General features: G+C 42.6%; 6 protein-coding genes across 6 annotated transcripts; 4 read left to right on the forward strand and 2 right to left on the reverse strand.

Moving 5' to 3' along the window:
* Positions 1-8,604: 8,604 nt before the first annotated feature.
* LOC140746772 (uncharacterized) lies at positions 8,605-14,855 on the forward strand. Its single transcript, XM_073078869.1, has 2 exons — positions 8,605-9,595; positions 14,743-14,855. The coding sequence occupies exons 1-2, from the start codon at positions 8,605-8,607 to the stop codon at positions 14,853-14,855; spliced, it is 1,104 nt and encodes a 367-aa protein (XP_072934970.1).
* Positions 14,856-20,143: 5,288 nt separating this feature from the next.
* Positions 20,144-28,189, reverse strand: LOC140746773 (uncharacterized). The gene is made up of 3 exons (XM_073078870.1): positions 27,199-28,189; positions 24,239-24,423; positions 20,144-20,242 (listed from the first exon to the last, which is right to left on the reverse strand). The coding sequence occupies exons 1-3, from the start codon at positions 28,187-28,189 to the stop codon at positions 20,144-20,146; spliced, it is 1,275 nt and encodes a 424-aa protein (XP_072934971.1).
* An 18,972-nt stretch (positions 28,190-47,161) lies between these two features.
* LOC140746774 (uncharacterized) lies at positions 47,162-49,894 on the forward strand. Its single transcript, XM_073078872.1, has 3 exons — positions 47,162-47,282; positions 47,919-48,577; positions 48,641-49,894. Exons 1-3 carry the CDS (start codon positions 47,162-47,164, stop codon positions 49,892-49,894), a joined length of 2,034 nt encoding a protein of 677 aa, XP_072934973.1.
* An 88-nt stretch (positions 49,895-49,982) lies between these two features.
* Positions 49,983-51,131, forward strand: LOC140746775 (uncharacterized). The gene has a single exon (XM_073078873.1). It carries the CDS (start codon positions 49,983-49,985, stop codon positions 51,129-51,131), a length of 1,149 nt encoding a protein of 382 aa, XP_072934974.1.
* A 41-nt stretch (positions 51,132-51,172) lies between these two features.
* LOC140746776 (uncharacterized) lies at positions 51,173-53,209 on the forward strand. Its single transcript, XM_073078874.1, has one exon. It carries the CDS (start codon positions 51,173-51,175, stop codon positions 53,207-53,209), a length of 2,037 nt encoding a protein of 678 aa, XP_072934975.1.
* Positions 53,210-64,787: 11,578 nt separating this feature from the next.
* Positions 64,788-65,406, reverse strand: LOC140746777 (uncharacterized). Its single transcript, XM_073078875.1, has 2 exons — positions 65,103-65,406; positions 64,788-65,020 (listed from the first exon to the last, which is right to left on the reverse strand). Exons 1-2 carry the CDS (start codon positions 65,404-65,406, stop codon positions 64,788-64,790), a joined length of 537 nt encoding a protein of 178 aa, XP_072934976.1.
* Between the last annotated feature and the right edge of the window lie 6,683 nt (positions 65,407-72,089).

Below are 72,089 nucleotides of genomic sequence, written 5' to 3' on the forward strand. Positions count from 1 at the left end.
TTCTTGTGTATTGGAACTAGTAAGGACTGTTTCCAATCCGTTGGCCATTTGCCCGTCCGCCACACCTGGTTACACAAATCTAACAGGAGTCTCTCACTTATATCACTGAGGCACTTTAGCTCTTCAGCGAATATTGTGTCTATGCCAGCTGATTTGTTGTTCTTAAGTTTCCTTAGAGCATTTTGTACCTCTGATTTTAATATAACAGGCTCCAAGTGGTTCTGCTCGATCGATATATTTGTGTGTCCCAATCTCCTGTTGTCAGTGTACAAACCTTGGCAGTAAGATCTCCACCTCTCGGTGACCTGATCTATCTCCGTCATAAGGTTGCCATTTCCGTCATCAATAATCCAGGTTTTTGGCCTTACGTCGCGGATGATATTTTTACAATATGATATAAACAAGTCCTTTGTGTGCAGGTGTTGTGCGTGATTTTCAATATCCTGACAGATGGAATTCAGGTATTGATTGTAGTCTCTGCGACATAAGCGTTGTATTCGAGCTGAGAGCAACCTGTAATCGTCGTGGAAAGCGTCAGTTTTGCCTGCAATTAGTGCCTTTCTTTCTTTTATGGCCGTCCATGTTTCCTCTGTAATCCATGCATTCCTCGGGATGTCTGTGTCTACAGTCCGTATTTCATTTCGCGCTGATAGAATTAGCTCCTTGATTGCTGTCCAGTTCGTGTCTAAGTCATTGCTAGGATTCAGAGAGATCTCGGCTATCCTTCTTTCAAAGCATTCTCTAAAAGCAGGCAACTCTCTTGCGTTTGGCCTTCTCTGAGGTCTTATCATTGTTCTGTGACAACGTTTCAGTTTGACGATCATTTCTGCCATCAGGAGTCTGTGGTCACTTCCGCAATCAGCTCCCGGATATGTCTTGGTGTTACGTATACAGGATCTCCATCGTTTATCAATTGCAATGTAGTCGATTTGGTTTCTGCATCGGTCACCGGGCATTACCCAAGTATAAAGCCTCCTTGGGTGGTTTTCAAAGCATGTATTCATGATCGTGAGGGCGTTTTCGGTGCAGAATTGAAGCCACATCTCACCTCTGTCATTTCTTTCTCCTAAACCAAATTTTCCCACTACATCTCTCAGGTGGTCATCGAAAGTTGTAGACCCAACCTTAGCATTTAAGTCACCCATCAGCAACGTTATTTCTCTCTTAGGAAAGCTTTTAAGTGTATCTTCAAGGTCTTGGTAGAACCCTTCAATTTCATTTTCTGGCGATACGGCTGTTGGTGCATATACTACTATTAGGTTCATGCGACACGGCTTCGTGTTTATTTTCATCGTGATGATACGGTCGCTCACGGGGTTGTATCCCAAAATAGCCTTGTTGATACGAGGTGATAAAGATAGGGCCACTCCGTTTCTGCTTTCCTTTTCACGGCCGGAGAAGTAGAGTGTGTGACCGAACGGTGTACTATGGAATCCCGATCCTCTCATGTGGGTTTCTGTGAGACCTAATATATCGGCGTTATGCTCCAGTTGTTCTCTTCCTATGATTTCTAACTTGCCTGGTTGAATCATTCCTCTCACGTTCCATGTCCCCAATCTAATTTTCTTGCGCAATTGTGTTTGCGTTACATGATGTGAGGTGTCAGCGCCAGTAACATTCACTCCACACTGAGCCTGGCGAGTTACTGCAGTGAGGCCAGTAGCATACTTCACACCATGCGACCTGGACTCGACATGGCGCCGGGTGGTAGCCGGATTGCATGCCATCGCTCCATTCTTTGCTTGACTTGTCATTACGAGTTTCTTGGGAATAATAGTGCAGTGGTTTCCCGTTGCCTTCTGCACCGCAGTGGTGTTAGTTATTTGGTCAGAGCGTCCTGCTGCCAACGCCCGACAATCCGGATTGAGTGACTTAATGTGTCCGGACCCCCTTCTCCCATCTGCTTATCGACCTATATCTCCAGAGGGGTTGGTTACCACAATCTTGACATAGGTTACTCGATGTAACAGGGTCCACCGCGTGTAGGATGGGAGTGGAGTTGGTGAGGAGAGGCTAAGTGACTATTCTTGAGTTGTAGTCATGTGTTGCGCTTCACTCACCCTTGAACCCCAATGAATAATTGTTTAGGGTGCCGTAATGACATTTGATCATTTTCGTCTTAATCAAAAGGCACCATTGGCATACAGATTTTTTTCAAGATTTTCACTTTTTGAGTAGTTCAGGGAGAACCGTTGACAGAGGATAAACTTTTACTTAAAATGATCGTTTCGTAAAAAATACAATATCCAATGTTGCCATAAACAAAAAAAATGTTTTCATACAAATGCATTTTCAACAGGATTATCGAATGTTTCAGGCTGTTGCCACCATTTGACATCATTTTTTTGTATGAGACGCGTAATGGTACTTATATACTGTACCAATATGTGAAAAAATATTTCAGTGTTGCCATACGAAAAAAAATATGCACTATGCATATGTAATCTCATTTTTTGGAAAGCGTATATGTTGTAAACATTATATTTTATAACTCATTGTTACTTTAAAAAGCTATAACCCGATGATTTTATTTTTTTTACGCGAAAAAAATGCTGTAAGTTGTGGCATAAACAAAATTAATATTAAAATAAAAAGACGTATTTAGGGATCTGGTTAAAAACTAAAACACTTTAAAATCTTACTTTATTTTTTATTGCAGGTAATGAAAATGTAATTCTTTAACGTTTTAAATATAATTGAAACGACTTAAGAAAAAATTCGTACATTATAATTGGTTACGCCGCAACGCTTATTCGCTTGTGCATACAGACCCATCCGCAATCATCCAATCCCGATTCCCGACGCACGTACTCCGGTGACGTCTACGATGACGTACTGTATGCACATTGGTCACTAGTCCCAAGGACGGTTGAGTGGGCCTTGAGCTACGTGACCTTACGCACCGCACCGCAATTGCGTACTCTCTTTTCGCGACCACGTGGCCCTATTTTTCCGCTTTTCACATCGCGCACCGCAAACCCGCCTAGAATTAGTGCACAGAATCCAGAGGACCTGCCGAGCTGCAACTACAAGACCACAGGTACGTGCGTTATTCTATAGGGAAAGCTACTCGATTCTTCTTTCTCCGCGCTTTCTCTATTTCGCCTACCTAGTTCCAGTGTGCACAAGTTGTAGGCATCAAAACCGCCAACCCCATTCTGGTCCTTCGGCCACATTATTATCAGCTATCCTATTATATAATCCATCAACCGCACCTATATATTTGTATAATTATATTTATTTTATTTATATACATATTATACATCCCTATTTCTATCCCCTTATATACTTTTAATCTGCCTGAGCATGTCGAAACGTCAACAATTAGCCGAGGCATTGTCTGCCGACGACATGAAATTGAAGCTTCTACAAGCACGAAACGCTGCATATTTTGAGCGTATGCAAACCATTTATAACGCTTCCTTAAATGTAACTGATTCGCATAAAATTGATACCTTTATGGTAGCCGCAGAAACTGCTGATTCAATACGTAGTGACTTTATGCAAGTGTTAAACGAATTGAATGAGCTTAAAATGGCTTTAATTCACGATTACGTTCCAAGTTATAAAAGTTGAAACGCACTAGAAGACTTATATTGTCACATAGTTCGCGTTAAAAACCGCTTTCATACGCAGCCTAATTAAAGGCCGCAGTCTAGTGACCCAGTTCGTATAAGACCCCAACTACCCCCAATTGACATCCCCATGTTCAACGGCGATCCTAAGATGTGGGCGATGTTGCCAGGTTTAATTCCACTGTGCATAGCAACAACGCACCCACAGAGACTGAGAAGCTATATTATCTCATAGGCAAATTAACTGGCAAGGCGCAATCTGTGGTCTCGGGTATTATGCCTACCGGTGAAAACTACAGTGTCGTATATCAATCTTTAATAGATAAATATGAAGACAAACGAATGTTGGCTACGTCCTATTTAGATTATATTTTCGATTTAAAGAAAATTAACACCGCAACCGCAAGTAATTTAGAGTATTTTTGTGACAATTTAAATAGCTTCGTTCAATCACTGTATAATTTACAACTAGACAATACTACAGATTTTATTTTGTTGTACGTTGCGAAAAAATTGGATTCGGACACCGTACGCTCCTTTGAAATGTCGGAACGGACTAATAAAATCCCAACATTAAAAAAAATAATTGAATTTGTTAAAGAACAAACTAAAATCTTTCAACGCACTACAAATAATACTTTAAATGCTTTAAATACCCAAATCCGTTCCGTAAATAAAACGACGCATAAAGTCAAATCGCTACCCCAATCATTTACAACCGCTACGTTATCCCTGCCGCCGTGCTTATGTACTAACGATACAAACGAACACTTATACCGCTGTCCTATGTTTCACAACTTAACACCGAACGAACGTTTTCAATACGTAAAGGATAAGTCGTGTTGCATCAATTGTTTAAGCACGCGACATTCCTTTAAGAAGTGTAATTCGTTATCGAGATGTAAAACTTGCAACCAAAACCATCATACGTTATTACATTTCACGAAAACTGAAATAAAACCATCCACAATAGGAACCATACAAGTTAATGCAAATGACACGCGTCCACCTTGTGCAGGCTCAAATTTAAACTGCATATCATTGGAACGACCGGTGATGCGCGGACGCATAAGTGCGAGCAAGACATCTACGGTGCTATTAGCTACGGCGCGAGTGCACATCTATGACCATTTAGGTAACATCCATACCGCCCGTGTCTTGCTCGATTCCGCGTCGCAGGTAAACTTTATAACTGATTCACTCGCCCGCAAATTAGGCCTTAATAACACAAAAAATTCTCATTCCCTTGTGAAGGGAATAGGTGGTTCATTAAAGCCGGTAAGGGGTTCTGTTCATGTTAAATTTCATTCTCGTTTCGATAGTAACATAAGCTTTGATATGGATGCATTTTTAATCTATAAAATAATAGAAAATCTGCCGACCGCTCGCATCGATACTTCGCTGTTTTCGCACGTACATGATCTACAGCTGGCGGATGACTCATTCATGGAGCCGGGAGCTGTAGATATGTTAATAGGCGCTTCTTTATTCCCGCATTTATTGCTACCGCATAAGGTCGAGTTTCCTTTGGAATCGACTCCCCCGGCTATACAGACTGTATTAGGGTATATTTTCATAGTTTCGGTTCCTACGCTTAGTTCTTCTTGTAATTTGACTACCTGTTTACACACTTCCCAGGAACCGGTTGAAACCATTCTTAAAATGTTTTGGGAACACGAAGAGGTCTTTTGTAAATCTGCTAGAAGCCAGGAAGACGAGGAATGTGCAGTTGTATACCACTTCCACTACTCGGGACCCGTCCACTGGTCGATACACAGTCGCCCTTCCTTTTCTTAAGGATCCTTTTTCACTAGGGGATTCCTATATCGCAGCTAAACGGCGTTTTTTATATTTAGAAAATAAATTTAAACGCTCACCGCAGTTCAAGCTCGCGTATGATGAAGTCGTACGCGATTATATACAGAAAGGTTACCTTTCTATTGTTTTCGCAGGCGAGGTGAATTGTCCTAGTTACTACATACCGCATCACGGAGTTATCCGTGAGGACAAGACCTCGACTAAGTTCAGGGTGGTCTTGGACGCTAGTGCCAAAACGTCCACAAATATCGCGCTAAATCATATATTATATAGTGGCCCTAACTTGCAAGGCGACTTATTTACTATTCTTTTAAATTTTAGATTATTCTCTTTCGCGTTATCGGCTGATATTCGGCAAATGTTCTTATGTATAGAGGTTCGTGAATCGGATAGGTGTTACCAACGTATACTATATCGGTTTAATCCTGAGGAATCTATCACCGCTTATCAATTTAACCGCGTTTGTTTCGGACTTAAGTCTAGCCCGTACTTGGCATTAAGAACTGTTCAGCAGCTTTTCTCGGATAATGGAGAACAGTTCCAACAGGCTAAGGCAATGTCTCATGCTTTATATATGGATGACTATGTTTTCTCAGTTCCATCTGAATCTAAAGCCTTACAAACTTCCGATCAACTTATTAGATTATTTAAATTAGCTAACTTTGATTTAGTAAAATGGTCTTGTAATTCTCAGTTAGTTCTGTCATCCATCCCCGCTTCTCACCGCTTAGAGCCAGAATTAGAATTTGACAAAACGTTGCCGCATAAAATTCTAGGCGTTTTGTGGAACCCCGCTGCCGACGTGTTTAGTTTTCATGTCGCCATGCCTGGCGAATAGTGCACTAAGCGTACTGTTCTGTCCACGGTAGCTCGGTTGTGGGACTTACTGGGGTTAGTTGCCCCTGTTATTCTTTACGCCAAGTTGTTAATTAAACATCTTTGGTTGTTAAAGTTAGATTGGGATAACGAGCCTCACTTGAATGTTATGCGGCAATGGAAGCAATTCTGTTCTGAACTACCGCTTCTTAATAATTTAAAAATCCCGCGCCATCTCGGAGTAGTCATAGATAGTGAGGTCACCCTTTTAGGTTTCGCGGATGCCAGTGAACAGGCTTGCGGAGGTGTTGTATACTTGCACACCATCGTCGCTGGCAAGAGCTCCGTCCAGCTAGTCTGTGCCAAATCGAAAGTGTCATCAGTTAAAGTGGTGTCAGTGGCCAGACTGGAGCTCTGTGGTGCTCTATTGTTAGCCAAATTAATGAAAGCAGTTTTAGATCAGTACCAGACTCGCTATCCGATAAATAAGGTATACGCTTTTTCTGACTCTCAAGTGGAACTATGCTGGATACACTCCTCTCCGCATAGATGGAATGTATTCGTTGCTAATCGAATTACAAAAATTATTGAAAATGTTCCCGCTAAGGATTTTTACCACATTTCTGGTGTAGATAACCCCGCAGACTGTCTATCCCGGGGGCTTACTCCCGCACAAATAATCGATCACCCGCTGTGGTTTAACGGACCTTTTTGGGCTAGACTGGAACCTAGCCAGTGGCCAGTAAAACCTTTTTCCGCTTCTTCTGTCTCGGATGTTCCAGAACAGAAGGTTTTATCGCATGCTGCTACCATCGTTGAAAAGGATTCTCCGCTCCACACGTTGTGTGAAAGGCAGTCATCGTAGTCTTGACTTCTGCGAATTGTATTTGCACATGACCGCATCAGACTTAGAATTTGCAGAAATAAAGGTTCTAAGAGAAATTCAGTCTAAATACTTTGCTTTAGACATCTCCAATATTAAAAATAAAAATGTTTGTTCGCCTGCATTGCAACGTTTATCCGCATTTTTAGATAAAGATGGTTTAATCCACGTAGGTGGAAGGTTAGGCCATTCAGATGTTGGTTACGACCACCAACATCCCATAATTTTACGATTTACGCCACGATCATGCCGTAAGCTTGATCGTGGAATATTATCATAAAAAATATCGTCACGCAGGTCCAAATTTACTAATGTCTATTATACGACAAAGGTATTGGATTCTATCTGCTCGCGCGATAATCTGACACATAATATTTAAGTGTAATATATGTTTTAAATCGCGTCCTAATTCACCTCATCCGCAAATGGTTGACAAAGCTTGTCGAGTGCAACCCTCTATAAAGGCATTTACACACATTGGTTCAGACTTTGCCGGTCCTTTAAAAATATTTATGACGCGAGGTAAAGGCAACCGCACTACTAAAGCATATATTTGTCTATTTGTATGTCTCACAACTAGAGCAGTTCATATTGAACTCGCTTCTGATTTGAGCACCGCTTGCTTTTTAGACGCATTTAAACGCTTCTTGTCGCGTCGTGGTCCTGTGGCTTGTATGTATACGGACAATGGGACTAATTTCGTTGCTGCAAAGTACCTTAGCGACTTGCATAAATTCACTTGTTCTTTACCGTTTAGAGAACAGATAGCTCACGAGCTCTGTGAGAACAGGGTTCAATGGCACTTGAATCCTCCAAGTGCTCCACATTTTGGTGGTAATTGGGAATCGAACATAAAAAGTTTAAAAACGCATCTCTTTCGTGTGATAGGAACACAAATCCTGTCCTACGAAGAGCTCATCACAGTTTTAACACAGGTTGAAGCCATTTTGAACTCACGTCCGCTTTGTTCGACACTTTCTTCAGATCCGTCAGAACCGCAAGCCTTAACGCCTGCTCATTTTTTAACTCTAACTCCACTCAAACATTTGCCTGCACCTGCTATAGAGGAGAATCGTTTGCATTTATTAACGCGTCACGCGCTCCTAGATAAGTTGGTGCAGAGTTTTTGGGAACGATGGCGTAAGGAGTATTTGCATACGCTCCAAGTTAGACAGAAATGGAATAAGCATGACGTGTCGGTCAAGGAAGGCATGGTAGTAATTGTTAACACCGACAATCTACCACCCCTTCACTGGCCTCTCGGTATTATAGAAAGTATTCATCCGGCCAGTGACGGCGTCGTCCGTGTCGCCACTGTAGGGACCGCTAAAGGCAGTTTCAAACGTCCTGTAGTCAAACTCTGTCCATTACCATCCCAATAATCTTTATTATTTCCGTATTTTCTTAATCATTCGGGTGTTGTATGCGCTCGGTGACGGACGCAAACACAGCGCTTCCGAATATTCATATTTCGTATTCGCGATTTGCGCGGCGATCGCCGCTGCACGGAAAATGGCTATGAGATCTGAACAACTCATAGCCAATGAGGTGTTGGCGTTTATACAACACGCCATCGACACCATGGATGAAGTCAGCATCATCCAAATCTGTAAGAGCAACTTTACACGCGAGGAGATCGGCAGTGCCAAGATCCTCCTGTTTGAGTCGCTAGGGATGAGCGACCGGATGCCTTCCCGAAGGAAGGATGAAAAGGGAGAAAAAGGACTCCAGGATATCATCAATCTCCTGAAGGTGACTGATCCTGATGACCTGCCTGCTTTTGTGGCGAAGAACATCCACAAGCTGCCGCCCGTCACGTTCGACCATGTGGATGTAACCAGGCTGTTGAAGGACATCACAGCACTGAAGACAAGCCTGGCGGAAGTAGTATTGAAGCTAGAAGCCTCGCAAGACACCATCAGCGACCTACGGGCTGAAGTTGCTACATTACGTAATACTGTGGCAGTAAGTAGGTCGCCAGAGGTTACTAACATCAACACGCGTCGTGGGGCATGTAACACCTCGTCAGCAAGTTTCGAATCTGCGAAACTTGACACGACCCCGACCGCTGCGCCCGCATGTGGTGACACGTGCGCCACCCGCCCCGCACCTCCCCCCGCCGAGGTGTCGCCGTGCGTCGTCATGTCCACGCCTCAACGTGACTACGCTGCAGCTGCCTCCCGCCAGCTACCCGGGAAGCGGAAGACAACGAGGCCAGAGAGGGAAAGCGGGAACCCCCGCATCGAACCCCCTCGCAGTGCGGTGTCCAACCATGTGGCAGACAAGGATGGCTTTATTAAAGTCGAGCGGAAGAGGAAGAAGCCTCCTTGCCGTAACCAATGTGGCACAGCACCGACAGGAGCGGATCATGTACTGCGTCCTGCTGTTCCCGTAACGCTCGTGTATGTCTCGCGGCTTCACTACAACACGAAGCCGTCTGACGTAGTGGAGTACTTGGCGATCAACACCAATACCCGACTGGTGGTCGAGAAGTTGGAGGCGCGTAACGCAGTGAACTTTAGTTCATTTGTTGTACGCGTCCCAACCGAGCAATTGTCGACCTTCCTGAAGGAGGAGCTGTGGCCGAAGGGAGTTGTGTTCCGGAAATTCCGTGGACGGAGAGGACCCCCGGCAGTCACCAGACCCGCGTCTCACGTCGCCGCAAATACGTGATTTAGTTATAAGTATATATTAATATGTATGTTAGTCTGTAAGGTATATATGATATGGACCTCTGTATTCAATTATACTTTTGTATCTTTGTTTATATTGTCTGAAATAAATGGTTATTATTATTATTATATTAATTATGTTCATTTATAGTATTTAAAGTAAAATAGCAATTTGTAGTTTTTCTACTTTTATTCAAATGAGAGAATATCGGATACAAGCATAGATACGTGGATGCAAGTGACAGCTCAAATGACAGATAAAAAACGAGACAATAAGAATCGTCCAAAAAGTATGTCTATATTTCAACATCCTCCCTTAGACATAAACCCATCTTTGAAGAGCAAAACTCAATCTTCTGCTGAGGAGTTCCTTTCGTCAGAATGTCAGCAACCATCTCACTTGTTTGCACGTACTTTATTACAATCTTCTTCAGACGTACCTTGTCGCGCACAAAATGATGTCGTATATCTATATGCTTAGTTCTGGGATGATAGTTAATGGTACCTGCAAGTTTAATGGCACTTTGATTATCACATAAAATAATTATAGGTTCAGTGACTAACTGCGGCCAAAATTCTTCTTGCATCTGTTTAAGCCACATTGCTTCTTGAGTACAGCTTGAAAGTGACATATATTCCGCCTCTGTAGTAGACAACGCAACCGTCGGTTGTCGGCGAGAGTTCCATGAAATTGCACCACCTTGATGAATAAAAATAAAGCCGGAACATGATCTTCGATCGATTTCGTCATTACACCAGTCTGCATCGCAATAACCATGTATAAAATTTTCTTCATTTCTTTTGTATGTAAGTGTATAATTTTCAGTGAATTTCAAATATCGCAGTATGCGCGTCAACGCCACCCAGTGCTGCATTTGTGGCTTTGAATTAAATCTGCTCAATGTATTTACCGCATAAGATATATCAGGGCGCGTACATTGTGATAAGTACAATAAACACCCAATTACTTCCTGATATGGATATTTATCAGTAATTGAATCTACATTTTCAATAATTTTAAATTTTGTTTTTGGATCCATTGGGATTTTAACGCTCTTACAATCTGACATTCCATATTTACTCAATATATCTTTTATATATCTTGTTTGATCTATACTTAGAATTCCACGTTCTCTGTCTCTACGTACATGTATACCCAGATAATATTTCAATTCACCTAAGTCCTTCATTTCAAATTTATCAAACAAATTATTTTTTATATAATTCTTAGTTTCAATGGAACTTGTAAATAAAATAATGTCATCCACATAGACAGCCAAAAGATATATTTTATAATTATATTATATAATTCTTAGTTTCAATGGAACTTGTAAATAAAATAATGTCATCCACATAGACAGCCAAAAAAGTTATATCTTCGTTATCTATTCTATAATAAACACAAGAATCAAGTAATGACTGTTTTAGGCCAATGGATTTAAGTGCACGATCGAGTTTTAAGTTCCATTGCCGACTAGCTTGTTTTAGACCATACAAACTCTTTTTTAATAAGCATACTTGTGTATTGTTCACTTCGAAGTTTGGAGGTTGAAGCATATAAATGTTTTCTTCAATATCGCCTTGTAGGAACGCTGATACAACGTCCATCTGGTCTATATCCAAGTTATGTTTCACAGCTAGCGTAAGTAAATAACGTAGAGAGGAAAATCTTATTACGGGTGCATATACTTCATTATAATCATATCCTTTTCTTTGAGCACATCCTTTAATTACTAATCTAGCTTTATACTTTGCTATGTCACCATTTTCATCCCTTTTGGTTTTAAACACCCATTTGCATGATATAGCTTTCTTATCCACTGGTAACTCACATAGTACCCAAGTATTATTAATCTGTAAAGATTTGAATTCTTCTTCCATTGCTTTTTGCCACTGACTGGACTCTGGGCTAGATAGAGCTTCTTCTAATGTTAAAGGATTTTGATTTAAAACTAAGCATGCATGTTCTATTTCATTTCCATCTTGTTCATCATCACTGACATATCTTAGCTGCCTTCCTCGAGGCCTAAGATTAATAAAATTATCGGGAGAACTAAATGTATGTCGGCGATATCCCAATACCGCACTTTATTAATAAACTGAACGAAACGACTTTAATATGAGAATCACTTTTATTCACTTTTATTTACAATTCGAGCAGAGTAACGGCTTACACGACTGATTAAAGGCGAATGTACCACGCTGTACCAGCGCGTGGACTTAAATACTACTCGAGTCACAAACAGCATAAGAACTACCTCACATCACTTGTTTTGTTATAACAAGTGACGTGATTCACAATAAATTTAACTGTTAATAAAATAACATTATATTGAAAATATTGTTTTAAAAATACGAGAATTAATATTATTATAATTTACATAATTTATTTGGTATGACTAACAAAGTGTTTTGAAGTACTACCGGAAATCGTCCATATTTTAATCTAAATATTAATTCCACATTGACAATCAAAATTGACATAAATTAATATTATAATGAATTTTATGTTACTCCAAATAATTTATCTTACACAAATTACATTTGTTTTAATAAACAAGCGCGTTACAACACGCAAACATTCCTTACAAGTTTTCATAAATCGCCAAAAGAGGGCGCTACTAGTAGGATGCAAATTAAACTAAGTTTTGTTTATAAAACAATAAAATTGGAGTCATAATAATCTAATTGATTTTTACTTTGAAGGTTTGCAACAATATGAATTATTAAAAATAAATTACAAAATCAATGTTTTAAAATCAGTCGAAAGAATCAGTGCAATGTCTAAGAGACATTGAGGTTAGATCAATAACATTATTGTAATTACGAATAATTATTTTAAACATTAAATATTATAATATAAACGTAAGATACAGATTTACACCCATAAATAATTATTTTAAACATTAAATGTTATAATATAAACATAAGATACTGATTTGCGCCCATACGGCCATACTGATTCCAGCGCGTCCCTTGCGCTGTTTTACATTACAACATAATATTTTCTTTCTTTCTTCTTTCTTCTGATATCATAAAAAAAGGCGTCACTCATCACGAGTTCTAGCCAACAATAAGGCATCACCCATCCTGGGATCTAGCCAACAAGACCAGGATCAAGGATACGCATGGTGGCCAGCCAGCGTTTTAGGAAGGATATTTGGATAGGATTATAATATTTAACAAGAACACACGTGAACGCACATACATAAAATAATCATGAAAACCAGTTATATCAACACAATGCCTTTACAGTTTCAAAAGTTCTCATTTACAAGATCATCCGCCCATACGCATCTTTTTTTAAAAGAAAATAATTTGTAACAAAAAATAGAAATGAAGGTTCGGCGGTCCAAATTGTGGCGTTGTGGCACCCATGGACCACGCGCGCTCCCCGACCACTCACTTGCAGCAGGTATCGACAAACCGCCCCTGATGTCTCTCCAGCTAGTGCCATCTCTTACTTAGCGCACTCGAACCAACCCTCCACTGGCCATCCGCGGCATGACCATCGTGACAAGTCAAACGTCCTCGTGTGCTGTTCCTGTAAGGCAGAAAAAACAAACGGCGAATATTAGAATTTCCGCTCGGCCAATCCTGATTAACTTGTATTAAGGTTATTCACCACGCTAAAACTAAAAGACTAATGATGAATAGTTTATTTCAACCGTACTCAATTTCGACCTCTTTTACATTACTATCACTTTTCTAATTAAACAAAATTTTACACAAAATCGATCGGTCGTATTGTCTTTATAAGATTCAACATTTTCTACAACACCATTTAAACAAAAGAATTAGTCCCTTAACATTAAACTCAAACGCGTAAAATAAATTCTAACGAATTATTATTATATATACATTTTTTTTTTTTTTTTTATAAACTCAAGAGCTTAGCTGACCAATTCCTTCTAATTACTAAAATTACTTAGACCAAACATCAAATAATTCGAGACATTTAAGCACTACATGTGATCGATGGATACGTATAGCCCAGTAACCTCCTGTTACTTTTCATTGACGCAAATCCACTCACATGAATACACATAGTTTCTACTGAAACTTAACTTCCGCCATAGCTGCCCACCGCATACTACGGCTACACGACAACCTCTGTACAGTCCGATCAACATGTTTACTCAAGTTCTCAAGTCATTATTGTAACTACTTTAAATGAATGTAGTCAGCTTAGCACCAATTACCCCGTAATATACCCTATTTGTATGTAGAAAAATAAAATGACAGAATCTGGAAGTTCATAAAGGACATTAAAACCCAAAATTTAAATGTTCTAACCTAAATCACCTTCATCTTGCTCAATACACACCGTTAAATTTAAACACGAGCGCCACTGAACGCTACGGTATCGTATCTTCGCTGAACCCATATCACAAACACATCTATTGAGCCTTTACCAAAGACAACTCTATTCGCTTCATCAGAAAAAGAAACGAGGGACCTAATGAATCGGCTTGAGAGTACAAGCTTGGACTTTGGCCTTTTGATAAACAGGAGCAAAACTAAAATTATGATGATCGACCGTTCTGAGTCACTACAATGAACAAATCTGCTCAGCGACTTCGAAATCGTCAAGGAATTTCAATACTTGGGATCAGTCATTAATGATAAAGGAAACTGCGAAACTGAGATACGACGCCGCATCGGTATGGCTAAAACGGCAATGAACCAACTTACCAGGGTCTGGAAGGACGGGAATATTACTAAGCGTACAAAAGTTCACTTAGTTCGTACGCTCGTCTTTCCAAATTCCTTTAAGCATCGGAATCTTGGACGCTGAAAATAGCAGACAGACAAAGAGTGGACGCATTTGAGATGTGGAGCTGGCGGCGAATGCTAAGAATCCCGTGGACAGCCTTCCGGACCAACGCATCCATCTTAAAAGAATTACACCTAGAGCATTCCCAACGTCTCTCCAGCCTGTGCCTTCACCGCATACTTAAATACTTCGGTCATATAGCCCGAAGAAATAATGACAACCTAGAAAAGCTACTGGTGACAGGCAAGGTGGAGAGCAAAGACCCAGAGGACACAGCCCAAAACGATGGTCAGACCAGGTATCGGACCATCTAAAGATACCGGTCAGCGAGGCGATACACCAGGCCACTAATCGCAATCTCTGGAAAGACGCTATAAAGCAAAGAAGTAACGATCCTCAGCATTGAGGGACCGACTATAGAGAGAGAGAGAGAGAGAGAGAGAGAGAGAGAGAGAGAGAGAGAGAGAGAGAGAGAGAGAATCTCCATTGAGCAACGTGTAGACTTAAAATTGCATTAATACGACAACCTTCAGAAATTTTTCACAAGAAATAATGAGTGTACCCGCAAAATCGTAAAATTCGTAATTCGTAAGTAAATTCTTTCCAAACAGTGGTCAAATACTGGTAGCCAAATTATTAATAAACCGTCAAGTACCTCAATTTTTAACACGCTTTTATTAGCTTGGGTTGTACGTTTGTATGTATGTATGTACTAACAGTAACGGAATCTTTGAGCCCGATTTCTATCCACTTTGAACGTCCAGTTTAATTAAAAATTTTGAAGTATTATCAAAAACCACGAATACACGATTTTAACATTTTTGTACCATTGTCCTTATCAATATCCTCAGAATTAACGATTTTCGAGGCGAGAGAAAGCGCCTTATGGAGCGTTCAGGCAAAGTTACTAGATCGATTTTAAGCTTTGGAAAATAATAATTTTATTTCCCTATAACTCAAATGTACTGAAACATATCTATAATGCCATCTTGTAGAATGATTTTTTAGGATTCCGTACTCAAAGGATAAAACGAAACCCTCCGCTGTCTGTTCGTGAGTCACAGGGCTTTATCTCTTAAACCGTAATAGATAGACACTCGATTTTTTTTTTACAGACTACGCATAATGATGGTCGCTATAACAACAAATACTACGTGGGGTGCTTTTCGAAAATTGATAAGTGGAGCACTCCACGCTTTTATTTTTTACAATTATACAATTTACTGTTCCTTAATTGATTCCTAGATTGAAAATTATTTTCTACTTTTTTAGTTGATTTTATCATAAAAGCGTGTTTTTTTTTTTTTTTTTGAACTATATTTATTAAAGTATAAAGTCACTTACCGAAAAGGCTCTTACTAACTCACCGCCTTGGTTTTACCAGAGTGAAAAAGTATCCTGCCTTATAGCGGCCCGTAACATTGGCCCCTTTACGGTACGTTCGCGGTCAACACAAGTCCAGTGTCGTTGTAATACCACCAATAAGCAGCTATAGTAGATTCTTAGCCTGTGGACACTCAAACATTAGGTGAACATTATAAAATTACAAGATAGAAATAAATTAAAACAATAGACCACCCAAGTGGTTATAAGTATCAAAATGACAACGTGTCGCCCGTATGAAATAAACTGTCATACTACACCAGGGTCCACCCCAAAATTACACTGCTCCATACGTTCAGTCCCGCCATAATCAAAGCATCCAACGGCTGTCAAACGCTTTACCAACGGCATGGCTTCCTAAGGCTTCGTTCAAAGCAATCCCAGGAAAATCACCAAACACGCGCGCCAAATGTGCGCGCCATTACCCCGAACCAATAAACGTCACCATTGATCTCCATCATGACCATGTGGACACGTAGGTCCATCCAACCGCTGCTGTCGGCGATATCCCAATACCGCACTTTATTAATAAACTGAACGAAACGACTTTAATATGAGAATCACTTTTATTCACTTTTATTTACAATTCGAGCAGAGTAACGGCTTACACGACTGATTAAAGGCGAATGTACCTCGCTGTACCAGCGCGTGGACTTAAATACTACTCGAGTCACAAACAGCATAAGAACTACCTCACATCACTTGTTTTGTTATAACAAGTGACGTGATTCACAATAAATTTAACTGTTAATAAAATAACATTATATTGAAAATATTGTTTTAAAAATACGAGAATTAATATTATTATAATTTACATAATTTATTTGGTATGACTAACAAAGTGTTTTGAAGTACTACCGGAAATCGTCCATATTTTAATCTAAATATTAATTCCACATTGACAATCAAAATTGACATAAATTAATATTATAATGAATTTTATGTTACTCCAAATAATTTATCTTACACAAATTACATTTGTTTTAATAAACAAGCGCGTTACAACACGCAAACATTCCTTACAAGTTTTCATAAATCGCCAAAAGAGGGCGCTACTAGTAGGATGCAAATTAAACTAAGTTTTGTTTATAAAACAATAAAATTGGAGTCATAATAATCTAATTGATTTTTACTTTGAAGGTTTGCAACAATATGAATTATTAAAAATAAATTACAAAATCAATGTTTTAAAATCAGTCGAAAGAATCAGTGCAATGTCTAAGAGACATTGAGGTTAGATCAATAACATTATTGTAATTACGAATAATTATTTTAAACATTAAATATTATAATATAAACGTAAGATACAGATTTACACCCATAAATAATTATTTTAAACATTAAATGTTATAATATAAACATAAGATACTGATTTGCGCCCATATGTACAATCTGTGCTTGGTTCATATGTCGGATCTTGATCTGTCATATTATCCACAGATTCAAAGCTTTCACATAAAGTTGTATTAGTTACATCCTCATTAGAATCATTTGAACTACAAGTTTGATTGTTGACACTATCAGTAGGTTTAACAGGCTCATCTAACGGCATGGATACCTGTAATGGGGCATCAGAGTTAACATTCGGCAATAATACATCTTTCTGAACATCTTCTATGAATACGACATTCCTGCTTTTTGTAACCTTTTGAGTGACAGGATCCAACAGTCTGTACCCTTTCGTATTCTCGCAATATCCAAGAAATATCATTTCAGTGGATTTCGAATCCCACTTCAATCTCTTTTCCTTCGGTACGTGCACCATGGCTTTACATCCAAAAATTTTTAAATGAGAAATATTTGGTTTCAAACCTGTCAACATTTCCAGTGGTGTCACATCGTTAAGGACGCGAGTCGGAGAACGGTTAATAATATGAGCTGCAGAATCCACTGCCTCTGCCCAAAATTTCTTGGATAATCCAGCATCCTCCAGCATACACTTTGCACGTTCTACGAGCGTGCGATTCATGCGCTCTGCCAGCCCATTCTGCTCTGGTGTATAGGGCGCTGATGTTTGATGCCTGATGCCGTAACCTGATAAAAATTTCGACATTTCATGATTAATATATTCCAAGCCATTATCTGTTCGAAGAATTTTTATTTTACAGTCAAGCTGATTTTCCATTTCGTTTTTGTATATTTGAAGCACCTCTTTAATATTTATTTCTTAAGAAATAGACATTGACCTTCCTAGAGAAGTCATCTATAAAGGTTATAAAATACCTTGCTCCACCCATAGATGGCACTTCCATAGGTCCACACAAATCAGAATGCACGATTTGCAATGGCTCTTTTGCCCTCGAACCACAATTTGAGAAAGGAAATCTGGTTTGTTTACCTTTCAAACAGGGAATACAATTGATATTTATATTATTGTTTTCTACTAACTTAATTCCTTCAGTGCACAATGGCAGTTTCCGTACATCATTGTAATTCAGATGTCCCATTCTTCGATGCCAAATATTTAAACTCGTTTCTTCGGAAGTAGCAACAAATGCATTGCCATTAAAAGTATTTAACTTATACATGTTGTTTATAAGCTTAGCAGTAGCCACTATTTTCTGATGTTTATTTAATATTTGACAACCAATCTTATTAAACATTACTTGACAACCACTCTTAGACAATTGACTGACTGACAATAGATTCGAATTCAACTTTGGAACATACAAAATATCTTTCACCTGTACTTTGTTTACATTACCATCTTCACCAATAAGGTTTAAGTCAATATTACCAATATATTGTACAGCGACTGATTCATTATTGGCAACCATTATATTTTATATCGGAGGTGCCCGGATATCATACATTCCATCAAGAATATTCGTCATATGTAAAGATGCGCCAGAATCTACAATCCATGAAGCATTATCTACGGAGTGTCGAGTTGCAGAAAAAACAGCTGCATAACCTTTTCCATTATCATCATTTTTCTTCTTAAAGTTGCAGAATTTGCTTATATGGCCATATCGATTACAATTGTAGCAACGGGGACCAGGTGATTTGGTACATTTATTAAATTTTAGATTATTTTTATTATTATGCTTTGTGTACAGAACTGAAACATTAGTGTCTTTTACTTCCTGAAGTAATTTGGTTTTTATGCAATCAGTTGTTATCTTTATACCTGAGCTTTCTAACCCCATGATCATCGGTTTGTATTTTTCCGGCAAACCGGCTAACATTAAAGTACCAAGCCACTCATCATCAACATTAAAACCTATATTTCTAAGTTTGTGGGCGGTGGTCACAATTTTATTCACATATTCTTCTATGCTGTTACAACTTTCTAAGGTTGTATTTACCAAATCGCGGAGTAACCCAACTTTTCGTGTCAGACCTGAGTCTTCAAACGCATTTTGCAAATTTTTCCATACCTGTCTGGCAGTCTTTGCTTCATGAACGTTAACATAATTAATCGGATCCACAAGCAAAATGATTTTCGACTTCGCCTTGAGGTCGTTCTTCGCATTTATGGTAGAATCTTCGGCAGGTTCGACACAATCCCACAAATCCTCATGTTGTAAATAGGTTTGGACTGCGAACTTCCAAGTATTATAATTCTCTCGTCCCTTTAATTTGTCTATATGAACGTTAGACACGGCCATTTTACTTCGGTACAAAATGAAAATTTTGTATTGTAACGGCCGACCTAAAAATCGAGAAAACACTCGCGGAACTAGTTTTACTGAATTATCGGAATTACTATTTCAACAACAATGACTAAAAACGGGTCAATGGCCCATAACCTAAAGTAAAATAGCAATTTGTAGTTTTTCTACTTTTATTCAAATGAGAGAATATCGGATACAAGCATAGATACGTGGATGCAAGTGACAGCTCAAATGACAGATAAAAAACGAGACAATAAGAATCGTCCAAAAAGTATGTCTATATTTCAACAGTATTATATATATTATCCTATATATACCGCATATTTTTCCCGCAAGTCTTTATTTTTGTATCCGCTATATCCTTTCTCTTGAAGGTATCCTTCAATCCCGGGGGAAATGGTTACGCCCCAACGCTTATTCGCTTGTGCATACAGTCCCATCCTCAATCATCCAATCCCGACGCACGTACTCCGGTGACGTTTACGATGACGTACTGTATGCACATTGACCACTAGTCCCAAGGACGGTTGAGTGGGCCTTGAGCTACGTGACCTTACGCACCGCGCCGCAATTGCGTACTCTCTTTTCGCGACCACGTGGCCCTATTTTTCCGCATTTTTCCGCTTTTCACATCGCGCACCGCAAACCGCATACCCGCCTAGAATTAGTGCACAGAATCCAGAGGACCTGCCGAGCTGCAACTACAAGACCACAGGTACGTGCATTATTCCATAGGGAAAGCTACCCAATTCTTCTTTCTCCGCGCTTTCTTTATTTCGCCTACCTAGTTCTAGTGTGCACAAGTTGTAGGCATCAAAACCGCCACCCCAATAATGGTATATTAAAAAACTGAGATCGTAACTATAAATAATTTTCTCTTAAACGTAATAATGAAACTTTTCTGATTTTTAACGCCTCAACTCAGCTCACAAAACCTTTCATCTCATCATTGATTAATTTGTCTGTTTCCTTATCACTCTTCTTGTACATCAACATCTTCCTCGTCTGTTTCTTTCTTCTAAACAATCTTTTTACTTTAGTACAAGGCTTTATCCAGTCCTCCTGATGGTAAGTGGCTACTGTCTGGACTGCATGTTCGTCTGCTACTCCTATATTACATAAAAAAGGTACCTATTATACTTCCCTCAAGATACACCTTTTTTTTTTGTTCACAAGAGGGGAAACCTTCAAAAGGTACCCTATGCCGTGGGAACGACACGGGGTTATGTGGGATTCTTACCGCACTAAAACCCCCCCGGTAGTTGTCCTCGGCGCTGCTTAGAGAACTTAAAAATAAAAATAAAACATGTAATTATACATTTCTCTAATAGTCCCCTGGTTGCTTTGAAAAGCCTTTCTTTAAGAACACAATAAATATGGTTCTTATGTTATTAGATTTTAGCAGCAAAAATAATTTACTTTAACAATGGCTATGGGATCAGTAGATCAGTAGACACTGACAATCTTACAAAGCACACTGCTACTATATTAATCCTCAGAAAAACAATGCATCCATGCAGGAAATTAAGGGTGCAAAAGCCTCAACAAAGGTTATATGTAGATGTATTATAGGCGCAATTCAATATAATTATTAGGCAATAGCTAATACGCAAATATAAATGGGACTAACGTCACGTATATTTAAATAATGTAATGCTGTAAAAAAGTTACTTACGTGCTCCTGTATGTGCCATTGACAAGTTAATATCAATGTTGATTTATGGTCTAAAAGAAAACTGTATAAGGTTTTGCAGCGATTTGTAGTTATACCACAATTGACTCGCGTTTCATGTTGTCTCTCAATAATCCAATAGTGACGTGAAGTTCAAAATACAGTCTAGATTCTTACAGGTTATATAGATTTGATGGTCCGATATAATAACGAAAGTCTAATAGGTAAAGTAAATCCTTTAGTTGAATCCTCCAGTCCACCTGATGGTAAGTAGCTACTGCCGCCTATGGACGTCTGTAATCAACGTCAGATAGGATTATATATTCCTACCTGGAGTCGGATACAGCCTACAGATGCGCCGCTATCCCTGAGGACTAAGCTGGAACGTCTCGGAAACGTATGTCTCCCTTACCACACCCTTCAAACCAGCACACAGCAGCCTAGCGGTGGGTCGTTGAAGTTTTTTCGGTCAACGAAACGTCAACGTTAATTTCCATTGATCAACTAGTTGATCAACTAGTTAATTTCGTCAACGAGTTAACGTGTTACTAATTTCAACTTGCATCAATAATAAACGGTTTTTAACTATGCTGCAACGATCAACGCTTCTCTACTGAAGTGCGGTAAATGTTATTTTAGAAACAATTTGACGTAATGTATTAAATATCAATATCAAGAATTGATAATTATAATTATTTATTAGGAAATAATTCGATATGTTCTACATAATTGGAGTTTAAATTATGCTATTATACCGACAATCAAGCTCGTCTGCTACTCGTATATTATAAAAAAAATTAACGTAAGTTTAATTCTAAACAAAATACAATTTTACGTTGAAAATAACGAAACGTTCCGTTTAACGTCGTTGACGTAACGTTGATTCGTTGAACGGTTGATTTAACTCGTTCGTTGATTCAACGACCACCGTTACAAAATACAATTTACGTTGAAAATAACGAAACGTTCCGTTTAACGTCGTTGACGTATTTAACTAGTTAATTTCTATTGGGTTAACGTTGATTCGTTGAAAGTGAATCAACGGTTGATTTAACTAGTTCGTTGATTCAACGACCACCGCTACTAATAATATATATACTTATAGTTGTTATATGGTAATAAATACTAAAAATAAAAATAAAGAACATTTTGGTGGCACGGAAGTCTCATGTGTGAGTTTAACTCTTATTTAATTCTTATTATAAAAATAAAATAAGGTTATGTCTCAATGTACATGAATAGAATTCATTTGCTCAAGTGGCGAGCCTGCTCGCTTAATTTTATATTTTCTTTTATGTTCTAACCTAACCTAACAAATTCTACATACCTACAACGCTCTAAAGATTGTTTTTTTATCATGATTCAAATATACATATATAGTGATTGAAGGTGGTAGAACATTTTGTGGTTAGACTTCGGCGGCACCACCGCCACACCTATTTCTGCCTCATAACAGCAGCGTTGAGGCTGCTGTAGCGGTGGTCGTTGAATCAACGAACTAGTTAAATCAACCGTTGATTCACTTTCAACGAATCAACGTTAACCCAATAGAAATTAACTAGTTAAATACGTCAACGACGTTAAACGGAACGTTTCGTTATTTTCAACGTAAATTGTATTTTGTAACGGTGGTCGTTGAATCAACGAACGAGTTAAATCAACCGTTCAACGAATCAACGTTACGTCAACGACGTTAAACGGAACGTTTCGTTATTTTCAACGTAAAATTGTATTTTGTTTAGAATTAAACTTACGTTAATTTTTTTTATAATATACGAGTAGCAGACGAGCTTGATTGTCGGTATAATAGCATAATTTAAACTCCAATTATGTAGAACATATCGAATTATTTCCTAATAAATAATTATAATTATCAATTCTTGATATTGATATTTAATACATTACGTCAAATTGTTTCTAAAATAACATTTACCGCACTTCAGTAGAGAAGCGTTGATCGTTGCAGCATAGTTAAAAACCGTTTATTATTGATGCAAGTTGAAATTAGTAACACGTTAACTCGTTGACGAAATTAACTAGTTGATCAACTAGTTGATCAATGGAAATTAACGTTGACGTTTCGTTGACCGAAAAAACTTCAACGACCCACCGCTAATTATTAGTATATATAGTATATTTATTTATTTATTATTTATGCACACACACTATAGATAGAAGAAGAAAAAACACATATAAAGTATGTACAAAGGCACTGCTTATTTCTGTAAGAAATTTCTTCCAGCAGACCTGTGAGTGGATAGGGGGTGCAAAATGGTAGAATCTGTGTGTACTTATAGATGTTAAAATAACATTACATATTATACTATACATACATATATAAATAAATACTGATATACATATACTATATATAAATTAACTACTTAGATAAGGAACTATAATACTCTTTAACTCGCTTTTTGAATACAGAAATAGTGTCAGATTCGCGAATCTTTGGTGGAAGCGCATTCCACAATCTAACAGCATGCAGAGAAGGAGGAGGAGGAGGAGGAGAGGAGGAGAAGGAGAAGGAATAGGAATAGGAAGAAGTTTTATGGGAGGGAAATTTGAGTAGGGTCTTAATATGTGTTCTGTAAGGAGCGTAAGGAGGTCGAGCGAAAGAGAAACGTTCTCGCAGGTAAGTGGGATAGTTGGAGTTACGGAGTATATTAAACAATAACCATAGTATCCTTGTGTTTCTGCGAAGGCGGATTGTGAGCCACTTGAGATCCTTACGAAGTTGAGAAACGTGATCGTATTTGCGAACACCGAAAATAAAACGAATACACAAATTTTGTAAGCGCTCAAGTTTATTGAGGAGCTCCTCTGTGGCATCCAAATAACAGGCGTCAGCATAGTTGATAATGGGTAGAATTAAAGTTTGGGCGAGAGTGATCCTAGTTTTTAAGGGTAAGAAACATTGCAGGCACCTCAGCGAATGGAAAACATGATGAACTTTTCAACTCACTTCACTGACTTGGGCTGTCCACGAGAGATTTGTATCAATCACAACCCCGAGATTTCTTACCTTGTCAGCGTAGGCAATACGAATACCGTCAACCGTGATAGGTGCTAATGTCGAAATATCAATGGAACTTCGTATATGACTGCTACCTTTAATAATGGCTTGTGTCTTATGAGCATTAATGGAAACTCCGAACGATGCGGCCCAATTGACGATATTGTTGATGTCGTTGTTCATAGCAGCTATGGCTGAGTTGGTGTTTTTTTTGCTGAAAAATGAGAGTAAATCTGCAGATCGTCGGCGTAGAGATGAAAATTGGAAGAAATTAAGGAAGTCAAGGAATTAATAAAAATAGAAAAAAGCAACGGAGAGAGAACGCCACCCTGAGGAACTCCCGCAACTAAATCGCATGCATTAGACAACGCGTCGTCAATGCGAACACGTTGCGAGCGACCCCGAAGATAGGAATCAAACCAAGTTATAGCGGTAGAAGAAACATTAATTGAATGTAAAATACCCAGAAGTATGTCAAGGTCGACACATAAGAAGGCGTTGCTGTAATCAAGCAACACCAAAACAGTAAGTTTCTTATTTTCAATAGCCAAACGAATGTCCTCTGTGACTTTTAGGAGAGCAGTGACTGTGCTGTGTCCAGTTCTGAAGCCGGATTGGAAAGTATTAAGAAGATTATTGGAATTTAAAAAGGTGGCGAGCTGGATATGAACGATGTGTTCAAGTACTTTGGAGAGGAAGGGTAGGATAGAGATGGGACGAAAGTGAGACAAGGTGGTAGGATTATTAACTTTGGGAAGAGGGGTAATAAAGGCCATTTTCCAAGCTGAGGGAAATGAACCAGAAGATAGGGAATGGTTAAATAAATGAGTAAGTGTAGGAAGAACTGATGGCAAAATTAAGACTATCATTTTTGAGCATAGATTATCGGTACCAATTGAAGAAGAGTTAATAGCTAAAACAGATTTTTTCACGGTCTCTTGAGTCACAGAGGTAAAGCTAAATTGTTTACATAACGGTTTAGGCGTATTGAGAAGTGCAAGTAACGTACTGGATTTAACTTGAGGATCTAAGGGTACTGAGGAGAGTGAAAAATGTTTATTAAGATCGCTCGAATTAAATACATTGCAAGTGCTCGTTGAAGATTTGCCGATGCCAACAGATTTTAAAAACCGCCAAACCTCTGTAGGGTCACGGTCCACAAGAGAATCGTGGAAATGGCGTCTCTTAGCATCTCTACACATACGATTGCAACGATTACGCAACTCTTGAAATAACCTTAGATTAGATTCAGAGGGGCAATGTTTGCACCTTCTTTTAGCCTTATATCTACGAGCCATAAGTGCTTTTATATCGTTGGTGAGCCATGGAGCAGGATTTCGCTTAATTTTGACTCGACGTAAGGGCGCATGCTTGTCAAATAAGCTAACTACAGTCGCCGTAAAGGTAGCCACCTTGTCATCAATGTTCATCAAGAAGAGAGGGATTGCAATTAGGGAAATGGTGAGTAGCTGAAAGTGGTAGAAAATGAAGGTTGAAAGAGGATAATACATTTAGAAGTTTAGCTGAGCGAGAATCGTTTTTGATCATGCAAGTATTGAAATCCCCCATTACAATGACATGTTCGTACATAGGACAAAAATTTGATAATACTTTATGAAAATTGTTAAAATAATCAATGTGTAAATTTGGACTGTAGAACACGGCAAGTAACATTTTATTATAGTTTAGGGATATTTCTAAAAATAAGTATTCGGCAGATTCGGAATATTCTGCGGTGGACGAGCTGACGATTTTGTATGGGATATCGAAACGCAAATAAATTGCAACACCCCCACAACCTTTACCTACTCTGTCATTGCGAATAAGACAAAAACCAGGAAGTGTATACAGAGCAGAGGGCAGCGTAGGTTTAAGAAAAGATTCGGAGATAAGAAGCGCGTCAATGTGATTACTGCTAATGGATGCCAGAAGATCAGAGTAATGCTTCGGAACACTTTGGATATTTATGTGTGCTATGTTGAGATATTGGGAAGTTGAAGGAAATAAAGAGGAAATGATCATGCAGCGTCTGACTCCCCGAGGATTCACTATCTGCACTAACAAAATTAGAAACTGAAGACGAGCAAGAGAAAAAAGAGTCATTTATATCAACTACATTATTCATAGTAATTCAAATAAAAATAGACATATAATTATATAAATACAATAATAAAATATGTAAAGGTAACTACGTAAGAATATAAAAACAATATACATATAATATATGTCGGGGGCAGGTCTAGGCGTTGAAAGCGGATGACGTAATACCAGATGCTGGCGGCACCTGCACCGGACGACATTCCTTATCGCCTTATGACCCATCTACCTGATTACTTTACCTGCTCTTCCTATAAAAAGGGTTGAAGCACTTGATCAGTACGCATTTGGTTTGGATGCGTCTCGGTGCACGGATCGCTGTCTGTTTCAATAGAGTGTCCTAGCCCTCGCTATGGTTATTTTGCTATATAGTAGACTTACTGACTATGATAACTAATTTTATTAAATTATGCGATGCCATATACTTGACCGACTGACTATGATAACTAATTTTATTATTACTGAATTACTGTTCCCCTTAATCATCTTTTCCCTACGTATACTAATTAGGTATACTAAATAACACAAATCTATTATATGTTCAAACTGCCAAACTCACTGCTCACTGATATAATAATAATAATAATAACCATTTATTTCAGACAATATAAACAAAGATACAAAAGTATAATTGAATACAGAGGTCCATATCATATATACCTTGCAGACTAACATACATACTAATATATACTTATAACTAAATCACGTATTTGCGGCGACGTGAGACGCGGGTCTGGTGACTGCCGGGGGTCCTCTCCGTCCACGGAATTTCCGGAACACAACTCCCTTCGGCCACAGCTCCTCCTTCAGGAAGGTCGACAATTGCTCGGTTGGGACGCGTACAACAAATGAACTAAAGTTCACTGCGTTACGCGCCTCCAACTTCTCGACCACCAGTCGGGTATTGGTGTTGATCGCCAAGTACTCCACTACGTCAGACGGCTTCGTGTTGTAGTGAAGCCGCGAGACATACACGAGCGTTACGGGAACAGCAGGACGCAGTACATGATCCGCTCCTGTCGGTGCTGTGCCACATTGGTTACGACAAGGAGGCTTCTTCCTCTTCCGCTCGACTTTAATAAAGCCATCCTTGTCTGCCACATGGTTGGACACCGCACTGCGAGGGGGTTCGATGCGGGGGTTCCCGCTTTCCCTCTCTGGCCTCGTTGTCTTCCGCTTCCCGGGTAGCTGGCGGGAGGCAGCTGCAGCGTAGTCACGTTGAGGCGTGGACATGACGACGCACGGCGACACCTCGGCGGGGGGAGGTGCGGGGCGGGTGGCGCACGTGTCACCACATGCGGGCGCAGCGGTCGGGGTCGTGTCAAGTTTCGCAGATTCGAAACTTGCTGACGAGGTGTTACATGCCCCACGACGCGTGTTGATGTTAGTAACCTCTGGCGACCTACTTACTGCCACAGTATTACGTAATGTAGCAACTTCAGCCCGTAGGTCGCTGATGTTGTCTTGCGAGGCTTCTAGCTTCAATACTACTTCCGCCAGGCTTGTCTTCAGTGCTGTGATGTCCTTCAACAGCCTGGTTACATCCACATGGTCGAACGTGACGGGCGGCAGCTTGTGGATGTTCTTCGCCACAAAAGCAGGCAGGTCATCAGGATCAGTCATCTTCAGGAGATTGATGATATCCTGGAGTCCTTTTTCTCCCTTTTCATCCTTCCTTCGGGAAGGCATCCGGTCGCTCATCCCTAGCGACTCAAACAGGAGGATCTTGGCACTGCCGGTCTCCTCGCGTGTAAAGTTGCTCTTACAGATTTGGATGATGCTGACTTCATCCATGGTGTCGATGGCGTGTTGTATAAACGCCAACACCTCATTGGCTATGAGTTGTTCAGATCTCATAGCCATTTTCCGTGCAGCGGCGATCGCCGCGCAAATCGCGAATACGAAATATGAATATTCGGAAGCGCTGTGTTTGCGTCCGTCACCGAGCGCATACAACACCCGAATGTGATATAATGGAAGAAATTTTGTTTACCTTCTAACAGTATCTTAATATTACTATTATTGAAAACACTTAAAAAAATGTTAAAAATATTTTTCACTAAATTTTTAGAAGAAGTAGTTGTCCCATGCCTTCGATTTTTCTCCGAGATTTGTCGGGAAGGATTATGGTTATCTTGCCCTCTACGGACCAGCACTGCTTTATGCCAAAATGATTCCGAGCTGCGATGAAAACTCTGTGCCTGGACTTCGTTAGAAATTCGGAGATAGTGATGCCAGTACCCTTAAGTGCGGTTTTACTGTCCTAGACTAGATGCCTGTGTGCCATGTGAAGGAACCTAACGAGAACAGGTCGTGTTTTGTCCTGGACTGGCCCTAATCTGTGACAAACGTGCACACTGTCCAATTTCAGATCGGATAACTTTAATTGGTTGGATATAATGTTATGGACCACTTCGTGAACTTTTTCATTTTGGCTTTCAGGAATGTCGTGGAATAGGAGGACCTTTCTTCTCATGGCAGTTTCATGCCTGTCCAGGCCAAGTGAGAGAAGTTCTATTTGAGTTTTCATGATAGGGTTTCCCAAACAAATGACTTGAATTCGGAGAACTCACGTGCTAGAGTGTTGATGTCTAGATTGGAGGAACTGGAACCAGCTGTGGCATTCTTCAGCCTTTCCTCATAGTCCTGCATACGGGAGCCAAAGAGCTTTTCTAGCTTGTCCAGGTTGTTTGACAGTTGTGTGTCCAAAGTTTAATTAGAAGTGAATTAGTGAATAAGGCACAGTATCCAAAGGAAATGTGATATATAGTGAATACAGGTGGGTTCAGCAGTTAATTAATACATATGATTGGTGAAAATAATGCACTTGAATTAATTTTAAATGTAAAAAAAACTAAGAGCACACTAGATTCGCGTCTTTTCGTCGCGACTACCTGTTAGGGTCCTGGGACTTAAATGAGAGAGTGGACTGTATTTTGCTGGTTTAATAGGCCTCTTAATTACATTAGGGTTTCCCGGTCAAACAATATTTAAATAGAAATCGTCCGTGGCCGTCGGAGGTCGCAAGCGTGAGTGATGTTCGGCTCGTACCACCACCGCACCGCCCGTGCCGATGACGTTGCCCGCCTCCTCCGCCCGCGCGTCTCTTCCCGTGCGTGTTACGTAGGTATCTTAACATGCTCCCCGGGTTGAAGCGATGAAGAAGACTTCAAAACTCTGGAAGGGGGCAAATATTATTAAAGGCTCGACGAATTGTGCCTCTCCTCGTCCTCAGTTCCGCGACTCTACTGATGCCGTCGCTACCAGGATAGAGCTGGATGACGCGCCCCAAAGACCACAAAAGGGGTGGAAGATTCCGATCCTTTATTAAAACAAGCGACCCAAGTTTCAGTTCGTTGTTGGATTTTTGCCACTTGACCTTTTGCTGCAACAGACTGACATATTCCGTGGAGAACCGGTTCCAGAAGTGCTGCTTGATGAGCTGAATTCTCTTATATCGCTCCAGACGAACTATGTTGGTGTCAGGCACTGCTGGCTGAGGAATGGCCAGAAGTGAGCGTCCAATCAAAAAATGACTTGGTGTAAGAGCCGTGTAATCGGAAGGATCAGTGGCGAAAGGAGTAAGAGGGCGAGAATTTAATATAGCCTCTATTTCGGCGAGACAGGTTGCCATCTCTTCGTATGTAAAATGAGTTGTTTGTAATATACGCTTAAGGTGATATTTCGTGGAACGAACAGCAGCTTCAGCTAAACCATTGAAGTGGGGGGTGTAAGCCGGCACAAATTTAAAGTCGATGCCTTCCTGAGCTACGTGACCTTGAAGATCGGAGTTTAAAAGGAACTGAGCCAACTCGTTACTAGCGCCTACGAAATTGGTACCATTATCGGACGTGATGGATGATGGTACACCACGACGTGATACAAAACGTTTTAATGCGGCTATAAACGCGTCGCTGGACAACGCCGTGACGAGCTCGATGTGACAGGCCTTGGTCGAATTGCAAATGAAGATTGCTAAAAAAGATTTAATAAGTTTGCAACCTCTTCCTTTGCGATCTGCTATCAACACCGGTCCCCCGTAGTCAACTGAACAATGTAGAAATGGATATTCTAAATTCGTTCTCGATGTGGGCAACTGCCCCATGATGGGCTGAACTGTTTCAGTTTTGAACCTGAAGCAACGAATACATTTGTGTACAATATGTTTTGCAAGATTCGTGCCACCTAAGGGCCAATAAATCTGTTTTAAAGTTCCTAGAAGAAGTTGAGGTGGGGCATGTAAATATTTAATATGGAAATGATGAAAAAGTATTTTGGTGAAATGATGTTTACTACAAAGAATGATGGGGTGCTTGATGTCGTAACTATAAGGTGAATTATCTAATCTGCCACCAACTCTCATGATATTATTTGAATCTAAGAATGGAGTTAATGAAGTCAATCGATTTTTCTTAGGTAATGATTTGCCAGCTTTAAGAATAGCATATTCGTCAGGAAACATTTCAAGTTGTGCTTTATGTGTTATTAAATTTAATGAATTTTGAAGCTCATGAACTGTGAGACAACCAGTTAACTTATTATTTTTACTTCTACAGTTATGAATGAATCTCAGTAAATATGCTATTATATGTTGCAAATGAGTTAATTTTGATTTATTTTTCATTAGGTTAGTTATGGGATCGGCATTAGAATGATTATCAAGCGCGAATGAACACATAATCAACTCAGGTAGATCGTGCTTCACATTGGGCATTTTAGGCCACTCAGTTTCGTCTTTAGTCAGAAAAGACGGTCCTGACCACCAAAGAGACGAACTGCTGATTTGGTCAGCCTTCACCCCGCGAGAAACAAGATCCGCCGGATTATCCTTCGACGGTACGTAACTCCACGTGTAACTTTCGGTGCTCTCTTGAATTTCGTTAACTCTGTTACGAACAAAGGTTTTAAGATGTGCTGGTGGTGTACTTAACCACCCCAGAACTATGGTCGAGTCACACCAGAATTTACATGTGATAATGGGTATGGTTAATGAATTTAAAACTTTATTACACAACCTTGCAGCTAATAACGCTCCGCAAAGCTCAAGACGAGGTGTCGTTGTGGGTTTTATGGGAACTATTTTACTTTTTGAGGTTAAAAGGTGTACCTGAATCGACCCTGAGCTATCAACTGAACGCACATATAGGCAAGCTCCATAAGCCCGCTCTGATGCATCTGAAAAAACATGAATTTCATGACTTATGGAGTCGTCTGCGAGTACCCAGCGAGGAATCTTTAAATTATTTAGAAGTGGCATAGTGTTAACAAATGAAAGCCATATGTTTCTTAAGTATTGCGGAACCTCTTCATCCCACGAACACTTTTCAACCCAAAGTCTTTGCATTACAATTTTGGCTTCTACAATACAAGGATTTACAAGACCTAAGGGATCAAAAATTTGACTGATGACTGATAATATTTGACGTTTTGTAATTTTATCATTATGTTCAATATGTATGGAAAATGAAAGTGTGTCTGCATCACAAATCCAATGGAGTCCTAATGTTTTTGAAGATACCTTGTTAGTACTTGAAATATTTAAAATATTATCTGGTTCAGTATAAGGTGAAATTTGATTAAGGATGTATTTACTATTTGATTGAAACTTTCGTAAGTTGAATCGGGCTAACTTTAAAGTTGATATAACGCCTTCACATATTCTAATTGTATCTTCGATAGTCGACGCACCGCTTATGTAATCGTCAACATAAAAATCGCGTTGAATTGACCGCTTCACGTCACTATCGGAAGTACTACATGCTAAAGAAACTAAACATTTAGTGGCCAAGTATGGCGCTGAAGCTGTACCGAAGCTCAAAGTATTTAAAGTATAGGTTTTTAAAGGATGTGATGAATCATACCTAAATATTATTTGTTGAAGGGAGCGTTGAGACGGGTTCAGTTCAATCGCTCTGTACATTTTTTCGATGTCCCCGGTGATGACGTATTTGTGCTGTCGAAAACGTAACAAAATGGAATAAAGGTCCTCCTGTACAACTGGTCCGACCATTTGAATGTCGTTAAGTGACACACCTGTATCGGAAGCTGCCGAAGCATCAAAAACGGTTCGAAGCTTCGTAGTAAGACTCGACTCGCGAAGCACGCCATGGTGAGGAAGAAAATAATTAATTTTATATTTAAGACTGCCAGACGAAGACTCTTTATTTTCAGTCATATGACCTAAGCTTTCATACTCGCCCATGAACTCCATGTACCTGTCTTTAAAAACAGGTTCTCGCAAAAACTTACGCTCCAAGGAGAGGAAACGAAATTTAGCTCGTTGAAACGAATCGCCTAAGACCGAAGGGTCCTCCTTCAGCGGCATTGTTACAACGAAACGGCCATCGTCTTTGCGAGTAGTCGTTTCTAAGAAGCTCTGCTCACAGGCACGTTCCTCAGAAGATAAAGAGTGCTTGGCTGCTATGGTGTCCAATTCCCAGAAACGAGTTAAGTCTGGATTGGTTTCCTCGTTTACAAAATTGCAAACTGCAGGAGAAGACGGTGACTTAAGGCGGGGTACATACCCAGACACCAACCAACCCAATTTCGTTTCATATAGTTTAGGTTGATTTTTACCTAAATCGATGGAATTGTTACATAAGACTGACCAAAATACATCGGCCCCTACTAAGATGTCAATTTCTGACGGGACATTAAAAGAAGGGTCAGCTAGACTTATTCCCATTGGAAGAGGAATATGGTCTATGTCAATAAATGAAACCGGCAATGCTTTAGTTATTTGCGGTAAAATAAGACAATCAATAGTCATGCTATAGTCATTATAGAACGACTTTATAGTAAGGCTGCAAGACTGTGTAATAGATGAAGTATTATTGTTGATACCTGTTACTGTGGAGCTCGTAGTACGCCGCGACAAACCCAGCTTACCACAGAGTGATTGAGTAACGAAGTTAGCCGTGCTGCCATTATCGAGTAGCAGCCGAGCCGAGCGCACGTCGTTCGCGCCGGCGACCACCTTCACGAGCGCTGTGGACAGCAAAATGTGCGCAGGAGTAGTATACTGTTGCACATTCTTTGAATTTGCAAAATTACTAACGGAAGGCATAGGCGGCTCAGAATGCACTATAGGCTCATGTATGTGTAATAATGTATTGTGCCTTTTTTTGCAATATTTACACGGTACAAGGTTACATTTATTTTCTAAGTGCCCTGGACGTAAACAATTAAGACAGACCTTTGAATCTTTGGCCTTTTGTATACGACTTTCTATAGGTAGGGCTCTGAATGTGTCACAGGCAAAAAGATAATGATTTTGATTACAAATTGGGCACGCTATTGATTTTTTATGAAATTTATTTAATGATTTATTTAAATTGTTATTATTTGTTGCTATTAAGAGATTGGTATTTGATTTATGAGACTCGGATTTATACTTTTTACCTTTACTTTCTTGCAATGTTTCTAATAAGCCCGCCCTGTTATTGAGAAATGTAATAAATGTTGTTAAAGAAGGTGGCATCTCGAGAGTATTTCTGTGTTCCTCCCAAACCCTGTGAGTAACACTGTCAAGTTTTTCTGCCATCATGTGGATAATTAATGTATCCCAATATTGAGTCGGTTGGTCTAAAGTTGAAAGTGCGCGAAGGTTTTTATTAGTAACATCTATAAGGCGACGAATACCAAAACATGACTCACTACGCATATGCTCAACATTAAAAAGTTCCCTGACGTGATTATTAACGAGTAATCTTTTATTGTCATATCGGTCGCATAATAATTTATACGCGGCCTCATAATTATCGGCTTTAAAATCTAAATTGTCGATGACCAACAATGCACTACCTTTAAGAGATGCGCGCAGATAATGTAATTTACTGATATTATCCATGTCTGATCTCGAGTGAATTAAAGAAACAAATGTATCCCTAAACTCTAACCAGTGTTGATAGTGACCGTGAAAAACGGGTAAATCTATTTTAGGCAATCTAACGCAATTGGATTTAAGACCACCTGCACATGCGTCCTCGAAGCCCGACACGGAGCCGTCCCGCGCCGCCTCGGTGGAGCAGCTGGGACGCGCGCCCAGCAGGCTGCGCGCCTCTGCCACGAGTTGGTGATATTGCGTCTCAAATTCCTCTCGCTCATTGTTCTCGTCGTCAGACGATTCGGACATCACATCGATTGCATCCTGTAATTGATCATATTCTGCGTATAAGGCATCGAATTTATTAAAGCGGCTTTCTAAATCTAAGAGTTGTACGGTAGTAGGCCGGGCTATTGTTTTAAATTCATCAAGATATTTATCAAAAATAGTCATCTTGCCCTTCATACAACTACGCTTTCTAATAAGCGATTTCAATTCGGAAGCCATTGCAAAAAAGGGTCAAATTAAATAAAAGGTGCGTATGAAAAAATGGAATGCAGCGCTCGAAGCGATAACAAAGAAAAAGATGCGTTAGCGATAAGTACTTGCAAACACGTGCCACATGTTCCGTTGTTCGGGCGCTAAAAAACAAATTGTGCGCTAATGCAAGCTTTATGGCTATAATATTTTAGGCAATGAAATTAACATTTATGGTTTTAAATGTGAAATAATGGAAAAGAAGTAAGAAATTGAGTAAAAGTGAAGAAATGGTTTGTCTCGCAGAAATAAGCTGGCTGATTATTATTTTTATAAGAAATTGTTATAAATAAAATTGGAACGACTCACGAATGACCAATCCACCAAACAGTAAAACGTGGCTTAATCCTTTGTCTTAAGTGGCGATCGCTTGGAATATTCCACGGGTCCAAAGTCCGTTGCACGTGGACGACTTGTTTTCTCGAGCGTAGGTGTGCGGTTGCTAAGCGAAGTATCCTCGATGACACGATGATAATGAAGAGTGCCTCGAAGCTCCTCCACAGCTGAAGACCACAACTAAAGTGCTTCGAGATTTGAAGTTGCACTGACCGTTAAATCCGCGTTAATTAAGACGGCGAATCCTGAAGGACCAATGTTAGGGTCCTGGGACTTAAATGAGAGAGTGGACTGTATTTTGCTGGTTTAATAGGCCTCTTAATTACATTAGGGTTTCCCGGTCAAACAATATTTAAATAGAAATCGTCCGTGGCCGTCGGAGGTCGCAAGCGTGAGTGATGTTCGGCTCGTACCACCACCGCACCGCCCGTGCCGATGACGTTGCCCGCCTCCTCCGCCCGCGCGTCTCTTCCCGTGCGTGTTACGTAGGTATCTTAACACTACCCACAGAGGAAAAAAAGTAGTAGTAGTAGTATACAGGGCGAATTTTTAAAACGGGCCTTCAAGGCCAAATCCGAAACTATAAGGATAAGCGAAAAATGCTGAAAGGAGTTACGAGGCCGATTTTGATAAAAACTAAAACTGCATCATTACTTTTTTAAAATAACTTTTTCCCTAGCCGGGATTCGAACGAGTTCATTTTGAAAAAAATGCATTCTCTATATTATTCCACTGTCTGATAGTGTTGCTTATAAGGATCAAAATCTGGAAAGTAATGATAAATGAAAAACTAAAGGAAAAGCCTCAATTTTAAGAAAATACATATTTTTTCATATTAATTTGGCAGTTAAGTTCCCGCCATTCATTAATTTAAATATTTCGTGTATTAACATTATTTTTGGCTCAATGTTTCTAATCATTCGAAATGGATGTTTTGTTTCCCAATAATTTATATTTTTATGTCCGACTTAGCTAAGGTTATTTTTAGGACCATTAAAATAGATTTACTTGCTATGGGCGGAGTTTCGTTTAATAAAGATGTAAAGTTGACAATTTGCGAGAATTACTTTTTAGAGTCAAATCCGAGTGATTACTAAAAAAAGAGATATAGAAAATCATATTTAACGTTGGAACGAAGTTGTATACAACAAACAATAAGAATTTACTATTTAATCAGTTATCTATTTTCATTAAAAAATAAATCCTAAAAACGGCGGTAACTTATTTGCCAAACTATTACTTTTGTGCGGGACGACGCGAACAGCTGACTCGGATTCGACACGTAATTATAAGTTTGAAATTGTTTACTTATTTAATAGTTAAGAATAGTTTATAAGTTCCAATAAATAAAGACTTCATTATGCGTAACACACGATCAGCTGATTAATATTGTATAGTTCAATGGACGACGCTAAACAGCTGACTCCAACTCGATCAGCTGATCATAGCGGTAGGACTTAGTTACGTAAACAGCTGATAGTTTTTAATATCTTTTATTGTTGTTTATTATGTTTGAATTGTATTTTAATTATGTTTTATTGTTTATAATATGTGATAGAACTTAACAGAATAGGCAAAATAGAAAATAATAGTAAATTTTACAAATGTATTAAAATGAAGATTTCATAATAGCTTATAGGGTATAGGTATAAGTGTCATTTATAATAGGTTTTGCAATAGTTCAGGTCTTAATAGAAGATAAATAGAAATATGTAAATTTCTGAACACAGTAAATACTTTATTTTATTTCATGGTGATCTGAAATATAATTGAGAATTACAATGTAGTATCCTTCTTCCCACTCGTCGGCATCGCGATTGTTTAGCCTTTTAAAAACAAAAAAGTTTAAAGACCACTGACACTGCGTATGACAGTGACACTATATTGACAGCTACCTCACTTCTTTTTCGCGCTTCCAAGGCATCGTGATACTATTTTTTCAAAGTTTTGTTAAATGTGTATAGTGAAGCAAAGCTAGTGAAAAAATGAAGAAAATGGAAACTAGGAATGAAGAATCACGTTTGCGTAGTTGTAGTCGCAGCAGCAGGAATTTACGAAGCAATTCTTCGGATTGGATCACCGGTTCAGAGGTTATGTACGAATTACTTACCAGGTATGTAAGAAAATAATGCATTCTTCACATTTTACAGTATGTGTGCACGACTATAAAAATGCCTAAATAACTAACATATGCTCAGAAAGAAACTATATTGTTCGAAAAACTTTCTCGTATCTACAACCTCAAAACTATTCACGCACGCCAATCTCGCTGTTGCACGTTACAGACACCAAACGGTGCTCATATTCGCCATTAACCGTAAGATGCTGGCATTTTTATGCATATAATTTAGCAATTAATGGTCCAAATATAAAATGCACCCGAGCCATTGAGTACGAGATAGGTACTCGTTGCGTCGCTTTGTCGACACTAAATGGTTCCCATGTTCACCATTAAGCACGAGATGCTGGCCCTAACATTTATATGTGGCAAATGTTCGAATATTCAAAGAGTCACAACCGTTGAGTACGAGATACTCCTAGTGTTACTTTGTTGACACTAAACGGTTCACTTATTCGCCATTGAGTACGAGATACTCGCGCTAACATTTCTATGTGGCAAGTGGTCGAATATACAAAGCATCAGATCCGTCGAGAACGAGATACTCCAAGTGTTACTTTGTTGACACTAAACGTTTCACTCATTCGCCATTGAGTACGAGATACCTGCGCTAACATTTATATGTGGCAAATGGCTTGAATGCTTCCATCACTAGCTATTGCACTAACAATACACAGTATAAAGCATGAATGATTTATTAGCACCAAGCTAGAGCTGCTACAACACAAGGTTATGCCAACCCTGTTATACCAACCTGACAAAATAATTTTCAGAACCAGCTATAATTTCAGGAATCATTCATGGAGTTATTGCAAATAGCAAAACATATTTGTAACTATATGACAAAACAGTGTCCTAACAGAAATGGAAAATATTATGTGAACATACTGGGACAATGAGTGAATACAATAATATCATCAGAGTTCTCTAAAATTGGGAGGTATGTGTGAAGCAACTGGATGAATGACATATTCCAATGAGAACTGAGGAAATCAACCTGGTACATTTTGATGCTCTTCTCAGAATAACACTTTAACTAACGTGCTACCTATAAAGGTCATAATAGGTAATTTATGCTCCACCACAATACACACGATAAAAATATGAGCAATACATGGTGGAGAACAGAAAATAGGAATCATCACATTGCTGGTGCGCTAACCCAAAACAAATATAACCCCGTGCATATAAGAATCTTATCAGGATTCACCGCACAGCATGATGCTCATGAGCTCATGTAACGGAATCATACTGAAGACATTGAAACTCAATTAGCTGCATTACAAATGATAGAAGACTAGCTATCTTATCAGAAAACAATGTCTAAAATAGACATTCGTGACATAAATGTTTTATGCAGCACCCCGTTGCCAATTTGAAATTGGTTGAGATTGGTCGTTCCACACAAATCAATTGTGTTATATGATATTAAAATTTAATATATGGCGTCAAGATAAAAATCTTACAACATTGATGACAAAATTATTTTTGTATACTAGTTAATCCAATGCTCGATCTCAAATGGTAATAGATGTGCTCTTCACATTATCACATACACACTGGTGTATATACATGACAACTGTTTCATGTTAACCTGAAATAGAACATCAGGCATGCTCTCTCAAAAGAACCACCTAAGGAGGACAATGATTAAGCAAACAAGACTCCGGCTTATTGATACTGACACATATCTGTCCAATATATTTTTAGTCACATGAAGAAAGAATACTATAAGTATATTGGATCCAGCGTCTGAAGTCCTAGCTTTGATAGTAGCATTCTGTGTTAATACCTCAACACAATTGAGCAGAGTTCATTGATTTGTTATGGATACTCTATAGTTCCTACTCAATTTCAGCTGTTTTATAAGCAAATAACAGGTACCTATACATGGCTCAAAGTAAACAATATTACATGGGTTATATTGTAGTACCTCTTACTCACATATATACAAATTATGTATAATAAAATTTAATCAGTTACCAGCTATATAAAGCTGTTTGATTTGATATCTTGTGGGCTAGGTATATGAATATCCTAACATCCAGATTAGGTGTATTTCAAGATATTGCGGATTTCAGGAAATACTCGTATTATTAAGGTATAACTTTAAGGAGATTTGTATCTAGGAGTACAATCAGAACTATAATGCACCACTTAACTACTGGTCCAGAGTACCTACTTAAAGTCATTGAGCTTACATAATATATATAACTCTATTATATATAGATGTAACTTGAATTGAAGTTTTTAAATTATCTATTTAATACACTGGTTTACAGTGATAATCAATCCAGAAGTCTGGAGTTGTCTTTGGACACAAATACCTTTATGATTTATTCTAAGGCCAGGTACTATAACAATACCTGCAATACTATAACATTACAAATGTGCTAAATAATAAATGTCCATACTTGTAAATAATTCAAAAACCTTGTTTAGTATTACTTATTTATGTGGCATATGTGACATAAATGCAAATATGTGAATGTCAAGAGTGAACTTTATGTACAAATGTGAGAATTTATACAAAATTAACATTTTGAATTTCGTTACACTTATCTTTCAGTGATTCAATAGGAATAAATACAGTAATAATTAAAGGTTTGGAAGTTCAGTCCACAAACATACGGTTAATTATTAAATATCTGCACATATTTTTCACTTTTACTGTACATAACTGCTTAAAATATGAGGTTGATCGTCATGAAAAAATTTACTAAAGATTGGTAGTACCTATGTAATGTTCTACAACAGAAGCCTGGTACACCCAACATTACAAAAAGCAATCAAATAATAATATATTATTTATATTGTTGCTTAAACATTTCCTTCAGCAACACCGGGTTTATATAGAAACATGCATCATACATTTATACACCAGTCATCAGGTCAACAAATAACACAGCAGTCCATTAATCCTGGAATAAAGACAAGCATAATATGAGAATTGCTATTGCACTTAAGCCTTCATAATGTATATGTTAGTTAGACTAAAACTGAAATTGTTATCATTTCATAATGAAGCTTAGGTTAAGGGTAAATAATGTCCACCATGGTAATATGTGACACATTAATGATATAAAATTAATAACAATATTATTATATCATGTGAATGGCCAGCCATTAATATGATATCTTCTTTGGGTCTTTTATGCCTAGTGTGTATACCTAGATGCTCTTATAAAACATAAAACAACAAAGAAAGTAAGCTGCATGTCCAATCAATTTTCAAATGTAAATCTAGCATCCCTAGAATTAATAGGAATTCCTTAGGGGTATGTGTGATGAACGTTACTATATAGGACTCTAACATTACTATATAGGACACACATGGCAGACATCTTGCCTGGAACAAAGAAAACTATATTATATATATAAATTATTATTATAATTATTATATATAGAAGATTTATCTACTTTCCTGTTCTTAAAGAATTAAGATGGAGAAAAATGTGGGTAACTTAACTTAATTTGTGGGTAAAATAACTTTATAATTTATCACTGTCAGAGCAGTAACTAGAACCAGTTGTGTTAGTAATCATTACAGGCTAAGTAAGCTAGAACCCCATGGAAGTTATAAAATATTTGACTTATTAAAACTGAATTAATCCTGGGAATGCTCAGCATAAATACTTTTGAGTAAAGATAAGCTTTTCTGGTCTAGTCATGAATGGGGTTTGAAATAATCATATATATAAATACTGTTATGAAAACTGATATCAACTTATACATACACATAACTGATAGTTACACACATTTTTAGGAAAAGATGTTAGATCGAAAGTCAGATTGGATTTCAAAAGGAAACGCATCATAAGCTTTCCAACCAACCATATAGATATGTAACTTTACAGAGGGCATGCATAAGCATGGTACAGCAAAAAGTATAAGTAACTTTTGCAAATCCGATACATACGTACAAAAACAGGAAGTCATATAAAACTAAAATGTTTCATTGATCTAAGAATGATCATGTCCCTCTTGAACATGCACACTAATATAATGAAACAAAGTAGGTATAACACCCAATATTATACCGGGTATACCTGCAACATAAAATATAAATTTATCTCACATGGGACATATATCCTCCCAATATCAAATCAAATACCCAATCATAATTTGTCAATAAATAATGGTATTAATTCCTTAATATTCAACATGGGATGGCTTCCTATTTTAATAATATTGGAATACATACAATGTACCTACTGGTACATATAAGTATAGTATTATATAAAAGTACATTATTATATAATGCACATCACATATGAAACATATTTATACATATATTGCTATATAGCAAAGGAAATAGTTATTATTTGTGTCAATAAAATTGACCAAGTAATTCATTCTACACATAATTATGACATACTATGGAGGGTAGAAAACATATTTTCGACCTTGTATGTATTTATATTTTGCAAGGTACAAAAGCTTGAATTGAATAATCATTAATACTGACTAAATTACAATATTACTATTATTATTATTGTTGGCCAATTTTAGTAATAATATATTTAGAGAAAAATATTGCATTATTATTGCACTGAATATTATTTCATCTAATTCAGAGGGAATCTCACTTAGTACTATGTGTTTCAGAACATTTCATCCATATTATACAGTAAGAGTAAATATTCAGTTAGCAATCCTAATAATTATATATATTTTATAATTATACCTAATTAAGAGAAAAAATTCTTATTGATATGATATTTTCATATTGTAGGGGTTCGGTTTAACAAAAATGGTTTTATTTGAAAATCGAGATTAAAACGTGACCGCACACTTGCTAGTCACCGAGAGAGAGAGCGGGGGTGAGGCGCGAGACGCGGATGGAAGGCCAGCGCGTGGGCAGGGAGCGCTCCCATTGGTCGTTATTACGCGCGAAGTTTAAAAATACGGAAGGAAGCACAGATTATACAAGAAAAATAGGGAAGGGCGCGCTACACTCTCCTCCTCCAAGTCACAATATCGCCCCGATAGTGAGTTGGTAAACTCTACGAGCGACCTTTTCTACCACCTTTGGGAGGACGGCCTCGTAAGCAACGAGGTTGGACAGGCTCAATAGTGTCAACGCGTTTAGTAATCAAAGCAGTCAAATCTGAAGTATGGAATCGGCCTAACAAACGACCCTGATCATCAGCTATATCATAAGTTGTAGGGCTAGCAATATGCTTAATGACATACGGTCCGTCTCTCTGCGGCATAAACTTTTTGGTCAATCCCTTAGATGCTTTACTGAGAGCATGAGTGGTCAATAATACCTGATCACCTACCTCGAAACCTGGGGCAGCACGCCGTGAGGCATCCGCATACTCCTTTCTGAGATCTTGACGTTTTTCTACCCGATCTCGTATTTCATGCAGGGTATTAATGAATTTAAACAAATATGGGGTCACCTGAGGCACGTAAGTCTCCTTATCAAGAATTGCGCGCAAATCATGCTGAGCGTCAAAAGGAGTACGCATTTCACGTCCAAACATCATGTAAGATGGGGTAAGCCCTGTAGTCGAACATGTAGCAGTGTTAAGAGCGAAACGTACCTGAGGTAAGAACTGAGGCCAGATACGGTGTTCATTCTTGACCAGTATTGACAATTGAATCTTAAGGTCTCGATTCTTCCTTTCAGCTGGATTGGCCTCTGGGTGATAGAGCGGAATCAGATTCTGCTTTATACCAAATAAGAACATGCACTGCTGCATAACAGCAGATATAAATTGTACCCCATTGTCAGAAATGACCCGTCTAGGGAAACCATATCGAAGGAAATACTCTTCAAGCATGATCTTTGCACATACTTCAGCCGTGGCATCTTTGATAGCATACAAGTCCACCCATCTCGTAGCAGTATCCTCCACCAGGAACACCCATTTCTCCCCGGTTTCAGCTTCTGGTAGAGGGCCAAACAAGTCCACAGCAAGTACTTCACCCCTCTGTTGAAGTATGGGGGTTTGCAGAAGGCCTGCAGGTTTCTGATTGGAGTATTTGTATCTTTGACATTCAATACAGCTTCTGAGGTATTCCGTAACATATTTACGCATATTCGTGAAATAGTAGCGTTGCCGTATTCTGTCAAGGGTGCGGTCAACACCTTGGTGACCAGCAGTAGGTGAGTTGTGGAACTCTTCCATGACATCATTTACCATAGATACAGGTAACACAAGCAAGGGCTCTTCAGATTCTGAATCTGGTGCATAACGGTAGAGAACACCCTGATCCATGTGGTAGCCACGCTCCAACCAGCGATTGGGAGTTAAGGAGTCCGTGGTATCTTCTATATCCTTTATAATCTTACTAACCTCAGGATCATCAAGCTGTGCAGAACGAAGTTCAGCAGGGCTTTTACGGGGTAAGTCCAAAATTACAGAACAAATTCCACAACTATCATTATTTTCTTCATTGCAGAATGGACGACTGAGAGTATCAGCGATCACATTAACCCTTCCAGGTGAGTACTCATATTTTATGTCAAAAGCTTGTAATTTCAGGGCCCAGCGCATCAGTCTCCCACTGGGTGACTTAAGTGTCAGTAACCACCTGAGTGGTTGGTGATCACTCCTTACTATAACAGCATGCCCTTCAATGTATGGTCGGTACTTCTCTACAGCCCAGACAACAGCGAGAGCCTCTCGTTCTGTAGTACTATATCTTCGTTCAGCAGGGGTCAGCAAACGACTAGCATACTCGATGGGGTGCTCGTCGTGGCCTTCTCCCTGTAGTAGCACTGCACCCAATGCATAGTTACTAGCATCGGTATGTATAACAAAAGGCTTACTATGATCTGCTTGTACAAGGACAGGTGCTGTAGTTAACTTTTCTTTTAATTGAATGAACGCTTTCCGTTGCTCTGCATCCCAAATCCAAGGTTGGTTTTTCTTGGTAAGCTTGGTGAGCGGTTGGGCTATTTGAGAGAATCCAGGAACAAACTTCCTAAACCAGGCACAGGTTTGGAGAAACGTCCTCAAATGTTTGAGGTTGGTGGGCTCACTAAGTTTCTGAATAGCAGCCACCTTGGCATCATCAGGCATTATGCCTTTAGGCGTAATTAGATGGCCTAGATACTTAATTTGACCACAGGCAAAGTTGCACTTTTCTCTGTTGGCCCGCAGCCCAAAGACACGGAGCCGCTTAAAGACTGCTTCTAGGTCCTTCAGGTGCTGATGAAATTGCCCATCCGAGAGTACCAAAAGGTCATCTAAATAAACTAGTAAGGTAATGTTCTTCAAAGTGCTTCCAGAGCGAAACCGATCTATTAATCTCTGGAAGGTGGCTGGGGCATTCTTAAGCCCAAACGGCATGCGAATAAAGCGATATGTTCCAAAAGGAGAAATAAATGCAGTTTTATCCCTGTCAGCAGGTGAGACACTTACTTGCCAATAACCTGATCTGAGATCAATAGAGCTCATATATCCTCCCCGCTTAGTAGCATGAAGCAGGTCTTCAATGACAGGCAATGGGTAGGTGTCACTTTTAGTAATTGCATTAAGGCGTCTATAATCAACACAAAATCGATACGTACCATCTTTTTTGGGAACAAGCAGTGCAGGAGCTGCCCATGCAGACTCACATTCCTCAATTACTCCATCTTTCAACATTTTGTTGATCTCTGCCTCCATAGTCGCCTTCTTAGCAGGTGTAAGGCGATACGGGGGCACAGCAATGGGGAAATGACTTCCAGTGTCAATGTTATGCTCTGCAAAAGGAGTAGCCCCTCCTCCTAGACTGAAGACATCCGCATGCTGCTGGAGGAAAGTGGTAAGTTGTTGGCGTTGATCACTGGTAAGCATTAAGCCTTCATCAGCCCTCAATGACACAGACGATACTGCACATAAATTTTATCGACCCATCTGTTCATCCTCGTACTCAAGCGGGTAAGTCTGCGTGCATCCAAAGAAATGCCAAGAAGAAGCAGCAAAATTAATTACCATACCTGCAGCACTCAGGAAATCGATGCCCAGAAGTGTCTCGTTATTGTCAGCATCGGGGAAAATCATGAAATTCACCTCAACTCGTCTATGTGTAGAGATGACAACATCTACACGAGCCATCAATACCTCCCGCATATGAACAACGCCATCTGCTAACTTCACACTAACCTGTTTAGATTCAAAGTGAAGATTGTTTTGCTTAAAAATTTCATAAAGCTTATGCCCTGCTACCGAGCATCTAGCAGCAGTGTCAATTAAAGCCATGCCTCGAAGACCAAGGATCTTAATACTAAGAACCGGCCTTTGCATTGATGAGCGTGCAGAAGTCCTCATTACATGAGACGCAGACAGAGCGACCGCAGGTGTAGCATTAGTATGTACATCAGCAGGGGGAAAACAAACCGCAGGCATGCTAAGCTGATCAGCATCAGAATGACAGGACTTATGATATTGACCGATCACAGGTGCTTTTACCCTATCAGGTGAATTTACTAGCCTATCACAGCTATTAAAAGGACCTATTTGAAAACTGTCAGATGAGTTACCAATAGTTACATAATTTTGTTCAATATTTAAAGACTCCGGACATAATGGTTGAGTTATTGAATCGTTATTGATCTCAGAATTCACCCCACAGTTACTGTATTCATTTGAATGACAGTTACATTTTACCTGATTTTTACAATTACAATCAAAACTATCTCTAGGAATTATTTTATTATGAGGCTGTGTGCACTGAATGTCCAACAATGTACTGTCATTATTAAAATTAAGTGTATGAGGTGTATATTCACATTGAAACTCATCAGGTTGATAATTGTGACTTGTAACGGATGAGGATGTAAAAAGCATATTGTTATTGGAACTTACCAAATCTGGTGAATGCGATTCAATAGCGTTAATAGCAGAAAATGATAGCTTGTTATTACATACGGAACACTGCGACCTCACCACTCCTCTCGCTCCACAACCGTAACAATAAATACTAGAAGCATTGTTATTGTCATTAGCACTAGCACTGTTATTATGACACTTAGCAAGCTTTTTACATTCCATGCGATCGTGTCCGTATTGCTTGCAATAAACACAACGGAGTTTCGCGGTATTTGAACGAGGCGTCGTGGTCGTAGCTGGTGGGACGTTCTCCGGCGACGACGTAGTGGCGTGGCGCAGCAGCGGGCGTTGCACGTGATCGCTAACTGCACGAACGCTGCGCGTTGAAGTGGCCTCGGCTTCGCTTTGGGATTCTTCGACGTAGTGCGCGAGGCGAAGTAAACCCGAGAAGTCACTGAATTCCTCCCTTCTTAGTCTTTGACGAATACGATGGTGTAATAGGCTAAATACCATATCGATTCTGGCTTTTTTCGAAATATCTTCTGACGGAATCCTTGATAACAGAGCACGGCATCTAGCCACAAATACTCCCGTTTTCTCATTTCCTTGGCTATGTGAAAATAATTCCTTGTAGACACGATAAGGTGGCCTTCTGTCACCGTAGGTAGCTTGCAACAAATTAATAGCATCATCCCATGACTCGATTTCATTTTTCACACCACGATACCATATGGCGGCGTTATTAGTGAGTACCATTGAAAGCCCCCTGAGGGCATTTTCATCGGAGACATTTGCGCAGTCCCTGTAACTTTGAATGGCGTCGATGAATACTTCGACGGACTCGCCGGCGTCACCGCTAAAGCGGGCGGTGCAATGGGTAAACGTTCCCGGGCTGACGGTCGGTGTCGATGTTGTATTGTGAGGCGACGCACGTTCCAACACTGTATCTAACAGGCGGGCGAAAGCTTCGGTTTGGGATTGCTGTATAGCGGCCATCATGGCCGTCATTTGGCTCGTCGAAAATCTGGGGTCTTCTATGGGCACTTCGTCCACATCGCTGTCGCTGTGAGGTTGATCCTTACGCGTACGCGGCATTGTGGATATATATACTATACGCCAGACGTTGGGACGCCACTTGTAGGGGTTCGGTTTAACAAAAATGGTTTTATTTGAAAATCGAGATTAAAACGTGACCGCACACTTGCTAGTCACCGAGAGAGAGAGCGGGGGTGAGGCGCGAGACGCGGATGGAAGGCCAGCGCGTGGGCAGGGAGCGCTCCCATTGGTCGTTATTACGCGCGAAGTTTAAAAATACGGAAGGAAGCACAGATTATACAAGAAAAATAGGGAAGGGCGCGCTACAATATTGTATTTTTATATATAGTCCAGGAGGATTGGCGCATGAGTACCGAAAACTATTCCACCTCAATTTTTTTATGCGATCCTCTTTAAATTGTCCTACTGGTGATATAAATGCATGTTGCCATGGGGCAACCCCGTGCCATATTGTTTAAACTGAAATTGTTTAAACAATTGCAAGGAATTGTTATTTTTCAACCGGACAATTTTTTTTTATATTCTTTATTGAAATACGAATAAAAAAAGTCCTATGACTTTTCACGATAAAGTTAATATTTTTAGAGATATGAATTTTTAAAGGTTCGAAAAATCTCAAATTTGGGTACTTTTGACCCATGAAAAATATATTAAAAAAAAAAAAAAAATATAAATAATATTTTTTTTTAATTCTTTATACAATAGTTAATAATATTCTTAATAGAGACTTTTAAAAATTTTATTGTTTATACCTGTTTTATAATTGTTAATTTCACGCGCTCACAAGTATGCGCCGCTTACCTTTAAGTATCGCCGTCTCTCTCTGACTCATGCGCTGCATCGGCCTCTCTATGTCCTGAATCATTATGTAATCATCATTATTTACTTGTGTATGTATTTACAAGGCCAAAGAAGAGCTTATACGTCTGCAAGTGGAACTTGCAACAGCACGCCTCGCCGTTATAGAAACAGAAGACGACGATGACGACGTCTCCGAGTACTCGAAAACAGAAGCCGACACTAGGGTCGACGACTGGTTGGAACAGCAAGCGCAACCGAGTTTAGCCATAGCCCACGAGCCGCACCTACCTCTCCGCGGAATAGAAACAGAAATAGAAGCCATCACGGAAGAGACAAGGCCGGTTCAACAGAATAATAGTGAAGCGCACCATACCGAACCAGATCCGCGAGTACATACAACGGCGGGAGCTCAAGCACCGGCGGGAGTCCACGCGCAGCCAGACTTCTCTCAACTTACGTCAGCTATAACACAGGCCATCAAAGCTAGCCAGCGGTCCTCAAAGTTTGTCGAATTACCGACATTTAACGGTAATTATCAGGACTGGCTACCTTTTAGAGCAGCATATATGGAAACTGAAGAGTCTTTTTCAATAGTGGAGAATATTAATAGATTGAGAAGACATCTAATAGGAAGAGCCAAGGAAGCAGTTGAAAGCTTACTGATCACCAACCCATCCGATGTCATGAAGACTTTAGAAATGAGATTCGGTAGATCGGAAATGATAGCAATGGCCGAAATAGACACATTAAGAACACTGCCGCGCCTCTACGAGTCACCAAGGGATATTTGCGTGTTCTCTACTAAGGTAACAAACGCCGTGTCTACACTTCGGGCATTGAAATGCGTCTACTATCTCTACAATCCGTAGGTATCCAAGGCAATGGTGGACAAGCTTACTCCTACTTTACGTTACAGATATTACGACTTTGCTGCAACACAACCGAAAGAAGAGCCTGACTTATTGAAGTTTGAAAAATTTATGAAGAGAGAAGCTGAGCTGTGCGGACCCTATGCACTCCCCGAACAGATGGCACCGCCGATGTATAGTAATAGACGTCCTCAGAAGACACATACAGTATTAGAGAAGCAGTCTACAGTTATACAGAAATGCCCCGTATGTGAAGAAACAGGTCACATCGCGACGGACTGCAAACAGTTTAAAGAAGCAAACGAAAGCACAAGATGGGATATAGCAAAGAAGAAACGACTATGCTTTCGGTGTCTACGCTTCAGAAACAAGACTCACAACTGCCGAACGAAGCCGTGTGGTATTAATAATTGTAAGTATTTCCATAACAGGTTACTACACTTCAACAGAACAGAAAAGGCAGAAACAGAAGAAAAGTCAACAGAGGTCATCAACTCCGCGTGGACTACAGCCAGACCTACAAAGAAGCAAACTTATTTGAAGATAATCCCGGTGCTGGCAACAGGTCCCAAGAATACGGTCAACACTTACGCGTTATTGGATGATGGGTCTACAGTTACGCTGATAGACGACAGCCTTGCCTACGAAATAGGGGCAAATGGACCCATCGACCCACTACGTATAGAAGCAATTAACGAGTTGAAAACAGCTGAAACGAAGTCAAGAAGAGTTAGCATCACACTCAACAGGTTGAACAACCACACAGCAAGCATTAAAGCGAGAACTATCAAGAACCTGCACGTGTCGCCGCAGGAAATAGCAAGACAGCAGATAGAAGAATGTGAACATTTAAGAGATCTTAGTGACGTACTCTCCTATGAAGATGCGAAGCCTACAATACTCATCGGTCAAGACAACTTGCATCTCCTTCTAGCATCAAGAGTGAGAAGGGGAAGGAAGAACCAACCAGTAGCGTCTCTCACGCCACTTGGATGGGTATTTCACGGAAGCCACAACCGGATTATTGGACGTACAGCTAACTTCGTGTCACACATAACAGAAGCACCGCAGGAAGAGAAGCTTGAGGATCTCATGAAGCATTACTTCGCAATGGACTCGCTATGCATCAACCCTAAGAAGCCACAGTCGGACCCTGAAGAGCAAGCCTTACGTATCTTAAGGGAAAATACAACCCAAACAGAAGAAGGAAGATACGAAACCGCTCTACTATGGAAGAGAGGTCGACTTACCTAATAATTATGACAACTCGTTGACACGTCTTATGCACATAGAAAAGAAGCTTGACCGTAATTCTCAATTAAAAGAGAAATATACAGAACAGATGGAAGCGCTTATCAAGAAAGGATACGCCGAGCCTGCACCGAGGACGAAGACTCCCAATAGAACTTGGTATTTACCGCACTTCGCGGTAGTGAACCCAATGAAGCCAGATAAACTCCGAGTGGTACATGACGCCGCAGCAAAGACTAAGGGTGTGGCACTCAACGACTTGCTGTTGAAAGGCCCAGATCTACTGCAATCACTTCCAGGGGTCGTGATGAAGTTCAGACAGCATATGGTTGCAGTAACAGCTGACATTAAGGAAATATTCATGCAAGTGAAGTTGAGAACAGAAGATAGAAACGCTCTTAGATACCTGTGGCGAGGGAACCGTCGTGACGATCAACCACCCGAGGAGTATAGAATGACATCACTCATCTTCGGAGCTTCAAGTTCACCGTCAATAGCAATCTTCGTTAAGGACTTGAACGCTAAGAAGTATGAAGAGACCGAGCCAGAAGCAGCCTCCGCCATTATAGAGAAGCATTACGTCGACGACTACCTGGACAGCTTTAGAAGCATCGAAGAAGCCATACGCATCACTTCAAGCGTGCGTGACATACATAGAAGAGCTTACTTCGAGTTGAAACAGTGGAAGTCCAATACGCCCGCGCTACTACAAGCACTAGGGGAACAGGAGTCGTCACAGAACATAGAACTCTATAAGGCGGGAGAGCAGCTGGAACGTGTGTTGGGAATCATATGGAGACCGGATACAGACGAACTTACCTTCAACCTCAATTTAACGCGTGTGCCTCGCGAACTTATAGAAGGGAAGACACCGACGAAGAGAGAAGCCCTACGTATAGTTATGTCACTTTTTGATCCATTAGGCTTTGCTTCACCGGTTACTATAAGAGCTAAACAGATTTTACAGGAACTCTGGCGGCGTGGAACATCGTGGGACGAAGAAATAGAAGATCACATAGCGGAACAGTGGTGCGACTGGATGGTACATTTGAGAAGCCTCTCGAATATAGCAATACCACGAAGATACCTACAGTACAGCGACGCTACATCCCTTCAACTACACGTGTTCACCGACGCCAGCGAGTCAGCCTACGCAGCGGTGTTATATTGGAGAGCAACGGCACCCAACGGCGACGTCAGCATATCACTAATAATGTCCAAGGCTAAGGTAGGCCTTTGAAGTTAACATCTATACCTAGGTTGGAGTTACAAGCTGCAGTGATGGGAACTCGCCTCGCCGACGCTGTCGTTAAAGAACATCAACGAAAGCCGGACTCAAGAACGTTCTGGACGGACAGCCGCACAGTACTCTCATGGATCAAGGCTGGTTCGCGCTCTTACAAGTCTTATGTGGCACATCGCATAGCGGCTATAGAGGAAGGTACAAAGGTAAGTGAGTGGCGCTGGGTGCCAACAAAGTCCAACGTGGCGGACGATGCCACAAGAAACGTCCCAATAGGGTTTAATAATAACCACCGGTGGTATAGGGGACCGGACTTCCTACACGAGGATTCGAGCACCTGGCCAATAGAAAATTCTGCGTCGCCTCCATCAGAGCCCACAGGTGAAGAAAGAACACACAACATAGTAACAGAACGAGGAATGAAGCTGGCTGAAGGTCTACCGGAGATGTCTAGATTTTCAAATTGGGATAGATTACGCTTCACAACAGCAAGGGTTTTACAATTTATACAGCTTTGCAAGACGTCTAAACAACGGGTCAATTACAAAAGGACTAAACGGAATGCTCAAGCGGACCCCGACTGGCGACGTCAAAAGAAGACACCGGTGGCTCCACAGGAAAAGTATAGAAAAATAGAAGAAGCCAAGTGTTATATCTCCGTGCCCGCAGAACTCCTCCGAGAAGCAGAAGAGCTATTAATGCGTTCATCGCAAGAAAGTTCCTTTCAGGTTGAAATAGATAACATGAAACGTCAGAAGCCTATAGACAGAGATAGCCGACTACATCGTTTAAGTGTCAAGTATGAAAATGGTGCCCTGAGACTCCGAAGCCGCATCGAAGCAATAGAAGCCGTCACAAATGAGGTCAAGAGCCCCATGGTGTTGGACGGTGACCATCCTACAGTAAAGCTATGGATACAGAGCATCCATAGACAGATGCATCATAGCGGAGTCGAAGCCACGGTGAACGAGTGTCGACAAAGGTATTGGGTTCTACGGTTACGTCCGGTGACGCGCACTATAATACGACAATGTCTCAGATGCCGAATGAAGACTCAAGCACCGCCGTACCCGAGAACCGGAGACCTACCGTCGTGTCGCTTGGCACATCACAAGCGACCTTTCACATACACAGGAGTCGACTACTTCGGGCCGCTTACAGTAACAGTCGGGCGAACCAATCAGAAGAGGTATGTAGCTATCTTCACCTGTCTAACCACACGTGCTATTCATTTAGAAGTTACAGCATCGCTCAGCACCGACTCTGCGGTGATGGCGCTCCGGCGGATGATGGCGCGCCGTGGAAGTCCGGCGCAAATATGGTCGGACAACGGCACCAACTTGAGGGGCGCTGACAAGGAACTACGGCAGGCAATCGACGCAGCCACAGCGGAGGAGGCTGCTAAGAAGATCATCTCGTGGCGATTCATCCCACCTGGCGCGCCTTTCATGGGAGGCGCATGGGAAAGGCTCGTGCGCTCGGTGAAGACTGCACTGCAAGCAACGCTTCACGAACGACATCCAGCGGAAGAGGTCCTCACAACGCTCCTGACAGAGGTGGAATATACAGTGAACAGCCGACCTCTCAACCACGTGTCAGTGAGCGCCGAGGACCCAGAAGCGCTTACACCGAACCATTTCCTACTTGGCGGGAACGGAAGAGTATCGACCCCGGGAGAGTTCAACGACCGCGACACCATATGCAAAAACAGCTGGCGTGCCGCGCAGAGGTTAACCGACATATTCTGGACAAGATGGCTTCGCGAATACCTCCCTGAGCTTCAAAACCGGCGGGAGCCCCATGGAAGAGGGGCAACAGTGAAGATCGGCGACTTAGTGCAAATATTGGATAGTAACCTACCTAGGAACATATGGGTCCGAGGTAGGGTCGTCGCAACATTTCCGGGTCCAGACAACATAGTACGAACAGTCGACGTGGCAACCAAGGGAGGAGTTCTACGCCGGCCAGTGAGGAAGCTGGTAGTGCTGCCTATAGAAGACGTCGCCCCAGCACCGACAGAAGATGCAACACAGCTGCACGGCGGGAGAAATGTGCGGGACGGCGCGAACAGCTGACTCGGATTCGACACGTAATTATAAGTTTGAAACTGTTTACTTATTTAATAGTTAAGAATAGTTTATAAGTTCTAATAAATAAAGACTTCATTATGCGTAACACACGATTAGCTGATTAATATTGTATAGTTCAATGGACGACGCTAAACAGCTGACTCCAACTCGATCAGCCGATCATAGCGGTAGGACTTAGTTACGTAAACAGCTGATAGTTTTTAATATCTTTTATTGTTGTCTATTATGTTTGAATTGTATTTAAATTATGTTTTATTATTTATAATATGTGATAGAACTTAACAGAATAGGCAAAATAGAAAATAATAGTAAATTTTATAAATGTACTAGCTGACCCGGCAAACGTTGTGTTGCCATATAAATGAAAAAATGTTAAGGGTGAACAACCCATATCACGTAGGGGTATGAAAAATACATAGTAGCCGATTTTCAGAACCCGCGACTTCGCCCGCGTAAAAATATGATATGAGATATAAATAACTGTAATTGTAAATTTGTACCTTTAACACTTTCAACGAAAATTTGGTCAAGCTTTCTTCAGAAACATACACTAAACTCTAATTAGTGGACTGTAATGAAACTTCTTTAAAATAAAAGTTTCATGTAAAATACAATAATTAATTTTTACACTATTTCTTAGGAACCGTCCATGTTATCCTCTTACCTATAAAATACTTAATCACTATGCAAAAATTATAACGGTCCCATGGTATGTGAAAAATAAAACACAAACGTATATGTGAACCAAATTATTAACGCACTAAAACCCCCTCTCACAACTTTTGGTGTTTAGCTTAAGGTATGCAGCCTCACATACAGTGGTTCTTTCCAGGATCGCTAACTGGGCGGTTAGAGCTCCCATTCTTCCCGCTCGCAACCCCAGAAGTCCCCCTTTAGTCTCTTACGTCAGGCAGGGGATACTGTAGCCCTGTTCTAGCCCAAAATTTTTATCCAAGGGATATGTGTCTACCACATGACCATCCACGTATAACCATTTGAAGGTGGTAGAACCCTTTGTTGTTCGCCTCCGGTGGCACCACCGCCACACCTATTTCTACCTAATAACAGCAGTGTTAGGCGCTGATGTGTTCCAGTTTGAAGGGTGTGGTAAGGGAGACAAACTTTTGCGAGGAGTTTCAGCTTAGTCCTCAGGGGTAGCGACGCATCTGTAGCCGACCTCAGGTAGGAATATCTAATTCTATCTGGGGTTGATTACAGATGTCCATGAGCGGCAGTAGCCACTTACCATCAGGTGGACTGCATGCTCGTCTGCTACTCCAATATTATAAAAAAAACACAGCTGTACCCCACGGCAAGGACGAAATGTGGGCAAGCAGTGCATCCAAGGTGGTTGCGATGTAGTGAATGTGGTCCATGTGAATAAAATTACGCATTATCGTATATCGTATATGAAACTTGCACCCGTCGACGTTGTAATGTAGTTGTGCTTACGTGTGAATAGCCGCTATCTGAAATTTGACATTTCTAACTTCGAACCTAAAAGATTCCCGTATAATACTTATAACACTTATTTTACCTTTTCAGTGGAATTTCAAAAACATTCCTTTGTACATATCGTATACGTATCAATAAATATTTCATCATAAATTTTCTAAAAGCTAATGTTCAATGCTAGCGGTCGGCAACCCATGATCCATGGGTGGCGTGTAGCCCGCGGATCTGCGCGTTACTAAAAAACCGCTGTTCTGCACTTCAGAACGCGCATTACATTCACATGTTAAAAAACATGTTACGACGGCCCGTGGAATATCGCCCTACAATAATCCTTTCTGCACTCTGCTCTTGTACCAAACACGCCAAAAGAAGTATAACTTCTATAACGGTTTTTAAAAAAACTTTCTTTATAGTATCCTAATGGGGTTCATTGTTGAGTAGCTAAAATGCAGATGTCCCTGTAGTTCCGGCAGCAGAATAGGGCTACGGTATCCCCTGCCTGTCGTAAGAGGCGACTAAAAGTGGGTTTCCAGGGTTGCGGACGGCAAGAGTGGGAGCTCGAACCGCCCGGTCAGCGACCCCGGATTGGACGGCGGTATGTGTCGCATACCGTTGTGCACACCAAACGGTGTGGCGAGCGTCAAGCTCACCTGGGCGAAGCCCGACGGGGCACCGTGCTAAGAGGACTCCGGTTGCGTTCCGTTGGAGATCCCGGAGTCCTCTACTCAGCGCCGAGGACGGCCACCGGGGGGGTTTTAGTGCGGCAAGAATCCCACATAACCCTGTGTCTCTTCGACGGTACCGGGTACCTTTTGAAGGTTCCCCCCCGTTAACAAAAAAAAGCTAAAAATGCTGAAACAGGTGTCCAAACAGAAAGGCATACTGCATACCTTTTATAGCCGTCTGAAGGGTTGATCTAAAAAAAACAGTGACTCACATACTTCATTATATCTAATTAAAATGTTCATAGTGCTTCCTTCCAAATTAACGGATTATAAACAAAGTTCCTACACTTATTTAACGACCTTAAGGGTTAATTTTGCAAAAACTTGGAAATAAGTATAATATTGTTTACAACCAGAAAGTCAAACATTAATTTTCATAGACTTTGCTTCATAATCGGCTTCCTTCTAAACAAACTTTCAACCCCTATATTAACCACATAGAGATAGATTTTCCAAATTTTTACAGTCCTTGCTCCGAAATGAACGGATTTTAAAATAAAGTTCCATCCCCTATTAAACGACCTTAAGGGTTTATTTTCTATTATTTTCAATCAAAAAGCTAAATACTATTTTTGAAAGCTAAATGCAAGTTTTTACAGCCATTGCTTCCATATTAACGGAGTTTGAAATAAAATTCCAATCCCCATTTAACGACCTTAAGGGATGATTTTCCAAAAACAATGAAATAGGTGTTTAATTATTTTCTACTCAAAAGCCAAATATTGATTTTCATAGAGATAACATCTAAACTGGGGGACTTTCGTACAAACTTACAACCCTTATTTTTCACGTTCAGTCAATACGAACCACAGATTGAAAAATATTGCATAATACTGACCCCAACACGATGCAATATAAAAACTCATAATAATATATATACTCATTCGACTTTCGCAATCTTCAATATTAACCTTACACGATCATTTATATTGTACAATACGTGATATTGCGCAATAAAATTGATCGTATATTAACCTTACACGATCATTTATATTTATATAATATTGATCGTCAACTGAACTGTTTGACAGGTAAGAACAGTTTGTATGGGAAAATCAAATTGTCGTTTTTAGTATTTTCCTTGCAATTTTGTTATATTTTCTCATCGTTTATACCTTCCCAGGACTTCCACGAATATTTCAAGACTAAAATTTGTCAAATCGGTTCAGCCGTTCTCGAGTTTTAGCGAGACTAACGAACGGAAATTCATTTTTATTTATATAGATTAAAATGAAGATTTCATAATAGCTTATAGGGTATAGGTATAAGTGTCATTTATAATAGGTTTTGCAATAGTTCAGGTCTTAATAGAAGATAAATAGAAATATGTAAATTTCCTGAACAAAGTAAATACTTTATTATTATTATTATTGTGAATCATCGATTCAAGGCCACAGATTGAACAGGTTCGTACAGGTCCGTACAGGTTTAGACATAGAATAGCGGGAAATAGTTGTGATTGGCCAAAAGGCCTATATCCCTGCCTAAACCTTCAGTCAATTTGCTGATCGTGACGTTGAGAGGGCTATACTCTCCATCTCCTCGGACGCAGTCGGAAGTGACAGCATTAGCCGTAAGATGGTCACTCCTCTCCTTGATCTACTCGTCCCTATCATATCATTTATCCTTAACCAATCTATAGTCAAGAACGCGTTTCCCACACCCTGGAAAGACGCTCAAATAATTCCTATTCCAAAAAAATTGAAACCTACTTCCTGTTCCGACTACAGACCTATTTCCATACTTCCTTTCTTCTCTAAAGTCCTTGAGCGTCTTATCCATCAACAACTACATTCCTTTCTTTCCAGCCATGCCCTTTTAAATCCCATGCAATCCGGTTTCCGTATTGGCCATAGTACGGCCACTGCTTTACTGAAAATCACTGATGACATACGGGAGGGGATGGATAACCAACAGCTCACGGTGTTAACGCTGCTGGATTTCAGTAATGCGTTTAACACCGTGGACTTTGACATCTTATTAGCAATTCTTCGTTCCCTCAACGTATCTCCGACAGCGATTGAATGGTTTCGCAGTTACTTGTTTGGACGCCGGCAACGTGTACAAGTTGAGGATTCCTTCTCTGATTGGACTAGTACTGGAGCCGGTGTCCCACAAGGTGGCGTGTTGTCCCCTTTGCTCTTTGCCATCTTCATTAATTCAATAAATCTCAATCTCTCTTCTCTCTACCATCTGTATGCAGACGATCTACAAATTTATCAAAAAACACCCTTAAATTATTTACATCAAACTATAACTTCTATCAACGCGGATCTAACTTGCATTTCAAATTGGAGTAGGTCATTTGGGCTAAAATTAAATGCCGAGAAATCTCAGGCTATAATTATAGGTAGTTCGAGGCTGGTAGCTAAATTCGATTGGTCTAGGCTTCCATCTATCACCTTGGACAATGTGGCTATTCCTTTTAGCAGTCAGGTAAAAAACCTAGGCCTGTATATGGATCAGAGCCTGTCCTGGGTGCCGCAAATTACTGAGGTAAGTAGGAAACTATTTGCCGCGGTTGGATCACTGCGGAGACTAAAAAATTTACTACCCGTTCCTACTAAAATCATGCTTGCGCACTCCTTGCTTCTACCGATTCTTGACTACGCCGACGTGTGCTACGTTGACATTACCGAAGAGCAACTTACTAAGCTTGAGCGCCTTCAAAACTTATGTATACGGTTCATATTTGGCCTTCGTAAATATGACCACATTTCTGAATACCGCACTAAACTCAAGTGGCTCCCCATTCGTCTTCGTCGGAATGCTCATATTTTGTCACTTCTCTACCGCGTGCTATTTGATCCGAATTCTCCTCCTTACCTTAAAAGTCGTTTTAATTATCTCCACCTAGCCCATGACCGCTCTTTACGTTCCACAAATAACCTTCTTCTTAGCACCCCTATGCACTCCTCCTCCTTTTACAAAAAATCCTTTACTGTTGTTGCTGTCCGTCTCTGGAATTCTCTCCCTAAATCTATCCGTCTATCCAGTTCCTTGCATATCTTTAAGAACCAAGTCAAGGCTCATTACTTGCAGCTTTGACTTGGTTTCCTTCTTCTGTTTATCCCTTCTTCCTCATAACCTATATTTCCTTCTTACGTTTCTCTTCTTACCTCTACTACATCATTCATATGTATTTATGTATATAATTTCTTTTCTGTATGTGTACACCCTACCTTTCACGATCTCATATATCTTTAACTCCATCCCAAAGGTTGTCTGGAAGAGATCGCTTCTAAGCGATAAGACCGCCTATTTGTATGCTGTCTCATATATTGTTTTTATATCTTGCTTATATTTGGTGTACAAATAAAGAATATGTTGTTGTTGTTGTTGTTGTAAACCTGCTTCTAGTTGTGGTACTTGAGTCGGGGATATAAATGGGCCAAATTTTCGATTTTTTTACACTCTGCGTTTGAACGCCAGACCGAGCAGCCCTGCCTGCTCGCGCTCTAGTGTTTCCTAACCCAGAATTTCCTCTGGCCTTTCGGCCGGTTCTCGCCTACTCGATTTTAACGATAGCGGTCCGTGCTTTGTTTATTGCCAATTTATTGGGAATAAACAAAACTCACGTCCCGACGCGTTTGAGTTGGTGGATACCTAACGGTGCCAACGAAACCAGCTAGCGTTGACCCGGTGCGCTTCTCAGACCTCTCGGCCTGAGAGAAACCGGCAGACCCGATCCCACTGCACTTGGGCTATCCCAAGGGTGACGGTAGCAGTTACTTTCCCTTAGGGGTAATTGCATTTCCCTCCCCCTCCCCGTTAGCTCCCTGCCTCGGCAGGGAGGCATCCCTGGTTACCATGGCCTACATGGTAACTGATAGGTTTTTCGAGGCTCTGTCCTCTCTACTGATCAAAAAGCTCAACATCCCCTTCGACGCTGTCGAACTCCGCTCCCTTTGCGAGCCCTTAAAGTCCGTAACGGATCCCCTGTCCGTTACCGATTCACCCGCATCCCCTGATGCCACCCCGAGACACGAGATGGACTATGACGCCATCTCGCTAAAACGCCCCGCCTCCTCCGACGAATCGTCGGAGAACACCCTCATTTCCGCCGCCTCCTCCGACGACGACCAGGGTTTCACCCCTGTCAAGTCGAAGAAGACAAAGAAACGTCCAGTCAAACGCGTCGCTAAGGCGACAAGTGAGACTACTTCCGAGGCCTCTATGGAAGCCACCCCAGCCCCAGCGACCCCCGCTCTGGCCCCCGTGCCAAAAGCCTCCACTCTGGCCTCCGTGCCAAAAGCCTCCACCGAGCCCCAGAGCTCAACCCCCGCGGCTAAGCCCCCCAAGCCAGCCACGCGCTGCGAACCGGCACTTGCCAAGTGCAAACCGCCTCCACACATTTTCTTCAGGGATAAGTCGAAATGGTCCGACTTCTCCAAAACCCTAGTGGAACGAAAAATCCACTACACTAAGGCACATAACCTTCGCGATTCTATTCGCGTATCATGCCCCACCACCGAGGACTTCAGGAGCCTCATTAGGCTCCTAACTCATTTACAACTCCCGTACCACACGTACGCACTGGAAGAGGACCGCAAAATCAAAGCGGTCCTTAGGGGTCTCCCCTATGAACTTCCCACCGACGACATCCAAACGGATCTCGTCAACCAAGGTTTCCCCGTGGAAGGTGTACACAAGCTGTACAACCGCAACGGGATAAAATACCCACTAGCCCTGGCCATACTGTCCAAGACCCCGTCCTCCAAGGACATCTTCAAAGAGAAGGAGCTCACAATCTGTGGCCTTTCTCAAATCAAGGTGGAACCACCTAACAAGCGTGGTTACCCTGCCCAGTGCCACCGCTGCCAGCTTTACGGCCATGCAGCGGCGAACTGCACTGCCCCCCCAAGGTGCGTCAAGTGCCTCGAACCCCACGCCACACGGGAGTGCAAGAGAACTCATGAAGACGAGTCCCCTCCTGCCTGCGTGTTGTGCACCACTTCCGGTCACCCGGCTAACTACCGTGGTTGCCCGAAAGCCCCCCGTCCCGCTCAAAAGAACGTTGCCAAAAAGCAGCCCTCCAAAGTAGGCCCACCTCCGGTCAATTCGACCAATTTCCCGCGGTTAGGGGCCTCCAAAACCCCAACCGCTCCCATGAGTTGGAGGAAAGTCGCACCCGCGACCGCCCCACCAACCCCGGCCCCTAAGGCCACTCCCACTCCCCGTCCCAACCAAGATGCATCGGTAAGGGAACATATCATGTTCCTTGTCGACTGCGTTAAGGGCGTGGACCTCGACGAGATCAAACTCGTCTCCCAGAAGATGCGTAACGCTAGCCAGGCGGAACGCATCGCTATCTACTCCGAACACTTAGCGTTGTTCAAATCTATCCAATGAGTAACGTTCATACTCAACCCCTTCGTCCCGATCGTCAAAAACCTAAAGGCGTCTCGCTTATCTCCTTCAATGCACGAGGTCTAAAGCCTTGCATTCCCGAACTCAAAGAGTTCGTCCGCAACAGGGATATCGACCTGTTGCTTGTTCAGGAAACCTTCCTCAAGCCCTCCCTTAAAGGCGTAAGTCTCCCCTCTTACGCGCTTGTACGCAATGACAGAGCCGACGACCGTCGTGGCGGAGGCACTGCCATCTACTACAAGAGATCCTTCCATTGCACCCCTCTGGAAACACCCAAGCTCACCAATATGGAAGCCACCGTATGCAAATTAGGCATGACAGGACACCCGTCCCTGATCATAGCCTCAATTTATCTCCCCGCCCATAAATCCCCTCTCCAAAGCGACTTGGAGGCCCTCCTCTCGCTCGGAGACTCTGTCGTACTATTTGGAGATTTCAATTGCAAACATACCGTTTGGAACAGTCGTCTGACTAATACCAACGGTAATAAACTCCTAACCATTTCCCGCGCACTGGACTTTGATATCTTCTCTCCAATAGCGCCAACCCACTACCCCGATCGGGAAGACCAAGAACCCGACGTGCTGGATTTCGCCCTACTCAAAGGCGTCGCGCTCAATACAAGAGCGATCGAAACATTGGACGATCTGGGCTCAGACCATCGTCCAGTCTCTCTCCAGTTAGGTCCCTATGATCCAACTCCCCATACTTCCTCGAAAACCTTCACCAACTGGGAAGGGTACGAGAAATCTCTCACCTCGGCCATAGAGGCCCCCGATTCACCGTATGCTATTCCCCCAGGCTACCTTGTTAGCACGGACAAAATAGACAGTTCGGTCAACTCACTCACCCAGCTAGTTCAGACTTCGCTTCATGACAACGCGAAGGTGGTAGAGGTCCAGAACCGCAAACTACCTCGCGAGGTCAGGAAGCTAATCCAAACTAAGAACGCAGCCCTCAGATGGGCCGCTAAGTATCCCACCCCTGTCCTTAGGAGGCGCGCTAACGCCCTCCAAAGGAAAGTCAGATCCCGGCTAGCCGAACTGAGGGACTCCAACTGGAACTCTCTCATGGAGGATATCCAACCTTCTCATGAGGCATTCTACAAAATCACTAGACGATTTCGTACCGAAGCCTTTTCTAGCACTCCCCCTCTCACGCGTCCCGACGGCAGCATAGCCTTCGAGGACACCGAGAAGGCCGAATGCTTCGCAGATAGCATCGCTGCGCAGTGCTCCCCCAGCACTCAACCGTGCGACCCTATCCACATTAACAAGGTGGAGGAGGAGGTCCTTAAAAAGATCTCTCTCCCTGTCACCTCTGCTCCCATTAAAATCACTACAGACGAGGTCCGGACCGTCATCCGCGGTTTGAAACCTCGCAAAGCCCCAGGTTCGGATGGTATCTCCAACCTGGCGCTCAAACACTTCCCCGAGCAGGTACTGACCCTTCTGGTCATTATCTTCAATGCCTGCCTCGATCTCAGCTTCTTTCCAACAGCCTGGAAGATAGCAACAGTTATCGGTATTCCCAAGCCTGGGAAACCGAAACATATTCCCTCCAACCACCGCCCCATTAGCCTCCTCAATGCAATGGGCAAGGTTTTCGAACGGGTGATCCTCGTTCACATAAGAGGACACCTCTTCCCAATAGATGTTCCCCCACTCATCATACCTCACCAATTTGGCTTTCGCCACCAGCACTCGTGCCCCCAACAAGTCCACCGCATTGTCGAGTACATCACAAGCGGGTTTTATCCAAGACGTAACAAGACACTAGCAGTCTTCTTCGACGTCGCCAAGGCTTTTGACAAAGTCTGGCATGGAGGACTGGTATACAAGCTATACCAATCTGGTCTTCCTGATCGCCTAGTCCGCATCGTGGCTTCCTACCTTCAGGACAGAACCTTCCGCTACAGGCACGAAGGTGTCCTCTCTTCACCACGCCCCATAACAGCCGGAGTCCCTCAAGGCTCAGTGCTCGCTCCCACATTATTCATATCGTACTCCAACGATATTCCTATCCCCAAAAATGGGGTGCAGCTATCACTCTTCGCCGATGACACCGCTCTTTACATCCAAGGGCAAAAGGAGTCATCTGTCCTCGCCAAACTCCAACGCTCGGTCAACGAGTTAGGAGATTGGTTTAGGAAATGGCGCATCGAAGTCAATGCGGAGAAAAGCTCCGCAATGCGCTTCGACCACAAACGCAGGCGCTTAAACAACCTGCCCTCCGTCAAATTACTTGGGGCCCCCATTCCATGGAGGCCCACAGTAAAATACCTAGGAGTTACCCTTGACCCGGGCCTCACCTTTAGACCCCACGTCTCTAAGGTCACCCACACCGCCCGCTCTTACATGAGCCGCCTCAACGCCATGATTGGCAGACACAGCAAGTTGTCAGCCAGGAATAAGCGAACGCTGTATAAGGTTTGCATTCGACCGGTGTTAACATACGCCTCTCCAGTCTTCGCTCACGCGAATCCCACCATCCTAGACAAACTCCAGGTCATACAAAATCTTTTTTGTCGTCGGGCACTTAATGCCCCCTGGTATGTCAGGAACGCCGACCTCCACCGCGACCTGGAACTCGCTCCAATACAACAAGTCCTTAAACAATTCTCTGAAGCGTTTTTCGACCGCTCAGAAAATCATTCCAACCCACTTATCAAGGGTGCAGCGGACTATGCTGCCCCTCTTCCTACCCGTCACAACTGCCGTCGGCCAAGAAATATCTTGACCGACGCTCCTAACAAACTCTCCACGGATGTGGAGAATCTTCTGGCCGCCCACAGGGGCGTTCAACTCTCCATAGAGAATCGTCTTCCCGACGATTCTAGTCTTATTCATGATACGTTGACACCTTCAGTGTCATCTATCCAGCGGTCGCTCTCTAGGGAGCGCCGCTAGCGCCTCTCGTTCCACAACGAGAGGTCGCTATCCGATGTCGGCTGTACGGTCCCCTCGGACGAATGCCTTTAAAGGAGTTTTTAGTGGGATGGTCCTCCCTTCAGGAGGACCTTTCATTCAGCCCCACACGACGCAGGCACCTCGATTTTTTATTCAGTACTGGCAATATACTCATGGAACAAACAGGAATAAAGGAACAAGGACAAACAAAGGATTTCATTTCTTCCAACCCAGCAATTATAGTAATGTGCCCCTGCACAACTTTCTCATACTAAGCCGTATGTCATAGTCATAACATCGAATAATTAGTTGATTAACCAACAAATTCTTCAATGGTATGTCTGTTTCTAAAGAATTATACATAAATCATTTGTTATGTATAATCCTTAAGGATTAGTATGCCAATGTATGGAAAAATACGTATTTTCTTTAAAAAAATCTTTTTCCTTTAATTTGTCACATAACATTACTTCCCAGAATTTGATCCTTATAAGCGACACTATCAGATAGTGGAATAATATAGAGGTGTCATTTTTTTCAAAATGAACTCGTTCTATTCCCGGCTAAGGAAAAACATATTTAAAAAAACTAATGATGCAGTTTTAGTTTTTATCAAAATCGGCCTCGTAACTCCTTTCAGCATTGTTAGCGATTGAGAGTGAAATGAAGGGAAACACAGTACTTTTGCAAAACAGAATAGGTTGCAGAAGGCACAAATTAGCAATTAGAAGTCGCGCGCGAGATGACACCGAACAACTGATATTTTAAAAGCAACGGTACCGAGTCTGTCGTGTTTTTTCCACAGTACCCTCTGCATCCGATCATTTATTTAATTTTAATGTTTGACAATAGATGGCGCCATCAGGCATGTCTTAACTAATACAATTTATATTTTAATTATATGTAAACGTTACACACAGTATGTACGCGTTGTACGTCATTAACATTCTCCGCCCTAGTGCCGCCTGAGCGATCGCGGCACTCATCCACCGTCGGAAGCAGTGCAACGCGTGTCACTGGTCTCGTAAGTATTCCCGTTCTAGTTTTAACATCCACTACACGGACACGACCATCTTTCCCGGGATGAACTCGTGTTACGAGGCCTCAAGGCCACGTATTTCTCGGCAGATTTGGATCGACCACCAGTACCAGATCTCCGGCCTTAATTGTCTGTTCATCGGTGCACCATTTGGGTCTGGGTGTGAGCACCGGGAGGACCTCCTTTATCCATCGTTGCCAGAACATGTCAGTGAGTCTCTGTGCTATTCGCCACTGTCGCCTTAGGTAGAAGTCATCATTGTTAAAAGAGCCTGGCGTCGGAGACGGCGACGAAGTGCCTATCAGGAAATGATTTGGCGTCAGAGCTTCATCATATGCACTGTCAACGGAGACGTGTGTGACGCCTGCTGTTGACGATACCTTCCACCTCTGCCAATAGGGTAAGCAATGTCTCTTCGCGGAGAGCGCGCTTCTTTAGCACTACTCGTAGTGCTGTCTTTACAGCACGTATTAAGCGCTCCCAGGCTCCGCCTATGTGTGGGCTTCCTGGTGGTATGAAGCTCCACTCAACTCCCCTGTGTGAAGCCTTCTCCTGTACTGCCCTTTTATCTAGTGCCGCAAAGGAACGGCTTATTTCCGCATCCGCCCCTCTGAAATTCGTCCCATTGTCGGAGTACATCTTCACCGGCCAGCCTCGGCGTGCAGCCATACGCCTTAACGCCATAATTAACGTGTCAGTGGACAAATCTGAAACGATTTCAATATGTACTGCTCTTATTGTGAGGCAGGTGAAAAGCACCCCATAGCGCTTCTCCCTTCTTCGACCCACCGTGATATCCATGGGACCAAACAAGTCTACACCACAGTTAGTGAAAGGACGGTGATGATGTAAGAGCCGCGCTTCAGGTAGGTCTCCCATACGTGGTGGCTTCGGAACAATCTTCCTCATACGGCAATGTAGGCACTGTGATGCAACGGTTCTTACGGTAGGCATTAAGTTGATTATCCAGTATCGTTGCCTCAATTCGTTTACTACTAACTCATTGCATCCGTGAGCAGCCGCCTCGTGATAGTGCGCAACAATAAGCCGCGCGATCCGTAGCCGTCCGTCCAATATAACAGGTTGCACATATGAAATGTGTAACCCCGCGCCCCGCCGCCGAGATTTGACGTTGTTTAAGTGCTCCGTGTAAAATAATTTAAAAACAATGGATAGTGCTGGACAATCCATCGAAAGTGCTATTAAATATCTCACTCAGACCGTGATTGAACTCAAGCACGAAGTTTCGTCGCTTGAAAATACCATTCAAGAACAAAATAACACAATTAAGAATCTGATTTGTGTAGATAAAGTTTCTTGTGCAATAGTGAACAGCAAAAATAACGGCAATAAAGGGGGTAAGCAGATATCTCAGCACTCGCAGCGACCAATACCTGACGAAAAAGATCGGACGAAATCGACGGTCTTCGTGCCCACTCGGAAGAGTAACGACGATGCGATGCCCGAGCCCACCCGAGACAGCGCGAGCGCTCTCGCCTCCCTCCCGCCGACAAAGATAACGAATGAGCAAGTTGTAAACAGTGCGCCGACGCTCAATGTGCATAGGGAAGAAAGTGAGAATGTCGTACTGGAAAATAACGCTGATCTTATGAATGACAACGAATGGGTCAACGTAAACTCGAGGCGTTCGCGTCGACGAGCAGCGACTACTCACCAGACAAAGGTGAAGGAACCAAGACCGGCGGTGAAGTTAGGATCAAGTGGCACCTTGACCGAGACTAGGATAGTAAACCCGGTTAGCAAGGGAATTAATACAACGGGTCTTAAGATAAGAGCTGTAGAACGAATGAAGTATTTACATGTTTGGCGGCTTCTTAAAGATACGACAAAGGATGAACTAACTGAATACATAAGAGAAGTGTTGGGTGAAAATAGTTTCGTCGAGGTAAACAAGTTACAACACAAAACTGATAGGGCATACTCCTCCTTTCGAATTGGTGTTACCGAGGACAGTTTTGCCAAATTATATAACCCAAGCATATGGCCAAAAAATGCCGAATACAATGGGTGTTTTTTCGTTCCCAAAAACATACCCAACAACAGGGCGAGCAATAATAAAACAATGAACATCTTGTACCAAAATGTAAGAGGACTCCGTACCAAGTCTTCTCAGTTTTTATCTTTATTGGAATCATCTTGCTCCGATTTGTTCGCGATTACCGAGACCGGCTGCAATGAATCCGTTGGGAACGCGGAAATTGTACCACCCGGCTACTCCGTGCTGCGCTGCGACCGCGCCGACGGCCGCAAGCAGGGCGGCGCGCTTCTGGCGGCCGCGCCTTACCTCGAGCTGCGCGAGCTGCCTGCGCCCGCCGGAATCGATGTAAACAAGTACAATTTTGAAGTAGTACGTGCAACCGTTTATAAACATGATCGATTCTTATTCGCCTGTTGCGTCGTGTATATCCCACCGCGGACTGGGGAAAATGAGTACCTACTTATGTTTGAAATCATTGAAAAAGTGTGTGATAGATTTAAAGAAAATGTAATAATATTAGGAGACTTCAATTTGTACTCGTGTAATAGTAATAATGTGCTTATATATTATGAATATTTTATATCGTTATGTGAACTCGTCCAGTTTAATACTGTTATATTGTTTAATATTGTAAATTTTTGGTATATTTTTACGAATAACTTCTTACCCATTTAAGATATGAATATGTAATTTATGTGGCTAAATAGGGCTAATTATAAGGATTCCAACGATGTATGATACATGTATGCAACTTTTGGGAAATTAATAAAGAATGAGTGAAAACTAGGTCAGCCAAAGTGAAAATGACACGAAAATGGGCCTAAAAAAGCGCGGCTCTCTTTACGGTATTGCTCTGGGGTAGCTCAGAAAACCAGTTTTCCGGCTTAAGCAGAACGATGTGGTGGCGCGTGACCTCAGGGTTCCGACCATAGAGGAGTTCGTGAGGACGATGTCGGTGCGAATGTTCGCGAAAGCCGACAACGGCCCACACTCCCACCTGAGGGGCATCGCGCCGCTTCACGCTCGTCCTCCTGACGGGCGCCCGCTCCCTAGGGAGCTCATGGGCTAGGATCCCCAGACCATCCAGGGGAGTCCGTCAACCCTCACTCGGGGCAGCGCGAAGACACTCTACCCCCCCCCCCCCCCACAATTATTTCCGTAAGTTCGCCTAACGGCGGAACATAGCACCGGGGGCAGTCGACCCCTTGAGAATTGCCCGGGTAAAGAGGGAGACCTCGAGACCCGTATACCCCACTCCTGGAGGCCCCCCTCAGGCCACAGAGTAGGACGCCCACTTTGTTGTTTGTTAAGCAGAAAAGTGTGAGAAAGCACCATTGTGTGCCTCCGAACACTACCCTCCTTTATTGGATAAAGAAGGGTGTGCTGGAGAGACCGCGCGTCAAGAAGAACCGTCGTCCGTCGCTGGCACCCTCACTGGGCTTTGCACCAGCGCACTTCACCCGGTGGGGGGATGGCCGCGCGGCGACCGAAAAAGGAGGAGGAGACGCGCCGGTCCTCCGGCGCTCCCTCGACATCCGTGGATGAGGGTAGGCGCATAATGGTGCGCGACTTGTTCGCGCCCCCTAGCGAGCCAACTCGTCCAGCGGAGGACCCCCTGCACACGATGTTCGTGCGCGGGGGAAGACGGGGTACTCGGAGGCGCGTAGCCTGCCGGGAGGTCCCACTGCCGACCACCAGGCCGGAGTCGGACGCACCCCCCGAATTACCTGAACCCGAACAAGAGGAAGGCCCCGGACAGGACATGCCGACGCTGGACCCAGAACCAGCACCTGCAACAACACCACCTAAGAGGGCGAGTAAAATCCCGAGACGGGTCTCGCCCTCAGACCCAATATTGGAGAGACCAGCCAAATTGCAGGTGCTGGAAGCGTCAACAGGGACGTCCTCGGAATACGAGGACAGCGTGGAGGAGCAGAGCGCTGGCGTGGAGGCTGCTGCTGCTGTGAAGGTCATCGCGCACCGGTCACCCCCGCGTTCCCCCTCCCCATCCCCCCCGCCCTCGAGGGCACCCTCCGTCGAGGCCGGCCTCGACTCCACCTCGTATGTACAGATGGCATCGAGGTCGTCACCGTCCGGCCACACGGAGGCCACCGAAAACCCATCCATTCCCGCCCAGCCCCCTACCCTTCCTACCCGCGAAGCCGCGAACGAATTGTTATTAAGCGTAAGTAGGGATAGGGTTATTGACGATCCGGCCTCGCCTAGTGGCTTGAGGCAGGGCGTCACGTATGCTGCGGCAATGTCGACACAGGCGCCACGGAGTGCGCCCACCCCACCATCCCCGACAACAGCGGCTGCTGATTCAGCGCCGCGTTCACCCGTCGTTGGTGGACCATCCCAGTCTCCTCGAGCTGACGACAGGCCCAAGGGTTACCCCCCCATTGTGGTGGAGCGGTTCCCAAATTGGACGCAGCACTTCGAGGTGCTGCGAGCCCGATTGGGTCGCGCGCCGAGCGCACGGCCCTATGGACGAGGGATTAGGTTTATCCCTCAGACGCCTGAAGAGTACCGGACGGTCCAGGCGTTCCTGACCGACCTAGCAGGCACAGAGCCAGATCTCTCCTGGTTCTGCTATACGCCGCGCGAGAACCGCCCCACTAAGGTGGCTGTGTGGGGCTTGCCGGCGGATACGAACCAGGAGAGAGTATGCGGGGCGCTCAGGGCGCTTGGATTTCCGGTACGTTTCGGGACGTACATTCCACCGAGGCGAGGACGCCCGGGTTGCACGTTTCACGTGCAGATGGACCACTTGGGCCAGGAGGAGCTCGCCCGCCTTTACAGGGTGGACGAGCTACTTAACATGCCGGGGGTGGTTGTCGAGGCGTGGAGGGGCCGAGGTGGCCCGGCCCAGTGCCACCGCTGCCAAGGCTTCGGCCACGCCTCGTACAACTGCTTCAAGCAGCCGAAGTGCGTCCGTTGCGCGCAGGGACACGCAACTCGGGATTGTCCCCTACCGCGCGATGCCCAAGCCAAGTGCGCCAACTGCCATGGACCGCACATGGCCAATGATAGGCGGTGTGCGGTTCTTAGGCGAGTGGCGCGGGCCAAAAGCATCGCGCTACCACCACCTATTCCCGGCCCTCGTCAACAGCGGGGCGCCGCACCTGCTCCGGCGCCTCCAGCCAGGAGCCGTGCGCCGCCCACCGCAGTGGGGCCCTCAGTGCGGCAAGTGGAGGAGTATGAGCCCGCGGCCGGTGCATCTCTAATGGCACCGGCGAGGCGCCCGACGTCTGCTAAGCGTAAAAGGCATAACAGGCGTCGGAACGCCGCGCGTCTTAGGAACCAGAGGGAGACCCGGCGGGTACCCCTCGCCGAGTCGACCCCCCAGCCGATGGAGACAGAATACCCAGCTCCAGAGACGCATCCGGCCGCGGGGCCAGCCCCCGCTCCGGCGGTGGAGCCGGCCCGGGCACGGGTAGTTCCTGAGTCCGCGCCGGCCCTACAGCCGCGACAGCCCGCTCCGCGCCCCCGCCGTGCCCAACTCCCGGCCCAGCCTGTCGCAGAGGAGGGCACCGGCCGCAGGAGACCGCAGAGGCGGCTAAGGATCGAGGAACCGGAGGAGCGACCAACACCCCGCCCCCGTCAGACCACAACACCGGTCGCCGTTGCGCGGCCCTTTCGTGCCCTCGGGCTTGACACGCCCGCAGATGCCCTTGTCACAGCAGTGCAGTCCATCTGCGAGGCAGTGGCCCGGCACCCGGACTTGGTTGCGGCCGTGCAACGGATTGTCTCAGACGTCCTCGGGGTCCAGTGCAGCGTCCCTCAGGGTGCTGTACTGGAATCCGGGCGGCGTCACTAGACACCTGCAAGCGCTGCGTGGTCTTGTACAGGCGCAGGACATTCACGTCGTGCTCCTGGGTGAGACCAAGCTGCGTGCAGGCCTCGATCTAAGGCTACCTAATTACCACGTGTACCGGCGTGACGAACAGACGCCCACGGGATTTCCTTTCAGGGGAACCGCGGTTGCGGTTCGACACGACTTGGTACACGAGGAATTGCCACACCCGCCGTTCACCCACACGCGCTCCATAGGGGTAGCGTTGAGTGCGGCGGGAAGGGACCTGCGACTCTATGCGGCGTATCGCCCACCAGGTCCCCAATTTGACCCGCAGGACATCTCGAACATCATGGATGGTGGTGCTCCGACCTTGGTGGCTGGTGACCTCAACGCCAAGCACTTGGCTTGGGGGTCCAGAGTCATCAGTCCCGTGGGACGGAAGCTGTATGAAGACTCCGAGGCTAAAGGCTATGAGGTACAGGGTCCTGAGGCCCCTACCCATATCCCCTCGGACGAGTCCCACCGCCCAGATGTCCTGGACATCATACTCCACAAGGATCTCGCGTGTCCAGTCCATGTGGAGGTGTTGTATGACCTGGACACACAACACCTGCCCATATTGGTCGTTCTTGGCCTGGGGGCGGCGTGTGTGGAACCCCCCAGACTCCGCAGCAAGACGGACTGGGATAAGTTTAAAAATACTTTAAATTCTATTAAGTTTAGCGGCTCGCTCTCCTCCGCCGAGGGGGTCGAAGCCGCCACCGAGGCGGTTCAAACCTCAATTATTAATGCCCTGGCGGCTTCGACTTCGCAGTCCCCTGTGGAGACGGGCCGCTATAGTACACCACTCCCAGTCCGTCTAAGCGACATGCTCGCTAAAAAGCGTAAGCTGCGCGAGCTCTGGGCGCGCACACGTTGTCCCCGGGTCAAGCGCGACCTGAATGCGTTGGCCGAGCGGCTGTCTGCTGAGATGGCGGAGCTGCGAGGGGCCACCTGGGAGATGAGAATCGACCAGGCCGGCGAGTCGCAAACGTCTCTCCATCATCTCAATAGACAGCTGACTCGTGCTAAGGTCCCCGTCACCCCTCTCCTAGATGGCGGGGGGAGGCGGGTCCACGCAGCGAAGGACCGCGCGGAGATACTTGCGGAGTATATGGAAGAGCAGTTCTCGCCCCATCCACCCGCACTGTCAGCCTCCGCGCATCACGAGGATGTAGGGCGTAGAGTAGGGGACCTCCTTAGGGACCCGACACCGGCACTCGAAGGGATCGAGTTTATCTCTCCCACTGAGGTAAGGAAGGCGGCCTTACGTCTACCAAGGCGTAAGGCCCCAGGTCACGACGGGATCCCCAACGCGGCGCTAGGTATGCTGTCCAGAGGGGCCCTTGTCGCATTGACTCGGGTCTTCAACGCCATCCTACGCACAGGCCATTTCCCGACCATCTGGAAATTAGGGAAGGTAATCGTCCTCCCGAAACCGGGGAAAGACCGCCGTCTCCCGGGTAGCTACCGCCCCATAACCCTGCTATCAACCACAGCTAAGCTGTTTGAGAGACTGGCGTTGAAACG

Source organism: Epargyreus clarus, unplaced genomic scaffold (genome assembly GCF_041222505.1).
Source record: "Epargyreus clarus isolate Ecla_fem2 unplaced genomic scaffold, WU_Ecla_fem_2.2 ptg000013l, whole genome shotgun sequence".
Taxonomy (NCBI): Eukaryota; Metazoa; Arthropoda; class Insecta; order Lepidoptera; family Hesperiidae; genus Epargyreus; species Epargyreus clarus.

Bases quoted from the DNA above. Each gene is read 5' to 3' on its own strand.
- LOC140746777 (XM_073078875.1), bottom strand. From the start codon at position 65,406: ATGGCGTTAAGGCGTATGGCTGCACGCCGAGGCTGGCCGGTGAAGATG. The intron at 65,021-65,102 runs GTATCGTCAACA...ATTTCCTGATAG, and splicing joins CCTATTGGCAGAGGTGGAAG to GCACTTCGTCGCCGTCTCCG.
- LOC140746772 (XM_073078869.1), top strand. From the start codon at position 8,605: ATGGCTATGAGATCTGAACAACTCATAGCCAATGAGGTGTTGGCGTTT. The intron at 9,596-14,742 runs GTAACGCAGTGA...TCGGTCATATAG, and splicing joins GGTCGAGAAGTTGGAGGCGC to CCCGAAGAAATAATGACAAC.
- LOC140746773 (XM_073078870.1), bottom strand. From the start codon at position 28,189: ATGGCTATGAGATCTGAACAACTCATAGCCAATGAGGTGTTGGCGTTT. The intron at 24,424-27,198 runs GTAACGCAGTGA...ACACCAACTCAG, and splicing joins GGTCGAGAAGTTGGAGGCGC to CCATAGCTGCTATGAACAAC. The intron at 20,243-24,238 runs GTAAGAAATCTC...GTGGTCTTGTAG, and splicing joins GTATTGCCTACGCTGACAAG to TTGCAGCTCGGCAGGTCCTC.
- LOC140746775 (XM_073078873.1), top strand. From the start codon at position 49,983: ATGGAAGCGCTTATCAAGAAAGGATACGCCGAGCCTGCACCGAGGACG.
- LOC140746774 (XM_073078872.1), top strand. From the start codon at position 47,162: ATGGAAGGCCAGCGCGTGGGCAGGGAGCGCTCCCATTGGTCGTTATTA. The intron at 47,283-47,918 runs GTATTTTTATAT...AACTTGCAACAG, and splicing joins GAAGGGCGCGCTACAATATT to CACGCCTCGCCGTTATAGAA. The intron at 48,578-48,640 runs GTAACAAACGCC...TACAATCCGTAG, and splicing joins TTTGCGTGTTCTCTACTAAG to GTATCCAAGGCAATGGTGGA.
- LOC140746776 (XM_073078874.1), top strand. From the start codon at position 51,173: ATGGGAACTCGCCTCGCCGACGCTGTCGTTAAAGAACATCAACGAAAG.